Genomic DNA, 72,089 nt, shown 5'->3' with positions numbered 1-72,089 from the left:
CAGGTGTCTCAGTATTCACCACTAGATCCAGGTCCAGTGGGTGTCTCAGTATTTACCACTAGATCCAGGTCCAGTGGGTTTCTCGGTATTCACCACTAGATCCAGGTCCAGGTGTCTCAGTATTCACCACTAGATCCAGGTCCAGTGGGTGTCTCAGTATTCACCACTAGATCCAGGTCCAGTGGGTGTCTCAGTATTCACCACTAGATCCAGGTCCAGTGGGTGTCTCAGTATTCACCACTAGATCCAGGTCCAGGTGTCTCAGTACTCACCACTAGCTCCAGGTCCAGTAGGTGTCTCAGTATTCACCACTAGATCCAGGTCCAGTGGGTGTCTCAGTATTCACCACTAGCTCCAGGTCTAGGTGTCTCAGTATTCACCACTAGATCCAGGTCCAGGTGTCTCAGTATTCACCACTAGATCCAGGTCCAGTGGGTGTCTCAGTATTCACCACTAGATCCAGGTCCAGGTGTCTCAGTATTCACCACTAGATCCAGGTCCAGTGGGTGTCTCAGTATTCACCACTAGCTCCAGGTCCCAACTAGCTCTGACAGTCTCAAGTCAGAATTTGAGGTTAATCCATATTTCATCCATTTTTGAAGTTGTTGCAAACTTCACATTTCTAATTGTTTAAGGTTAAGTTCAGGCATTAACTTTAAAAAGTTTTGTTATAGGTGTAAAACAAACATTTTAACAACATCTTTCTCCCAGCGATCGCTGTGGCCCCCTTGTGGCCGGTTTCCACGTCATCTCCCGATGTCAGGGATTCCTAGGAGTGGTGGTTGGAGTCAGGTGCAGAGAGCAGAGGGTAAGTACAACGTCTTTATTTCTCCGGCACAAATCGGTCATGCCAAAAACAGAGCGCGCGTAACAAGGTAGACCAGCCCAAAAACACAGGGCAAAACAGTCCGGAAAGAAATCAGGCGCCAGCCAGCACATCCAATAACAAACAGTGAAAATAATCCCGCACAAACCTTGGCGGGCCTAACTGGCTTAAATAAACACAAATCAAGAAACAAAACAGGGAACAGGTGCAACCAATAAGACCGAACAAACAGAAAAGGAAAAAGGGATCAGCGGCGGCTAGTAGACCGGTGACGACGACCGCCGAGCGCCGCCCAAACAGACAGGGAGCCACCTTCGGTGGGATTCGTGACACCCGACGTCCTCAGACATGGACGGACGTTGAATAGTGACTTGTATCACGGGCTGCAGGTCCAGTGGGTTTCCATGGTGGGGATCTTTTAAGACCCAGCTGGAGTTGCTTGGCCCGTACTCAGTAGGCCTTTAAGGACCCATGTTAAAACCACGTCTGTGTCATTTTGGTTGGTGGTTTATTTGTTAATTCTTTTTTTTCTATTGAGTAATGATTTTTGGTTTCTTATTGGGGGAAGGTAACAGTGTGTGTTAATGGATGTGTACTCTCAGGACCTTTAGGAATGACATCATTATTCCTTGGCAACCATCAGACTTCCTGGATAAATGGTGTCTGAGGATCGATTAAGTTCTGAATGGGTTAGAGTGTGTGTGTGTGTGTGTGTGTGTGTGTGTGTGTGTGTGTGTGTGTGTGTGTGTGTGTGTGTGTGTGTGTGTGTGTGTGTAGTGTTGACTGCGTAAAGGGCACGGTGTGGGTGATGGAAAGGCTTCTTACCAGATAATTTCAACCACTTAATGGTTTGACATGAATTCATGGTGGCCATACAGTGAATTAGAAATAGATATTATTATGATATATTATTGTATCCTTCACCCAGAAATGTCACCTTTGAAGTATGCATAGTGCCTTGCCCCCGAGCATGCAAATTGGAGCACGGAACAGTCGCAGTATGAGTCCAAATCAAAGTATTTAAAAAACTTTTTTTTTTAAATTTAACCTTTATTTAACTAGGCAAGTCAGTTAAGAACAAATTGTTATTTACAATGACGACCTATGAAGCAGAGCACGAAGGGCCGTTCTGAGGCCAGCACGCAGGGCCGTTCTGAGGCCAGCACGCAGGGCCGTTCTGAGGCCAGCACGCAGGGCCGTTCTGAGACCAGCACGCAGGGCAGTTCTGAGGCCAGCACGCAGGGCCGTTCTGAGGCCAGCACGCAGGGCCGTTCTGAGGCCAGCACGCAGGGCCGTTCTGAGGCCACTTCTCAGATGCCTACTTCGTTTGTACAAATGTGGAAGCATACATCAATATAGCCTTCAACTGGAATATTACCACAATTGTTGATGTAATATGACACAAACCACGTAATAAACAACGCAACATTTATTGAAAAGAATGGCGGCTCGTTTTGATCTGATGCGAGAGAAAAGGTACTCGGACTTCAGAATGAACATTTGCCCAATCACATCTAATATGTTGCCTGACTAAAATATTTCATTTTGATACGTTAATAAATACATACTGTGTTCAGTTTAACTGCCTAGAATCTCCAGCTGACAAAGAATTGGTAGCTAGCTAGCTAACCACAAAGAATTGGTAGCTAGCTAGCTAACCACAAAGAATTGGTAGCTAGCTAGCTAACCACAAAGAATTGGTAGCTAGCTAGCTAACCACAAAGAATTGGTAGCTAGCTAGCTAACCACAAAGAATTGGTAGCTAGCTAGCTAACCACAAATAATTTGTAGCTAACTTTGGCCCTCTACCTTTTATAACAACATTAGTTTTAAGTCGTTTTTTAGGGTTAGGGTACGACTAGCTGGCTAGCTATTAATACGATTCACAGTTGATAATTATAAAGTTACAAGCTTGCTTTTGCTTCATGTAGTTATCTTGTTTTGACTGTATTGGCCACAGGAGTGTGCAGTGCTCTCAAATGTAACGTTTTATGTGTTCGCCACACTCTCGTCCTCACAAGAACGTACTCAAGAGAACGTCCTCAGGGAATTAACTCAAAGCACGAGAGTATGGAGCACGGTAGTATGCACATTGAGAAACAAACACTGTTGTTGATTCTTGCTTTTTTATGCACACTCACAGGGCCCTGCACACACACTGACACTCCAACACACACAGAAACTGTGGCTCAGTTGGTAGAGCATGGTGTTTGCAACGCCAGGGATGTGAGTTCGATTCCCACAGGGGGCCAGTACAAAAAAATATAAAAAATAAATAAATGAAATGTATGCATTCACTACTGTAAGTTGCTCTGGATAAGAGCGTCTGCTAAAATGTAATATGTGACCGACTGGTTCGATTCAATCTAATGTAGCAAATTTATAAATGGTGTTTTTTACATTGGATATAAGTAGAGACTCAGAGATAGAAAATGGTATATCATACACTGCAGTTGAGGAACAATGGGAAAGTAATTTTGCTTTGAAAGTTAATTAACTTGTAACCTCACTTTTGAGAAAATGGCCCTTGAAAGTTTTGGTACACGTACTGGAGAGCTCTTCTTTCTCTACACCCATTCAGCATCGTTCACACCCTCTTAAGCTTTAGCCCCACCCATCTCTTTAACCCCTGTGCGGGACGGACATCCAGCGAAAAATCCTATCGCCATTAGCATAACAAAATGTAATAAAAAAATAAATTATATATATTTTTTCAAATTATATCGTTTTATAGATACACCTCTCCTGAATCGAACCACGTTGTCAAATTTCAAAAAGGCTTTACAGCAAAAGCAAAACAGTAGATTATGTTAGAGGAGTATATCGTAAAAGTAGCCACATAGCCATTTTCCGACCAACCACATGCATCACAAATAACCAAAAAACAGCTAAATGCAGCACTAACCTTTTACAAACTTCATCAGATGACACACTTAGGACATCATGTTACACAATGCATGCATTCTTTTGTTCGATAAAGTTCATATTTATATATAAAAACAGCATTTTACATCGGCACGTAACGTTGACTAACTATTTTCCCTCAAATGCATCCGGTGAAACAGTCCTACAATTTACTAAATTACTATTCGAAAACATTTTAAAATGTAATATTCTCATTCTAAGATTTATAGATGAATATCTCTTGAAAGCACCTGTAATGCCAGATTTAAAAATAACTTTACTGGGTAATCACACTTTGCGATAAAAGGGGATGCGATACTCAGAAAATTACCTAGTAAATATAGGTCTGCGCCATCTTGGAACAATCGCATATCACATCTAGTCTTGTATACTATTGTCAATAATCCCTTACCTTTGGTTGTCTTCATCAGAAAGCACTTCCAGGAATCCCAGGTCCACAACAAATGTATTTTCGTTCGAAAAAATTACTCCTTTATGTTCCAAGAGCTTGTTCTTGTTAGCGCGTCTGAAGGCTGATCCAAATGCTCCGTCGGCCGCGGGACAGCTATTTCGAGAAAATGCATTTTTTTCCATTTAGGTTCGTTCAAACATGTCAAACGTTGTATAACATAAATCTTCAGGGCCTTTTTCAACAAGAGAGCCAATAAGATTCGAGGGGGACGATTGCATTGTGTTTCAAAACGTTTCGAAAGGGGAGGGAAGCCGGCGTCATAATGGTGATGGCCCTCCTCATGTGACCAATTTCAACAGCGTCTCATTCATTCAGTTTTAACAGTAGGAGACTCAAACCACTTTGTAAAGACTGGGGACATCTAGTGGAAGCAATAGGAAGTGAACCATTGCTCACTGTGTGAATTACAGGCAAAGATGTGAAGTTGAGTCCACAATTCAGAATTCCACATCCTGTTACGATCGGTCTCGGGGTTTTGACTGCCATATGAGTTCTGTTATACTCACAGACACCATTCAAACAGTTTTAGAAACTTTAGGGTGTTTTCTATCCACAAGTATTAATTATATGCATATCCTAGCTTCTGAGTTTGAGTAGGAGGCCGTTTAAAATGGGCACTAATTATTTTCAAAAATCGCTGTAGCGCCCCCTATCCTAGGGGAATGCCAAGAGGTTAAGGATTCACATGTGAGGCTATGAACTTAACAACCAAGGGTTTCAAGACTTAAGGCGGGTTTATACAACGGGTGTGCTCGTAAATTTAGTCTGGAGTGCCAGAGTGTGATCTGGGCGTTTGAAAACTCAGAGCGTTGTCAGATTCGTAAATTAAGAGCATTTTCTCACGGAGTGTTCAGAGAGCACACTAGACGCTCTGGCCGAGGAGTAGGGTTGATCCGGACGTTCTGACCTAACAACCGCAGTCAAGCACCCAAGCAAACTGGCTAACGTTGGCTAGCTTGCTAGCTACTTCCAGACAGAAATGAGAGAACAGCTCACTGACCATTTGACTTAGCCTAGCAGAGCTGGTCAGGCTGTTTTTGTGTTATCCAGAGCAGTGGTGACTGCAACTGTGCTGCTGGCAACAATTGAATTACTATTTTCTGGCAATGTTTACTGACACCGGCCATATTCAACGTGTGTTGCGTGTTTGTAAATTCATCAGTTATTCTGTGCTCTGGCACACTCAAATGAGAGTTCTCTGAAATTGGAGTAGATATCATAAACATTCTGTTGAAATAGTTACTTGCGTAGTGGAGTCTTTTGTTTAGACATGTAGCAAGCTAGCTAGACAATGAACCATAATCCCAACTCATAACATTACCACCCTGGATGAATCTGCAGGTAGCTAACCAACCAGGTTCAATGTTGTCTAGCTAACATTAGGCTATAAATAGCAATGCAAATGGCTCTGAGATACAAATATACTATACATGTAACATTAGCTAGCTAGCCATCCAGCTAACGGATGCCATGGTTGCCCTTAGTTTGAAGATGTAATCGGGTGACAGGTGTTTTATACAACAGCCTTCTGTGTGTTCTCTTTTCGACTCCGTCTACATATTTGCAATCAAACGCCAGAATTTTCTCCATCTCCTTAACCTGTTGGGGGTAGGGGGCAGTATTTGCACGGCCAGATAAAAAACGTACCCAATTTAATCTGGTTATTACTACTGCCCAGAAACTAGAATATGCATTTAATTATTGGCTTTGGATAGAAAACACCCTAAAGTTTCTTAAACTGTTTGAATGGTGTCTGTGAGTATAACAGAACTCATATGGCAGGCAAAAACTTGAGAAGATTCCTTACAGGAAGTGACCTGTCTGACAAGTTCTTGTTCTTCTTGGCTCTCTTTAATGAAAACTGAGGATCTTTGCTGTAACGTGACACTTCCTATGGCTCCCATAGGCTCTCAGAAGGCGGGAAAAATCTGAATGATGTAATTCCAGCCACTGGCTGAAAAACATTAGCGCTTTTGGTAAGTGCTCTATCAGAGGACAATGGGACGGAGGCGCGTGCACGAGTCGACCCCATGTTTTTATTTTCTCTCTCTTTGAACCTAAACACGCTTTCCCGGTCGGAATATTATTGCTTTTTTTATGAGAAAAATGGCATAAAAATTGATTTTAAACAGCGGTTGACATGCTTCGAAGTACGGTAATGGAATATTTAGAATTTTTTTGTCACGAAATGCGTCGTGCGCGTCACCCTTCTTTACCATTCGGATAGTGTCTTGAACGCACGAACAAAACAGAGGATATTTGAACATAAGTATGGATTATTTTGAACCAAACCAACATTTGTTATTGAAGTAGAAGTCCTGGGAGTGCATTCTGACGAAGAACAGCAAAGGTAATAACATTTTTCTTATAGTAAATCTGACTTTGGTGAGTGCCAAACTTGGTGGGTGTCTAAATAGCTAGCCCTGTGATGCCGGGCTATCTACTTAGAATATTGCAAAATGTGCTTTCACCGAAAAGCTTTTTTAAAATCGGACATAGCGAGTTCATAGAGGAGTTCTGTATCTATAATTCTAAAAATAATTGTTATGTTTTTTTGTGAACGTTTATCGTGACTAATTTAGTAAATTCACCGGAAGTTTGCGGGGGGTATGCTAGTTCTGAACGTCACATGCTAATGTAAAAAGCTGGTTTTTGATATAAATATGAACTTGATTGAACAAAACATGCATGTATTGTATAACATAATGTCCTAGGGTTGTCATCTGATGAAGATCATAAAAGGTTAGTGCTGCATTTAGCTGTGTTTTGGGTTTATGTGACATTATATGCTAGCTTGAAAAATGGGTGTCTGATTATTTCTGGCTGGGTACTCTGCTGACATAATCTAATGTTTTGCTTTCGTTGTAAAGCCTTTTTGAAATCGGACAGTGTGGTTAGATTAACGAGAGTCTTGTCTTTAAAATGGTGTAAAATGGTCATATATTTGAGAAATTGAAGTAATAGCATTTCTAAGGTATTTGAATAACGCGCCACAGGATTCCACTGGCTGTTACGTAGGTGGGACGTAGGTGGGACGTCCCACCTTCCCTTTCGTCCCACCTTCCCTAGAGAGGTTAACTATCATACTCTAATTCCACTGATTTCAACACTGATACAGTTGTACTATGTGCTATCTTTATAAAAAGCTGTGTTAGAAAGGATTACCTACACATACTGACCAGCTCATGTTATAGACAGCAGAGTGCTACATGGCAGACCAATCCGAACTCATCTCTCGGCATGTCCAACCCACTCATTATCTCAGCCAATCATGGCTAGCAGGAAGGTTGCTGTCTTTTTCCGTGGCTAAACCAACTAGGCTTGTAATTTCAAAAAAATGTATTCGTATTTACAGATAGCATACAAGTTTGTTATTAAGGCACATGAAAGTTCACATGTTCTAGAAGGCATTTCTGAAGAAAAAAAAGCATTTAGATTATTATATTTTTTAAAGTTTACGTTCAAATGGCTCTCCTGTGAAGTAGTGACGCCCGACATACGCCTAGTTTCCTGAAACGAGTCACATATACCCATACATTTATACTGACTATAAACACACACACTCACATGCAATTATCATATAAGTTGCTGCTGCAGGTGCTCTGTTTATCTTATATCCTGAAGCCTAGTCACCTGACCCTTATACATATCTACCTCCATCACTCCTGTATCCATGGATATCATAAGGTGAATGCACCAATTTGTAAGTCGCTCTGGATAAGAGCGTCTGCTAAATGACTTAAATGTAAATGTAAATGTACATGGTACTGACCCTGTATATAGTCACCTTACGCCTATACATATCTACCTCCATCACTCCTGTATCCCTGTACATTGTTTATATGGTACTGACCCTGTATATAGTCACCTTACCCTTATACATATCTACCTCCATCACTCCTGTATCCCTGTCTTCTTCCCCCTATACATATCTACCTCCATCACTCCTGTATCCCTGTACATTGTTAATATGGTACTGACCCTGTATATAGTCACCTTACCCCTATACATATCTACCTCCATCACTCCAGTATCCTTGTCCCCTATACATATCTACCTCCATCACTCCTGTATCCCTGTACATTGTTAATATGGAACTGGTACTGACCCTGTATATAGTCACCTTACCCCTATACATATCTACCTCCATCCCTCCTGTATCCCTGTACATTGTTAATATGGTACTGACCCTGTATATAGTCACCTTACCCCTATACATATCTACCTCCATCACTCCAGTATCCCTGTCTCCTATACATATCTACCTCCATAACTCCAGTATCCCTGTCTCCTTCCCCCTATACATATCTACCTCCATCACTCCAGTATCTCTGTCTCCTTCCCCCTATACATATCTACCTCCATCACTCCAGTATCCCTGTCTCCTTCCCCCTATACATATCTACCTCCATCACTCCAGTATCCCTGTCTCCTTCCCCCTATACATATCTACCTCCATCACTCCAGTATCCCTGTCTTCTTCCCCCTATACATATCTACCTCCATCACTCCAGTATCCCTGTCCCCTTCCCCCTATACATATCTACCTCCATCACTCCAGTATCCCTGTTCCCTGTCCCCTATACATATCTACCTCCATCACTCCAGTATCCCTGTCTTCTTCCCCCTATACATATCTACCTCCATCACTCCAGTATCCCTGTCCCCTTCCCCCTATACATATCTACCTCCATCACTCCAGTATCCCTGTTCCCTGTCCCCTATACATATCTACCTCCATCACTCCAGTATCCCTGTCTCCTTCCCCCTATACATATCTACCTCCATCACTCCAGTATCCCTGTCTCCTTCCCCTATACATATCTACCTCCATCACTCCAGTATCCCTGTCTCCTTCCCCCTATACATATCTACCTCCATCACTCCAGTATCCCTGTCCCCTTCCCCCTATACATATCTACCTCCATCACTCCAGTATCCCTGTTCCCTGTCCCCTATACATATCTACCTCCATCACTCCAGTATCCCTGTCTTCTTCCCCCTATACATATCTACCTCCATCACTCCAGTATCCCTGTCTCCTATACATATCTACCTCCATAACTCCAGTATCCCTGTCTCCTTCCCCCTATACATATCTACCTCCATCACTCCAGTATCTCTGTCTTCTTCCCCTATACATATCTACCTCCATCACTCCAGTATCCCTGTCCCCTATACATATCCACCTCCATCACTCCAGTATCTCTGTCTCCTTCCCCCTATACATATCTACCTCCATCACTCCAGTATCTCTGTCTCCTTCCCCCTATACATATCTACCTCCATCACTCCAGTATCCCTGTCCCCTGTCCCCTATACATATCTACCTCCATCACTCCAGTATCCCTGTCTCCTTCCCCTATACATATCTACCTCCATCACTCCAGTATCCCTGTCTCCTTCCCCCTATACATATCTACCTCCATCACTCCAGTATCCCTGTCTCCTTCCCCCTATACATATCTACCTCCATCACTCCAGTATCCCTGTCTCCTATACATATCTACCTCCATCACTCCAGTATCCCTGTCTCCTTCCCCCTATACATATCTACCTCCATCACTCCAGTATCCCTGTCTCCTTCCCCCTATACATATCTACCTCCATCACTCCAGTATCTCTGTCTCCTTCCCCCTATACATATCTACCTCCATCACTCCAGTGTCCCTGTCCCCTTCCCCCTATACATATCTACCTCCATCACTCCAGTATCCCTGTCTCCTTCCCCCTATACATATCTACCTCCATCACTCCAGTATCCCTGTCTCCTATACATATCTACCTCCATCACTCCAGTATCCCTGTCTCCTTCCCCCTATACATATCTACCTCCATCACTCCAGTATCCCTGTCTCCTTCCCCCTATACATATCTACCTCCATCACTCCAGTATCCCTGTCTTCTTCCCCCTATACATATCTACCTCCATCACTCCAGTATCCCTGTCTCCTATACATATCTACCTCCATAACTCCAGTATCCCTGTCTCCTTCCCCCTATACATATCTACCTCCATCACTCCAGTATCCCTGTCTCCTATACATATCTACCTCCATAACTCCAGTATCCCTGTCTCCTTCCCCCTATACATATCTACCTCCATCACTCCAGTATCTCTGTCTCCTATACATATCTACCTCCATCACTCCAGTATCCCTGTCTCCTTCCCCCTATACATATCAACCTCCATTACTCCAGTATCCCTGTCTCCTTCCCCCTATACATATCTACCTCCATCACTCCAGTATCCCTGTCTCCTTCCCCCTATACATATCTACCTCCATCACTCCAGTATCTCTGTCTCCTTCCCCCTATACATATCTACCTCCATCACTCCAGTATCCCTGTCTCCTTCCCCCTATACATATCTACCTCCATCACTCCAGTATCCCTGTCTCCTTCCCCTATACATATCTACCTCCATCACTCCAGTATCCCTGTCTCCTTCCCCCTATACATATCTACCTCCATCACTCCAGTATCCCTGTCTCCTTCCCCCTATACATATCTACCTCCATCACTCCAGTATCCCTGTTCCCTGTCCCCTATACATATCTACCTCCATAACTCCAGTATCCCTGTCTCCTTCCCCCTATACATATCTACCTCCATCACTCCAGTATCTCTGTCTCCTTCCCCCTATACATATCTACCTCCATCACTCCAGTATCCCTGTCTCCTATACATATCTACCTCCATAACTCCAGTATCCCTGTCTCCTTCCCCCTATACATATCTACCTCCATCACTCCAGTATCCCTGTCTCCTATACATATCTACCTCCATCGCTCCAGTATCCCTGTCCCCTTCCCCCTATACATATCTACCTCCATCACTCTAGTATCCCTGTCTCCTATACATATCTACCTCCATAACTCCAGTATCCCTGTCTCCTATACATATCTACCTCCATCACTCCAGTATCCCTGTCTCCTTCCCCCTATACATATCTACCTCCATCACTCCAGTATCCCTGTACATTGTTAATAGGGAACTGGAACTGACCCTGTATAAATATAAATATAAATATAAATATAAAGCGTCTTAATTTCTTGTATTCTTCTTATTACACATTTGTATTTCTCGTATGTTTTTGTTCTACCTTATTTGACATTGTTATTGATTAGTGAAGTGTTGGGTTTAGAGTTTGCAACAAAAACAACAACAAAAAAGGCATTTCACTGTACTTGTGCATAAAATCAACTTGAAACTTGAACAGCCATTGTCATACACATATCACTCATGGAGCAGAGAGGACAGCTAAGGCTTTGGCAGTCACGACAGCCGGTTATTGTCATGCAAATGACTGCCGGTCTCAACGGAAATTTCCCGGTAATTAACATAAACATCTTCAGCATCTCCAGACCTTCACATGTGCCGAGCCACTGATGCAGACCTTTGGAACATCTGCAATTAAAAAAGTAAAATAAATCCATTTAATATACACCGTCACAATAAATCCATTATTTATTTTTTGTCAGGTCTAAATAAATATTATGATATGAAGAAAATGTATGTCAGAAGAACAGAATATGAGTTGGCCTACTGTATGTTATCTGGCTATGCTCCATGCCATAGGCTGTAGGCTAGTTCATTTAGCTGACAATATATGCTTATAATTCCCCTGCCATTAATTTATATTATATGATTTCATAGTAAGAAGAATACAATTGAACTTAGCTGAATAAAATATTTTTTCACATTCTGGCGCATGTGCCTATACAAAGTGGCTTTGTTCAAATCAAATCAAATCAAATTGATTTATATAGCCCTTCTTACATCAGCTGATATCTCAAAGTGCTGTACAGAAACCCAGCCTAAAACTCCAAACAGGAAGCAATGCAGGTATAGAAGCACGGTGGCTAGGAAAAACTCCCTAGAAAGGCCAAAACCTAGGAAGAAACCTAGAGAGGAACCAGGCTATGAGGGGTGGCCAGTCCTCTTCTGGCTGTGCCGGGTGGAGATTATAACAGCACATGGCCTAGATGTTCAAATGTTCATAAATGACCAGCATGGTCAAATAATAATAATCATAGTCGTTGTCGAGGGTGCAACAGTCAGTAACACAAGAGTAAGTGTCAGTTGGCTTTTTCATAGCCGATCTTTGAGAGTATCACGACCGCTCCTGCTGTCTCTAGAGGGTTGAAAACAGCAGGTCTGGGACAGGTAGCACGACCGGTGAACAGGTCAGGGTTCCATAGCTGCAGGCAGAACAGTTGGAACTGGAGCAGCAGCACAGCCAGGTGAACTGGGGACAGCAAGGAGTCATCAAGCCAGGTAGTCCTGAGGCATGGTCCTAGGGCTCAGGTCCTCCGAGAGAGAGAAAGAAAGAAAGAGAAAGAGAGAATTAGAGAGAGCATATTTAAATTCACACAAGACACCGGAAAAGACAAGAGAAATACTCCAGATGTGACAGACTGACCCTAGCCCCCCGACACATAAACTACTGCAGCATAAATACTGGAGGCTGAGACAGGAGGGGTCAGGAGACACTGTGGCCCCATCCGAAGAAACCCCCGGACAGTGCCAAACAGGTAGGATATAACCCCACCCACTTTGCCAAAGCACAGCCTCCACACCACTGGAGGGATATCTCCAACCACCAACATACCATCCCGGGACAAGGCCGAGTATAGCCCACAAAGATCTCCGCCACGGCACAGCCCAAGGGGTTCAGCTTAAAAGTGATTATTTGAAACAGGTGCTATACACTAGATTTAGAGGTACTTGGCAACTTTATTTGTGAATTATGCAAACCTTAGAATGTCTTAGAAATCAAAACATATATGGGCTGCATGATGCGACTGTCGACTATTTGAAAAAGACAACAAAAAAAGCTTGCTCTCTGTTCCTTGCCTCTGTCCCTTGTTCTCTCATCAAGTCATCCTATTTTCACCCATCAGACTATTCTCAGTTTAATCTTGTGTTTACTAATACGTCAAAAAAATGGAATGGCCCATTATGAAATGGGCAGGAACAATGGCAGGGGGAAAAATACATCCATACACTGGAATAGCGAAAAGAGGCTGTTTTCCCACAGTTTAAAGGATGCTGGGTAGGCTACTCCGATTTTATAGAGGAGCAGCTGAGAAATAAATATATTAGCAGCCGGGATCCTCTTTTTAGTGGCAACCATCAAAGCTCTGCTTTCACACAGGTAGAAATGTCTGAGATAAGAACATTTATTAAAACTCAAACATCAACCACTGTTGGAAGAGCATGCAGCCTCGTTGCAAGACAGGTGATATTCAGCCCAAACTCTGAATGCCATGGGCTCTCCAACCATGTTTCCTGCAGCTAACCCAACCATGTTCCTTCAGCTCTCCAACCATTTTCCTGCAGCTCTCCAACCATGTTCCTGCAGCTAACCCAACCATGTTCCTGCAGCTCTCTAACAATGTTCTCTGCAGCTACCCAACCTTGTTCCTTCAGCTCTCCAACCATGTTCCTGCAGCTCTCCAACCATGTTCCTGCAGCTAACCCAACCATGTTCCTTCAGCTCTCCAACAATGTTCTCTGCAGCTAACCAAACCATGTTCCTGCAGCTACCCAACCATGTTCCTGCAGCTAACCCAACCATGTCACTGCAGCTACCCAACCATGGTCCTTCAGCTCTCCAACCATGTTCCTCCAGCTAACCCAACCATGTTCTCTGCAGCTAACCCAACCATGTTACTGCAGCTAACCCAACCATGTCCCTGCAGCTACACAACCATGTTCCTACAGCTACCCAACCATATCCCTGCAGCTACCCAACCATGTACCTGCAGCTACCCAACCATGTTCCTGCAGCTACCCAACCATGTTCCTGCAGCTACCCAACCATGTTCCTGCAGCTAACCCAACCATGTTCCCTGCAGCTACCCAACCATGTCCCTGCAGCTACCAAACCATGTTCCTGCAGCTACCCAACCATGTTCCTGCAGGTAACCAACCATGTTCCTACAGCTAACCCAACCATGTTCCCTGCAGCTACCCAACCATGTTCCTGCAGCTACCCAACCATGTTCATGCAGCTAACCCAACCGCGTTCCTGCAGCTCTCCAACCATGTTCTCTGCAGCTAACCCAACCATGTTCCTGCAGCTAACCCAACCATGTTCCTTCAACTCTCCAACCATGTTACTGCAGCTAACCCAAACATGTTCCTTCAGCTCTCCAACCATGCTCTCTGCAGCTAACCCAACCATGTTCCTTCAGCTCTCCAACCATGCTCTCTGCAGCTCCCCAACCATGTTCTCTGCAGCTACCCAAACATGTTCTCTGCAGCTAACCCAACAATGTTCCTTCAGCTCTCCAACCATGCTCTCTGCAGCTCCCCAACCATGTTCTCTGCAGCTCTCCAACCATGTTCTCTGCAGCTAACCCATGTTCTCTGCAGCTAACCCAACCATGTTCTCTGCAGCTAACCCAACCATGTTCCTGCAGCTACCCAACCATGTTCCTGCAGCTAACCCAACCATGTTCTCTGCAGCTAACCCAACAATGTTCCTTCAGCTCTCCAACCATGCTCTCTGCAGCTACCCAACCATGTTCCTGCAGCTAACCCAACCATGTTCCTGCAGCTAACCCAACCATGTTCCTTCAGCTCTCCAACCATGTTCCCTGCAGCTAACCCAACCATGTTCCTGCAGCTAACCCAACCATGTTCTCTGCAGCTAACCCAACCATGTTCCTTCAGCTCTCCAACCATGTTCTCTGCAGCTAACCCAACCATGTTCTCTGCAGCTAACCCAACCATGTTCCCTGCAGCTAACCCAACCATGTTCTCTGCAGCTAACCCAAAAATGTTCCTTCAGCTCTCCAACCATGCTCTCTGCAGCTACCCAACCATGTTCCTACAACTCTCCAACCATGTTCCTACAACTAACCCAACCATGTTCCTGCAGCTACCCAACCATGTTCCTGCAGCTACCCAGTGCTTAATTTGGAGGAGAGGAGGTAGAAACACACGGTGGTCAGATATTCTGCAGCTAAATGTAATGTGTCAGCCTATTAATTATGAAAATATACACAATTGCCATATTACTAGGCTATTCATAATCAAATGCAAATTCACTATAATTGTAGGTGAACTCTGTAAGCCACCCTGCACAATCAGTGAACCAACAGTATTTGCCTCACGGATAGAAAGTTTGGAGTGTAGCATCATGTAACCAGTCCATCCAATATAGGCCTATCTATACGTTCTGTCCCAGACTGATGGATAGAACATTTGGAGCAAAGCATCAGGTAACCAGTCCATCTGGTATGTGGAATAATAATACAGTCCACACTCATAGGCGATTACTAGAATTTGTTGAGGCAAGACCAATTATATACCAAAGACATCTTAAATCTTTTTTATTTATTTTTTTAATGTTTTTTTGCCATGCGTAATATGTGGTAGTATTTTATAAGGGCACAATCATTATTATTTTTGGGTGGGGCTTGATCTTATGTATAGGCTGATGTGTACAGTATGCGGCAGATGGCCTAGTGGTTAGAGCGTTGGGCCAGTAACCGAAAGGTCGCAAGATCAAATCCCAGAGGTGACAAGGTAAAAATCTGTCGTTCTGTCCATGAACAAGGCAGTTTAACCCACTGTTCCTAGGCCGTCATTGTAAATAAGAATTTGTTCTTAACTGACTTGCTTAGTTAAATAAAGATAAAAAATGCATAATCTCTGATATGGGTAAAGATGTTCTGAGTACCACACCTTTAGAACGCGCTGTCCATTTTGTTGTGTTTTGCTTTGAAACAACATCCATGTTTTCCACTTAGTTTCAACCTGCTGTTGAACTTCTTTCTTCAAATTGATCATCACAGTGAGGTCAATAACATTTGCCTAACGGTGAGTTTTAATAGCATGATACTGTTTTGATGATTAGTGTTTGATGGGATTTTTCTAAATCAATTACATTGATGTCAGAGTGGTTAGAGGGACAATAGAGTCCTGAGTACCAGGCCATTAGGACCTAATGGAAGGAAAATAGAGCTCTGAGTACCAGTCCATTAGGACCTGATGGAGGGACAATAGAGCTCTGAGTACCAGGCCATTAGGACCTGATGGAGGTACAATAGAGTCCTGAGTACCAGGCCATTAGGACCTGATGGAGGGACAATAGAGTCCTGAGTACCAGGCCACTAGGACCTGATGGAAGGACAATAGAGCTCTTAGTACCAGGCCATTAGGACCTGATGGAGGGACAATAGAGCCCTGAGTACCAGGCCATTAGGACCTGATGGATGGACAATAGAGTCCTGAGTACCAGGCCATTAGGACCTGATGGAGGGACAATAGAGCCCTGAGTACAAGGCCATTAGGACCTGATGGAGGGACAATAGAGTCCTGAGTACCAGGCCATTAGAACCTGATGGAAGGACAATAGAGCTCTGAGTACCAGGCCATTAGGACCTGATGGAGGGACAATAGAGTCCTGAGTACCAGGCCATTAGAACCTGATGGAAGGACAATAGAGCTCTGAGTACCAGGCCATTAGGACTTGATGGAAGGACAAGGACAATAGAGCCCTGAGTACCAAGACATTAGGACCTGATGGAGGGACAATAGAGCTCAGTACCAGGCCATTAGGACCTGATGGAGGGACAATAGAGCTCTGAGTACCAGACCATTAGGACCTGATGGAAGGACAATAGAGCTCTGAGTACCAGGCCATTAGGACCTGATGGAAGGACAATAGAGCCCTGAGTATCAGGCCATTGGGACCTGATGGAGGGACAATCGAGCCCTGAGTACCAGGCCATTAGGACCTGATGGAGGGACAATAGAGTCCTGAGTACCAGGCCATTAGGACCTGATGGAGGGACAATAGAGCCCTGAGTACCAGGCCATTAGGACCTGATGGAGGGACAATAGAGCCCTGAGTACCAGGCCATTAGGACCTGATGGAGGGACAATAGAGCCCTGAGTACCAGGCCATTAGGACCTGATGGATGGACAATAGAGTCCTGAGTACCAGGCCATTAGGACCTGATGGAGGGACAATAGAGCCCTGAGTACAAGGCCATTAGGACCTGATGGAGGGACAATAGAGTCCTGAGTACCAGGCCATTAGAACCTGATGGAAGGACAATAGAGCTCTGAGTACCAGGCCATTAGGACCTGATGGAGGGACAATAGAGTCCTGAGTACCAGGCCATTAGAACCTGATGGAAGGACAATAGAGCTCTGAGTACCAGGCCATTAGGACTTGATGGAAGGACAAGGACAATAGAGCCCTGAGTACCAAGACATTAGGACCTGATGGAGGGACAATAGAGCTCAGTACCAGGCCATTAGGACCTGATGGAGGGACAATAGAGCTCTGAGTACCAGACCATTAGGACCTGATGGAAGGACAATAGAGCTCTGAGTACCAGGCCATTAGGACCTGATGGAAGGACAATAGAGCCCTGAGTATCAGGCCATTGGGACCTGATGGAGGGACAATCGAGCCCTGAGTACCAGGCCATTAGGACCTGATGGAGGGACAATAGAGTCCTGAGTACCAGGCCATTAGGACCTGATGGAGGGACAATAGAGCCCTGAGTACCAGGCCATTAGGACCTGATGGAGGGACAATAGAGCCCTGAGTACCAGGCCATTAGGACCTGATGGAGGGACAATAGAGCCCTGAGTACCAGGCCATTAGGACCTGATGGATGGACAATAGAGTCCTGAGTACCAGGCCATTAGGACCTGATGGAGGGACAATAGAGCCCTGAGTACAAGGCCATTAGGACCTGATGGAGGGACAATAGAGTCCTGAGTACCAGGCCATTAGAACCTGATGGAAGGACAATAGAGCTCTGAGTACCAGGCCATTAGGACCTGATGGAGGGACAATAGAGTCCTGAGTACCAGGCCATTAGAACCTGATGGAAGGACAATAGAGCTCTGAGTACCAGGCCATTAGGACTTGATGGAAGGACAAGGACAATAGAGCCCTGAGTACCAAGACATTAGGACCTGATGGAGGGACAATAGAGCTCAGTACCAGGCCATTAGGACCTGATGGAGGGACAATAGAGCTCTGAGTACCAGACCATTAGGACCTGATGGAAGGACAATAGAGCTCTGAGTACCAGGCCATTAGGACCTGATGGAAGGACAATAGAGCCCTGAGTATCAGGCCATTGGGACCTGATGGAGGGACAATCGAGCCCTGAGTACCAGGCCATTAGGACCTGATGGAGGGACAATAGAGTCCTGAGTACCAGGCCATTAGGACCTGATGGAGGGACAATAGAGCCCTGAGTACCAGGCCATTAGGACCTGATGGAGGGACAATAGAGCCCTGAGTACCAGGCCATTAGGACCTGATGGAGGGACAATAGAGCCCTGAGTACCAGGCCATTAGGACCTGATGGAGGGACAATAGAGCCCTGAGTACCAGGCCATTAGGACCTGATGGAGGGACAATAGAGCTCTGAGTACCAGGCCATTAGGACCTGATGGAGGGACAATAGATCTCTGAGTACTAGGCCATTAGGAACTGCTGATCGAGTTGGGTACTACCAAAGCATGTCCAGAGTGCAGAAGACGAGAACACGTGGCATTTGACTGCAATCGTGACTCATGACTGTCGGTGTTGCGGAAATACGGTTACTGCAACAAGGACAACACAACATTATGTAGCCATTCATATCAATCATTCTGAATGATCTATCACTCTGGCTAATGGGCATCATATTTCACACTCCTTTTTTGTACTCTCTGAATTTGTACATTTTCAACAGAGGCTGTTTGGATCGGAGAACAGCAAAGTCACAGGAGGAAAATTGGGGGAAAGCAAGGCTGTGAAAAGATGAGTGTGTTAACATGGATGCTATTTGAGGTCTTGGCTGTCCAACGAGGACACATTGGAGGATGCTGTCTGTTCTCCTGTTAAGATGGTGTCGGTCTCTAAAATCAATGAGTTGTACAGTAGCACATGGAGAGATGCCGACAGGTTTAGGGGAAAGCTGATGTTTTGGAGGACACATACACTGTCTGTCTGTCTGTCTGTCTGTCTGTCTGTCTGTCTGTCTGTCTGTCTGTCTGTCTGTCTGTCTGTCTGTCTGTCTGTCTGTCTCTGTCTCTGTCTCTGTCTCTCTCCCTTTCTTTCCCTCTCTCTCTCTCTCTCCCTTTCTTTCCCTCTCTCTCTCTCTCTCCCTTTCTTTCCCTCTCTCTCTCCCTTTCTTTCCCTCTCTCTGTGTTGAAGCTAGTAACACAAGCATGTGTATGTGACACATCAACTTGTAATTGATTTGACACACACACACACACACACACAAACTTCGGCAGCAGTACATGCATCGTGGGAGGTCTAGAACAGGCCTAGCGCTTGGCTTCTGACCTCCACTCAGCATTTAGGTGAAGAGAAGTGAAATGAGAGGCTAGCGTTTGATGTGCAAGATGTTGGGACAGGATACAAGGGAAAGCGGGGACACACACACACACACACACACACACACACACCCTCGCCACACAAAGCGAACGTGTCACCAAGAAAAGCTTTTTTATGTTGGTTCTTAGAAAGTCAAAAGTTGTGTGTCCCCGGGAACAAAGTCCTAAATAAATACAGTTGAATATTTGGAGAGGATTATTCATACACTATGTTTGGAGAGGAGAAAGGGCATTTAACCTTTAATTTAACTTTGAGCATAAATAGGCCAAATAGACCTACTGTCCTATATGAGTACTATATGAGCTACTATACAATATGAGTACTGTATGAACTAATGTACTATATGAGTAGTATATGATCTACTGTACTATATGAGTACTATATGAGATACTGTACAATATGAGTACTGTATGAACTACTGTACTATATGAGTACTATATGAGATACTATACAATATGAGTACTGTATGAGCTACTGTACTATATGAGTACTGTATGAACTAATGTACTATATGAGTACTATCTGAGCTACTGTACAATATGAGTACTATATGACCTACTGTACTATATGAGCTACTGTATGAACTAATCTACTAAATGAGTACTATCTGAGCTACTGTACAATATGAGTACTGTATGAACTAATATACTATATGAGTACTATATGAACTACTGTACTATATGAGTACTATATGAACTACTGTACTATATGAGTACTATATGAACTACTGTACTATATGACCTACTGTACTATATGAGCACTATATGAACTACTGTACTGTATGAGTACTCTATAATCTGCTGTACTATATGAGTACTATCTGAGCTACTGTACAATATGAGTACTATATGAACTACTGTACTATATGAACTACTGTACTATATGAGTACTATATGACCTACTGTACTATATGAGTACTGTACTATATGGCCTACTGTACTATATGAGTACTATATGAACTACTTTACTGTATGAGTACTCTATGAACTGCTGTACTATATGAGTACTATCTGAGCTACTGTACAATATGAGTACTATATGAACTACTGTACTATATGAACTACTGTACTATATAAGTACTATATGACCTACTGTACTATCTGACCCACTGTACTATATGAGAACTATATGAACTACTGTACTATATGAGTACTATCTGAGCTACTGTACTATATGAGAACAATATGACCTACTGTACTATATGAGTACTATATGAACTACTGTACAATATGACCTACTGTACTATATGAGTACTATATGAACTACTGTACTATATGAGTACTATGTGACCTACTCTACTATATGAGTACTATATGAACAACTGTACTATATGACCTACTGTACTATATAAGTACTATATGACCTACTTACTATATGAGTAATGTACTATATGAGTACAATATGAACTACTGTACTATATGAGTACTATCTGAGCTACTGTACTATATGAGTAATATATGACCTACTGTACTACATGAGTACTATTTGACATACTGTACTATATGAGCTATTGTACTATATGACCTTCTGTACTATATGAGTACTGTATGAACTACTGTACTATATGAGTTCTATATGAATTACTGTGCTATATGAGTACTATATGAACTACTGTACTATATGATTACTATATGAACTACTGTACTATATGAACTAGTGTACTATATAAGTACTATATGAACTAGTGTACTATATACGTACTAAATTAACTAATGTACTATATCAGTACTATATGAACTACTGTACTATATAAGTACTGTATGAACTACTATACTATATGAGTTCTATATGAATTACTGTGCTATATGAGTACTATATGAACTGCTGTACTATATGAAGTAGTGTACTATATAAGTACTATATGAAGTAGTGTACTATATAAGTACTAAATGAACTAATGTACTATATGAGTACTATATGAACTACTGTACTATATGAGTACTATATGAACTACTGTACTATATAAGTACTATATGAACTAATGTACTGTATGAGTACTATATGAACTACTGTATTATATGAGTACTATATGAACTACTGTACTATATGACCTAGTGTACTATATGAACTATTGTACTATAATACCTGGTGTACTATATGAACTAGTGTACTATCTGAACTACTGTACTATATGAACTAGTGTACTATATAAGTACTATATGAACTAGTGTACTATATAAGTACTAAATTAACTAATGTACTATATGAGTACTATATGAACTACTGTACTATATAAGTACTGTATGAACTACTGTACTATATGAGTTCTATATGAATTACTGTGCTATATGAGTACTATATGAACTACTGTACTATATGAACTACTGTACTATATGAGTACTATATGAACTACTGTACTATATGAACTACTGTACTATATAAGTACTATATGAACTACTGTACTATATAAGTACTAAATGAACTAATGTACTATATGAGTACTATATGAACTACTGTACTATATGAGTACTATATGAACTACTGTACTATATAAGTACTATATGAACTAATGTACTGTATGAGTACTGTATGAACTACTGTACTATTCGAGTACTGTATGAACTACTGTACTATATGACCTAGTGTACTATATGGACTATTGTACTCTATGAACTAGTGTACTATATGAACTAGTGTACTATATTAACCAGTGTACTATATTAACCAGTGTACTCTATGAACTAGTGTACTATATGAACTAGTGTACTATATTAACCAGTGTACTATATTAACCAGTGTACTATATGAACTAGTGTACTATATTAACCAGTGTACTATATGAACTAGTGTACCATTTCAGTGTCTTGTGAAGCTTTGTGCTCTAAGGAGTTGTAACGGTTCAGTCTGACATCAGCAACACATCTAACCTTCCTTTTTTTTCATCCTTATTTTCTTTTGAATTTCAAACGAAACAGAACGGCTGGCTGTTCGTTCCTTTCTCCTCAAGTATCCTGCCGTGTCCTTTTTGTTGACAGAGCTCATGTTTATGTGTGTGTGTGTGTGTGTGTGTGTGTGTGTGTGTGTGTGTGTGTGTGTGTGTGTGTGTGTGTGTGTGTGTGTGTGTGTGTGTATATGTGTATGTATGTTTCTGCAGTCACGTGTGTCATTTTTCACCTCTTGTTCCCTGGCCAGAATGTGACCTGATCTCTTTGAACTCTAATGAGTCAGTGTTTTGTTGTGGCTTCCATCACTTTAACGATCCTGATGGTGAGGGGTGTCTCTGACTGGTCAGCTATTGGCCTGGTCACAGTGAGGTCATACTGTCTCTGACTGGTCAGCTATTGGCCTGGTCACAGTGAGGTCATACTGTCTCTGACTGGTCAGCTATTGGCCTGGTCACAGTGAGGTCATACTGTCTCTGACTGGTCAGCTATTGGCCTGGTCACAGTGAGGTCATACTGTCTCTGACTGGTCAGCTATTGGCCTGGTCACAGTGAGGTCATAATGTCACTGACTGGTAGGCTACTGGCTCTGACTCAGAGAGAAAGGTATGCGTCAGAGACAAGGGTATGAGTCATGTGTCATGTACTGTTTAATGGTTTCCTTGACCTCTGTGAGACCATCTGACCTCTGTGAGACCATCTGACCTCTGTGAGACCATCTGACCTCTGTGAGTCCATCAGTGAGATGGTGGGAGGGATATTCTGAGAGTGGAGCCGGGAGAAGGAAAAGTGAAGTAGGGAGCAGGGTCACGAAGGGTCGCAGGAGGTCACCAGGGTCACGGCTCCTAGCAGGGTGATGAAGGAGAAGCCTTCAATTCTAGTTCATATTTCATTCCAACCTATCTATCTTTCTGCAACAGAATAAATTCAATCTACAATGAGATCACAAAAGACAGCTCTCTCACAAGACAGTTTTACACAGTAATCTCACAAGACAGTTTTAAAACAGTACTCTCACATGATAATGACTTTACGTTTTTTTTTTAACGTTTTGTCATTGTAGACCTAGTCAATGTAACAACATGTTTAGCATGTAAATCCACTTCATCTTCCTTCCGTATGATTCTCCCACGTGGTTAGGAGAACAAGAGGAAAAGTTACTTTTAAGGTAAAAGCCTCATCAATAACTGACTGTTACTGTAGAGAGCAGCTAGGGTAAACGGGAAGTTTGGGCTTCCTGTCTAATGAAATGGGGTTCATCTGTATAAATACCCTGGTCAAGGTCTATTGAGACTGAAAACATTGGTACAATAAGATCCATTAAACGTTAGGACGCATCAAGATCATCGATGTGCTGGACTTTTCCTTTTGAACCTGATCTCATCTGTAGCATGTTGTGAAGACTGGTGTTCTGGAACAGAACTGTGGATTGGTTAGGATGGTTCTCATCCTGACTAGCGATATAGACCCCCCGTTCTCGCTACTCAGGTAGGAAACACACTCCTGCTGTTTCATAGGCATTCATATGCTGTTTCATAGGCATTCATATGCTGTGTCATAGGCATTCATATGCTGTTTCATAGGCATTCATATGCTGTTTCATAGGCATTTCATATGCTGTTTCATAGGCATTTCATATGCTGTTTCATAGGCATTCATATGCTATGTCATAGGCATTCATATGCTGTTTCATAGGCATTCATATGCTGTTTCATAGGCAATTCATATGCTGTTTCATAGGCAATTCATATGCTGTTTCATAGGCATTCATATGCTGTTTCATAGGCATTTCATATGCTGTGTCATAGGCATTCATATGCTGTCATAGGCATTCATATGCTCTTTCATAGGCATTCATATGCTGTTTCATAGGCAATTCATATGCTGTTTCATAGGCATTCATATGCTGTTTCATAGGCATTTCATATGCTGTGTCATAGGCATTCATATGCTGTCATAGGCATTCATATGCTCTTTCATAGGCATTCACATGCTGTGTCATAGGCAATTCATATGCTGTTTCATAGGCAATTCATATGCCGTTTCATAGGCAATTCATATGCTGTTTCATAGGCAATTCATATGCTGTTTCATAGGCAATTTATCTGCTGTTTCATAGGCAATTCATATGCTGTTTCATAGGCAATTCATAAATATTCATATGCATTCCTACGCAGTTAATAAGCATTCGTAGGCATTTCGTTCATCAGAGTGAATGAGGAGTCGAGGAAATAAAAGAAGCAAAGCTCTTTGATGTCAACCTTGAATTGCGGTGAGAGAACGCCTCTCGGGTCTTAAGCATACAGCACACTGACAACTGTACACCTTGTCTTAAAGACTAAATGCTTGCAGTGTGAGTACATAATAGCTTATCACATTTGCTTTAATTCAACAATAGTTTTTTCTTTCTCCAAAGTAGTTGCTCACACAGACACTCTTACACCCACAAACAATTCAAGAATATATTGAAAGCAAAGTAACAGTCAAATGACAGAGCAGAGCATTTAGTCAACTGTTGACAACATTCACACAGAGGAATTATACCGTTCTAAAAACAGAGGTTTACTTTCATTTCCAGTTGATCTGATAAAAGTAGTGTAGGGGCCACAGGGTGAGTGTACACTTAAGGTCCGGATCACTTCTGCAGCTTCTAGCGGCTGCCCCAGCTCTAATTAGAGCCTAGAGTGTGGTAGGACTACATGGGTGTTAAGACTGCATGGGTGTGTTAAGACTACATGGGTGTTAAGACTACATGGGTGTTAAGGCTACATGGGTGTTAAGACTACATGGGTGTGTTAAGACTACATGGGTGTTAAGACTACATGGGTGTGTTAAGACTACATGGGTGTGTTAAGACTACATGGGTGTGTTAAGACTACATGGGTGTGTTAAGACTGCATAGGTGTGTTAAGTTTACATGGGTGTGTTAAGACTACATGGGTGTGTTAAGACTGCATAGGTGTGTTAAGTTTACATGGGTGTGTTAAGACTACATGGGTGTGTTAGGACTACATGGGTGTTAAGACTACATGGGTGTGTTAAGACTACATGGGTGTGTTAAGACTACATGGGTGTGTTAGGACTACATGGGTGTGTTAAGACTACATGGGTGTTAGGACTACATGGGTGTGTTAAGACTACATGGGTGTTAAGACTACATGGGTGTGTTAAGACTACATGGGTGTGTTAAGACTACATAGGTGTGTTAAGACTGCATGGTTGGGTTTATGAATGCACCTATGGATGACTATGTAGATGTGTCTGTATATATATTTTAGTTTATGAGTACATATATTTTAGTTTATGAGTACATATATTTTAGTTTATGAGTACATATATTTTAGTTTATGAGTACATATATTTTAGTTCATGAGTACATATATATTAGTTTATGAGTACATATATTTTAGTTTATGAGTACATATATTTTAGTTTATGAGTACATATATTTTAGTTTATGAGTACATATATTTTAGTGTATGAGTACATATATATTAGTTTATGAGTATATATATTTTAGTTTATGAGTACATATATATTAGTTTATGAGTACATATATTTTAGTTTATGAGTACATATATATTCGTTTATGAGTACATATATTTTAGTTTATTAGTACATATATTTTAGTTTATGAGTACATATATATTCGTTTATGAGTACATATATTTTAGTTTATGAGTACATATATATTCGTTTATGAGTACATATATATTCGTTTATGAGTACATATATATTCGTTTATGAGTACATATATATTAGTGTATGAGTGTGTCATATACACCCAGTGGCCAGTTTATTAGTTTACCGGGTCGGACCCTCCTTTGCCTCCTGAACAGCCTGAATTCATCAGGGCATGTAAACGTTTCTCAAATGGTATCAAATGAACTACCGTGTGCCAGGCGAACATCCTCCACACTATTACACCACCGACACATGCCTGTACCGTTGAAACCAGGACACGTGCTGTTTACGCCAAATCCTGACTCTGCCATCAGCATGACACAACAGGAAGTGGGATTTGTCGGACCAGGCGATGTTTTTCCACTCCTCAGTTGTCCGGTGTTGGTGATGGTGTGCCCACTCGAGCCGTTTCTTCTTCTTCTTCTTCTTGTTTTTAGCTGAGAACCAGGTGTGGTCGTCTGCTACAAAGAACTCCGAGATTTGTACTCCGAGATGCCGTTCTGCACACCACCGTTCGACCTCTCATCAACGAACCCTTAGACATTGTCGTACGTATCTGAGATACTGGAACCGGCGCGCCTGGCACCTACGATCATACCCAGCTCAAAGTGGCTTAGGTCACTCGTTTTGCCCATTCTAACGTTCAATCGAACAGTAACTGAATGCCTCGATGCCTGTCTGCCTGCTTTATATACCAAGTCACGTCCACCTCATTCACTGTCTGTAGGAGCGAACCATTTTCGTGAAACTGGGAACTTGAGTGTATATCTGTATTTGTGAGGAGGCCCCTGACTGAATGAGCAGCAGCCCTGTTGTTAATGTCATTTCTGTCTCTATTCATCTCCACTCAGCCCTGTGGTGTGTAGTGACTGAAGCTACACTCCCTCTGTATGGCGGCTCATCCCTGTGGTGTGTAGTGACTGAAGCTACACTCCCTCTATACAGTGGCACTTCATTAGATTACACACACACACACACACACACACACACACACACACACACACACACACACACACACACACACACACTGTAGGCAGTCAGACACACACACACACACACACACACACACACACACACACACACACACACACACACACACACACACACACACACACACACACACACACACACACACACACACACACACATACACACTGTGAGCCTGGGAGGCTGATCAACCCCCAGAGAGAGCCCAGATCTCACCACATCATTAGATATAAATCACACACTGTGGCTTCTCCACACACATACGACCAACCCCAGCCTCAAGCAGATGAGCACCAGCTGTTCCGGACGACTGTGTGATCACGCTTTCCGTAGACGATGTGAGTAAGACCTTGAAACAGGTCAACATTCACAAGGCCGCAGGGCCAGACGGATTACCAGGACGTGTACTCCGAGCATGCGCTGACCAACTGGCAAGTGTCTTCACTGACATGTTCAATCTCTCCCTGTCTGAGTCTGTAATACCAACATGTTTCAAGCGGACCACCATAGTCCCTGGTCCCAAGAACACCAAGGTAACCTGCCTAAATGACTACCGTCCCGTAGCACTCACGTCTGTAGCCATGACTTGCTTTGAAAGGCTGGTCATGGCTCACATCAACACCATCATCCCAGAAACCCTAGACCCAGTACAATTTGCATACCGCCCCAAAAGATCCACAAATGACTCAATATCTATTGCACTCCACACTGCCCTTTCCCACCTGGACAAAAGGAACACCTATGTGAGAATTCTATTCATTGACTACAGCTCAGTGTTCAACACCATAGTGCCCTCAAAGCTCATCACTAAGCTAAAGACCCTGGGACTAAACACCTCCCTCTGTAACTGGATCCTGGACTTCCTGATGGGCCGCCCCCCCAGGTGGTGAGGGTAGGTAACAACACATCTGCCATGCTGATCCTCAACACAAGGGCCCCTCAGGAGTGCGTGCTCAGTCCCCTCCTGTACTCCCTGTTCACCCATGACTGCGTGGCTAAGCACGACTCCAACACCATCATTAAGTTTGCAGACGACACAAGAGTGGTAGACCTGATCACCGAAAATGATGAGACCCTATAGGGAGGAGGTCAGAGACCTGACAGTGTGGTGCCAGGATAACAAGCTCTCCCTCAACGTGATCAAGACAAAGGAGATGATTGTGGACTATTGGAAAAGGAGGGCCGAGCTCACCCCCATTCTCATTGATGGGGCTGTAGTGGAGCAAGTTGAGAGCTTCAAGTTCCTTGGAGTCCACATCACCAACAAACTATCATGGTCCAAACACACCAAGACAGTCGTGAAGAGGGCACGACAACGCCTATTCCTCCTCAGGAGACTGAAAAGATTTGGCACGGGTCCTCAGATCCTCAAAATGTTCTCGATGGTTGCATCACCACCTGGTATGGCAACTGCTCGGCCTCTGACCGCAAAGCACTACAGAGGGTAGTGCGTACGGCCCAGTACATCACTGGGGCCAAGCCTCCTGCCATCCTGGACCTCTATACCAGGCGGTGTCAGAGGAAGGCCCTAAAAATTGCCAAAGACTCCAGCCACCCTAGTCATAGACTGTTCGCACCGCATGGCATGTGGTGCCGGAGCGCCAAGTCTAGGTCCAAAAGGCTTCTTAACAGCTTCTACCCCCAAACCATAAGACTCCTAAAACAGCTAATCAAATGGCTACCCGGACTATTTGCTGCAGACTATTTGCTCTCTGTTTATTATCTATGCATAGTCACTTTACCCCTACCTACATGTACATATTACTTACATTTACATTTTACATTTTAGTCATTTAGCAGACACTCTTATCCAGAGCGACTTACAGTAGTGAATGCATACATTTCATTTCATACATTTTTTATTCTTCCTGTGCTTCAATTACCTCAACTAAGCTGTGCCCCCCACACATTTCTGTTATTCAAATTGAGAATGTGGCCCAAATTGTAATTTTGAAATGTCTTGTTAGTGTTTCAGGTAAGAGAGACCAGTCTTTGATATTTTTATCCGCTTTTATTCTGCAATATTTTCTCATATTCAAGTGTGAATGACCCAAAAAAAGTCAGTGATTTCTTAGAAAGCTAAATACAATAAGCATTGGATCAAGGCACATACACGACTGGCCAAAGGGCATTCAACGCACTTTGGTTTTCAGTTCAGGGATTCTCGAAAGACAGGACAATTGTTTCAAGAATCCCTGAGCAACTTTGTAAAGAACAATTCAACTTTGTAAAGAACAAATCTACTTTATAAAGAACAATTCAACTTTGTAAAGAACAAATCTACTTTATAAAGAACAATTCAACTTTGAAATTGTGGCAACATAGAAGTAGTCAATCTGGGGGGGGGGGAACTAATCATAAACAAGGAAATCGGTGATGCTCAGTTTGTATTCAAAAGAAAGCCAATGTGTTGTTTATTTATAGAACCTTTTTCACGGACCGGTTTATATCTAAGCTATGTTTGAGGGCAACGTTTAGATGACGTATGGTACAGGGTACTGGAGAATGTCATCCATTGTAGTTTAGCCTTTTTTGTTGGCTAGAACAAATAGATATAGTTGGGGTTCTTTATGTCATCTCTGTTTGTCAGCCTGGCCACCCTGCATGGGTTAATCTCATCCTGGGTAATTGTCCTAAAGGTCTGTGTGCTTCATCTGCCCTGTGCTGTGGCCTGCCTGACACACATCAGACGCACGCACACACACACACACACACACACACACACACACACACACACACACACACACACACACACACACACACACACACACACACACACACACACAGGAGCCGCGCCCGCCTGGGCGTCTGTTGCGATCGACTCTCTCTGTGTTTCTGTGTTTTTTCCAAACAGAGGAACTAAACGTTCTCTGAGGAGAGACAAGCAGAGAAGTAAACATTCTCTGAGGAGAGACAAACAGAGGAACTAAACGTTCTCTGAGGAGAGACAAGCAGAGAAGTAAACGTTCTCTGAGGAGAGACAAGCAGAGAAGTAAAGCAGGACAGCTCCATATCTAGTCATGCTTCCAGAGATAGTCAGATACATGTAGAAGACTGCTCTCTGCTTGTCTCTCTTCAGAGAACGACTGTCTAGCGGCTTCGCCCTGGTTCTTCTCAGTTAATGAGCTGGGCCCTAGTTTCGATCATCATGTCATTTTTTTTATTTTTTTTGCCTTTTGGTTTTTACCGAACATTCACAAAACGAGTGTAAAGAATGACCTGTGCTTTATTCTACAAGGTTCTCTAAAGTCTGATTGTTCAACACAGCAATGAAAACCCACTTTCACAGTTGACAAGTCATTATATCTCAGTGGAACAGAGTTGTTTTTTTTATAGTTGGTTGTTAGGGTAACCGTAAGCCAAAAAAAAATACAGTACAAATTACTACCAACCCCTAAAATATAGAATTGCAGTTTTAGTTACAATATACACTGACCTGCGGCTCAGTGAGGGCCCTACTATCTGCAATGTGAACCACATTTCTTCTCCTCTTTGTCATAAAATGTCCTTAAATATAAATTATATGGGCAAATGTACAGAAGAACATTGATTCCCCACTCAGTCTTGTAGATCCAGTGTATTATAACAAAGTCTTTTAGCCACTTTAGTTTCATGTCATCAACAAACGCACTCATTTATAAGGAAATGTCCCGCGTTATCAATATCATGAATGGGAGTGGTCTGAATCAGGTATTCCGCTGTCTCTGTAGCTCCTGTTGCTAATACTGGTCTCGCTGTGTGGGCTTTTGTACAGACTCAATCCGTTCGGAGGGAAAATCGTATGTATCACAAACTCCTCTTTGGACACGGGCACGGGGTGTATAGGGATCATCTGAAAAGAGGCCTCTCGTATCTCCAAGATCGAGGTATCCTTTTTCGTCCCCGCCTCGGCGTAATCGTCCTTCCTCCGACGGCCCTTGTTGTAGGTGCAATTCCTGGAAAACAGTGAACTGTTCCTGTGCACGTACCAGCACACAAACGCCAGCATTATTATTGCCAACAGAGCCACGGCCCCTCCGATGATCGCGGCTAAAGGCAGACTGGAATTGTTGTAAGGCTCCTTTTCCTGCTCGCGGTTCAGTGTGGTGGTGGGTTTGTAAGCCTTCAGAGAACTGGTCTCTGTCTCTATGCAAACTGGTGTCTCGTCCGTCAAGTAAATGTTACTGGTCTCCATGGGAACCATGCATATCCTGTACGAGGATTCCGGTTCTAGAGCTGTTAGGAGGTACTCCTTCTTCTCGCCCTGTACGATAGTCTCCGTGATGGAACCGAACGAAGGGTTGTGGCCCAGTTTTAACCAGCTGAGCCTCATGGCAGTCAAGGGTACAGAAACTCTCCAGGAGATGTGCACTGTCTCTGCACTGCTCGACTTCACACTGATCCTGATGATCTTTCTTCCTGACGGTGTCGTAGTACTGCGGTAGTTCTTATTCCGGTCAGGCATTCTCACCACTGGTCTTTTGGTCACAAAGGAGGGCCATTGGGGTTGTGAGGGCAATAAGGTGTTAGAGACAGTGCTGGTCTCGGTAGGGTCCCCCTGGCCCCTGCCCAAGTCAGATCCTCCACAGTCAAACAAGTCCATGGACAAATCCTTAATAGCCATGCCCTTGACCTTGTCTGGTCCCTGGCACATAAACCCTCTGACGTTGACTTTTGTCGGCAGCGACCTTAACCAATCTCTCACCCACTTCATCCGGCAAGTACACTGCCACGGGTTGTTACGGAGTAGGAGCTGCGTGAGGTTATCCAGGTCTTCGAACACTCCGTGAGGCAGACTGCTCAGGTTGTTGCCTGATAGATCCAACCGATACAGCTGCCTGAGGAAAGCGAAGGCCCCGGCCGGTACCCGGTTTATGTGGTTGTCTTGGAGCTGCAGTTTCTCCAAACTGGTTCCTGGTAAGTTAGCCGGTGGCGACGTTAGGGTGTTTCTCACCAGGGAGAGCTCGGTGAGATTAATCAGGTTGATGAAGGCCATCTCGCCGATGCCTCGGTTGTTGAGCAGGTTCCCGTCCAGGACGAGTCTCTTTAGATTGATCAGGTCCTGCAGGGATGCCTCTGATATTGACGAGATGCGGTTGTCGTCGAAGCGCAGCTCCTCGATGGTCTGCGGAAGGCCAGACGGGATGGTGCTCAGATGGTTCCTGGAGAGAAAGAGTAGTCTCAGGTGGTTGCTGTCCCTGAACGCTCCTTCCTCGATGCTAACCGCCGAGACGGAGTTATCATCCAGGTGTAGCTCCTCAATCACCGGGATCTGACCCAGCGACGCATGCGTAATCATGCGGATATTATTCTCCTGTAGATGCAGCTCTTTGACCCCTTTCGGCAGGTTCTGGGGGAACTCATCCAGATTATTGCAGTACAGATAGATTTTCTCAACGTTGCTTAGCCTCTTCAGATCGGTGGGGATGCCGGCGCTCTTGATCCTGTTGTTTTGGAGGAAGAGAATAGTAGCATCCAGCGGAATGCCGGTAGGGATAGAGGTGAGGCCTCGGTCATTACAGTAGATGAAGGTCCCATCACACCGGCAGGACGAGGGGCAGGAGGCGGAGGTCACCAGAGGGTTAGCCAGACCCAGGAGTAGTCCTAGCCTGGTCAAGAAGAGCAGGAAGTTCTTGCATTGGGCGGCCATCTTGTTTTGAGGTTGTGGTATCCCCTCCCTAGGAAGGAGACAGAAGGGTAAAGTTAAAGCACAAGGCCTTTACAATGAAGGCTTTTACAAGGAAGGCTTTTACAGGGAAGCCAAACCCCTGGTTTCTAATAAATGCTGTTTGTTTGAATTGTCCTGCCTCAAGCCTGTTCTGCACTAATCTGCAATATTAGATATGGCATGTAGGCCTTATGCTGACTTAAATTGATATAAATCGTTACTTTTACAATTTGCCTATCACAGAAAACACATTTGAGCATCTAGCAAGGCTAAAACTGCCTTGAGTACAAAGGGATGTTTTCAGGGAACATATTTCTCTCAGACTTTAGAGACTTCATACATTTACAATGTATTTCGCTTTCCCTCATTTCCTGTTTGGAGAAAATCCTTCAACATGTGGGTTCGGCTACTGAATTGAATCCCTGTGCTTGGGCTTTTTGGCTTTAGCTTGTGAAACGTAATAGCTTGGCCTTAGTTGTTTTACATGTTTCTGTATCTTTCTCAAGGCTGCCTTTCATCACTGCTAGACTGTGTGTGTATGTGAACAAAGCCAGGCCTTGTGATGAACTGTTGTGAAATCGTCTCTCTCTCTCTCTCTCTCTCTCTCTCTCTCTCTCTCTCTCTCTCTCTCTCTCTCTCTCTCTCTCTCTCGCTCTTTCTCTCTCTCTCTTTCTCTCTCCAGAGCTGTGACTGGTAGCCAGAGCTGTGACTGGTAGCCAGAGATGTGAATGGTAGCCAGAGCTGTGACTGGTAGCCAGAGATGTGACTGGTAGCCAGAGCTGTGACTGGTAGCCAGAGATGTGACTGGTAGCCAGAGCTGTGACTGGTAGCCAGAGATGTGACTGGTAGCCAGAGATGTGACTGGTAGCCAGAGCTGTGACTGGTAGCCAGAGATGTGACTGGTAGCCAGAGCTGTGACTGGTAGCCAGAGGTGTGACTGGTAGCCAGAGATGTGACTGGTAGCCAGAAATGTGACTGGTAGCCAGAGATGTGACTGGTAGCCAGAGATGTGACTGGTAGCCAGAGCTGTGACTGGTAGCCAGAGCTGTGACTGGTAGCCAGAGCTGTGACTGGTAGCCAGAGCTGTGACTGGTAGCCAGAGATGTGACTGGTAGCCAGAGCTGTGACTGGTAGCCAGAGCTGTGACTGGTAGCCAGAGGTGTGACTGGTAGCCAGAGATGTGACTGGTAGCCATAAATGTGACTGGTAGCCAGAGATGTGACTGGTAGCCAGAGCTGTGACTGGTAGCCAGAGATGTGACTGGTAGCCAGAGCTGTGACTGGTAGCCAGAGCTGTGACTGGTAGCCAGAGGTGTGACTGGTAGCCAGAGATGTGACTGGTAGCCAGAAATGTGACTGGTAGCCAGAGCTGTGACTGGTAGCCAGAGCTGTGACTGGTAGCCAGAGATGTGACTGGTAGCCAGAGATGTGACTGGTAGCCAGAGATGTGACTGGTAGCGACTGGTAGCCAGAGGTGTGACTGGTAGCCAGAGATGTGACTGGTAGCCAGAGCTGTGACTGGTAGCCAGAGCTGTGACTGGTAGCCAGAGATGTGACTGGTAGCCAGAGCTGTGACTGGTAGCCAGAGATGTGACTGGTAGCCAGAGCTGTGACTGGTAGCCAGAAAATGAATATTCATTGACATGTAAGTTAGATGAGCACAAAACAAGTAAAAGATGTCACGTACGATACCTCTATGTACAAACAAACAAACAACTTTTAATACAGCAAGATGCAAACTGCTTGTCCGTTGTCTTCCTTTAGCTTTTACTGTGACTAGTGAAGTTTGGTTTCTCTTTTCATTAGACCAGTAGCTGGCTTCTGATTTGACTTCAATTAAGAATGAATGTCCTGACCTCTCCTCACGTCTCATTAGAAAACACACACATGCACGCACACACACACACACAATTACACATATTGTTAGAAACCAGGGTTTTGGTCAGCGAGGCGTAAAGAAGCCACCATCCAATCATACTGTGGCTGCCATACCTGATTTAAAAGAATCGATAACCAGCCACCGAAGAATCCTTTCCCAATCCAGCAGATCCAATCGAGATTTACGTTGAAATCTTTCCTATTAAGTCCTTTTCAGAAAGGTTAAGTTTATTAGTGTAGTAAGAGAAAGAAGGTGTTTGGTTATACCCTTGGTTAGTGTGTTTGAACTTAAACTGATCTGGGTTTTTTTATCTGACCCTCCTCTTGTTTTGTCAGCTGCTCAAGCCATCAAAGGCTTTGCCATGGAAGATAGGCTGGTAGAAAAAGCCTCTCCACTCAAACTCAGACAAATCTGCAGGCTTTTCCTCTCAAAAGCAAGCCTGAGTTTTCGTGTTTTTTTGTTGTTGTATTTTTTTTGTAGTAGCTGTAGAGTCTTTGTATCGTCCAACTTAGATCTCTTTGTGTTACATGGAGGCCCCGTCCTCTTAGGAAAAATCCTCTGGAGAAAAAGAGTGCTCACTACCTCCGACGGTTACAGGCTCTCCTCAGGGTCTGTGGTCAAGCAGACCAGTCATGATGAAGAGAAGGTCCAAAAGGTGGACTGAGCCATGCCAACACCAATCCTGATAGTACAGGCTCACTCCAGGCCTGTATCAATTATGTACTCCAGCCCTGCAGGAAACCCAGAATCACGTTCTCCCACCGTGAGCCTGTGCCATACATTAATCCAAGGTACTTTGGTAACAGAGTGGTACGTCCCCCCCCCTCAGCTACTTCTCAGGAGACCAATGGACGACAGGACAATGGACGGATCGTCGGTTGCATCAGTTCCCTTACGGTCAGACCCCAAGCTTGTTGGATCACGTTGTGGCCTCCTTTAATTCCTGTACCCACAAAGAGACAGAAATCGGCGTTATTTAAAATCCAATTAGCAGTCATTGTAACAACTGACTCATTCAGACAGTGTCTGTAAGTATGAGGAGTGAAGGGAAATCACTTTCGGTTTGTGTCCCAAATGGCACCCATATTCCCTATATAGTGCACTACTTTTCACCAAGTCCCTTAGGGCTCTATGTAGGGAATAAGGTGCCATTTGGGACATCTCCTTGGAGGTTAATGGATGTCATATGGCTTGCTGGCTGATGCAAATGTTATGCAAAGAGACACACAGCATGGTACCATTCAGTCTACCTCTGTCTGTTGATTTTCCCTCCCTTCCTCCTCTCTCATCAAACAATGCATCTTAAAAAAAAAAAAAAAAGGTATTTATGGAGGAAAACGCAAATAGGGAAGTTCAGAGTCAATGAAAGGCGGATTCAGAAATCTCTAACAAGGGAAACTGTTGTGAAGATGCTATTTATTCTATTTGTAATCTCTGTTTGGGCTACATTTTAAGAAATCTGATATCTGTGAGCACAGATCAGCAACAGCACACACCGCTCCGGGTCTACCGCTCCGGGTCTACCGCTCCGGGTCTAACGCGCCGTGTCTAACGCGCCGAGTCTAACGCGCCGGGTCTACTGCTCCGGGTCTACAGCTCCGGGTCTACAGCTCCGGGTCTACCGCTCCGGGTCTACCGCTCCGGGTCTACCGCTCCGGGTCTACCGCTCCGGGTCTACCGCTCCGGGTATAACGCTCCGGGTATAACGCTCCGGGTATAACGCTCCGGGTATAACGCTCCGGGTCTACAGCTCCGGGTCTAACGCTCCGGGTCTACAGCTCCGGGTCTACAGCTCCGGGTATAACGCTCCGGGTATAACGCTCCGGGTCTACAGCTCCGGGTCTACCGCTCCGGGTATAACGCTCCGGGTCTACAGCTCCGGGTCTAACGCTCCGGGTCTACAGCTCCGGGTCTACAGCTCCGGGTATAACGCTCCGGGTATAACGCTCCGGGTCTACAGCTCCGGGTCTACCGCTCCGGGTATAACGCTCCGGGTCTACAGCTCCGGGTCTAACGCTCCGGGTCTAACGCTCCGGGTCTAACGCTCCGGGTCTAACGCTCCGGGTCTACAGCTCCGGGTCTAACGCTCCGGGTATAACGCTCCGGGTATAACGCTCCGGGTCTACCGCTCCGGGTCTACCGCTCCGGGTCTAACGCTCCGGGTATACCGCTCCGGGTCTACCGCTCCGGGTCTAACGCGCCGGGTATAACGCTCCGGGTATAACGCTCCGGGTCTACAGCTCCGGGTCTAACGCTCCGGGTCTACAGCTCCGGGTCTACAGCTCCGGGTATAACGCTCCGGGTATAACGCTCCGGGTCTACAGCTCCGGGTCTACCGCTCCGGGTATAACGCTCCGGGTCTACAGCTCCGGGTCTAACGCTCCGGGTCTAACGCTCCGGGTCTAACGCTCCGGGTCTAACGCTCCGGGTCTACAGCTCCGGGTCTAACGCTCCGGGTATAACGCTCCGGGTATAACGCTCCGGGTCTACCGCTCCGGGTCTACCGCTCCGGGTCTAACGCTCCGGGTATACCGCTCCGGGTCTACCGCTCCGGGTCTAACGCGCCGGGTCTAACGCGCCGGGTCTACTGCTCCAGGTCTACTGCTCCGGGTCTACAGCTCCGGGTCTACCGCTCCGGGTCTACCGCTCCGGGTCTAACGCTCCGGGTCTACAGCTCCGGGTCTACCGCTCCGGGTCTAACGCTCCGGGTCTACAGCTCCGGGTCTACAGCTCCGGGTATAACGCTCCGGGTATAACGCTCCGGGTCTACAGCTCCGGGTCTACCGCTCCGGGTATAACGCTCCGGGTCTACAGCTCCGGGTCTACCGCTCCGGGTATAACGCTCCGGGTCTAACGCTCCGGGTCTAACGCTCCGGGTCTACAGCTCCGGGTCTAACGCTCCGGGTATAACGCTCCGGGTATAACGCTCCGGGTCTACCGCTCCGGGTCTACCGCCCCGGGTCTAACGCTCCGGGTATACCGCTCCGGGTCTACCGCTCCGGGTCTAACGCGCCGGGTATAACGCTCCGGGTATAACGCTCCGGGTCTACAGCTCCGGGTCTAACGCTCCGGGTCTACAGCTCCGGGTCTACAGCTCCGGGTATAACGCTCCGGGTATAACGCTCCGGGTCTACAGCTCCGGGTCTACCGCTCCGGGTATAACGCTCCGGGTCTACAGCTCCGGGTCTAACGCTCCGGGTCTAACGCTCCGGGTCTAACGCTCCGGGTCTAACGCTCCGGGTCTACAGCTCCGGGTCTAACGCTCCGGGTATAACGCTCCGGGTATAACGCTCCGGGTCTACCGCTCCGGGTCTACCGCTCCGGGTCTAACGCTCCGGGTATACCGCTCCGGGTCTACCGCTCCGGGTCTAACGCGCCGGGTCTAACGCGCCGGGTCTACTGCTCCGGGTCTACTGCTCCGGGTCTACAGCTCCGGGTCTACCGCTCCGGGTCTACCGCTCCGGGTCTAACGCTCCGGGTCTACAGCTCCGGGTCTACAGCTCCGGGTCTAACGCTCCGGGTCTACAGCTCCGGGTCTACAGCTCCGGGTATAACGCTCCGGGTATAACGCTCCGGGTCTACAGCTCCGGGTCTACCGCTCCGGGTATAACGCTCCGGGTCTACAGCTCCGGGTCTAACGCTCCGGGTCTAACGCTCCGGGTCTAACGCTCTGGGTCTAACGCTCCGGGTCTACAGCTCCGGGTCTAACGCTCCGGGTATAACGCTCCGGGTATAACGCTCCGGGTCTACCGCTCCGGGTCTACCGCTCCGGGTCTAACGCTCCGGGTATACCGCTCCGGGTCTACCGCTCCGGGTCTAACGCGCCGGGTCTAACGCGCCGGGTCTACTGCTCCGGGTCTACTGCTCCGGGTCTACAGCTCCGGGTCTACCGCTCCGGGTCTACCGCTCCGGGTCTAACGCTCCGGGTCTACAGCTCCGGGTCTACCGCTCCGGGTCTAACGCTCCGGGTCTACAGCTCCGGGTCTACAGCTCCGGGTATAACGCTCCGGGTATAACGCTCCGGGTCTACAGCTCCGGGTCTACCGCTCCGGGTATAACGCTCCGGGTCTACAGCTCCGGGTCTACTGCTCCGGGTCTAACGCTCCGGGTCTAACGCTCCGGGTCTAACGCTCCGGGTCTACCGCTCCGGGTCTACAGCTCCGGGTCTAACGCTCCGGGTATAACGCTCCGGGTATACCGCTCCGGGTCTACCGCTCCGGGTCTAACGCTCCGGGTCTAACACTCCGGGTCTACCGCTCCGGGTCTACAGCTCCGGGTATAACGCTCCGGGTATAACGCTCTGGGTCTACCGCTCCGGGTCTAACGCTCCGGGTATAACGCTCCGGGTCTACAGCTCTGCATGTGTTAAAATATAATGGGAGTTGATACTGAGATAGAGAACCTAATGCCTTATGGGAGTTGAGACTGAGACAGAGACCCTAATGCCTTATGGGAGTTGAGACTGAGATAGAGAACCTAATGCCTTATGGGAGTTGATACTGAGACAGAGACCCCAATGCCTTATGGGAGTTGAGACTGAGACAGAGACCCTAATGCCTTATGGGAGTTGATACTGAGACAGAGACCCCAATGCCTTATGGGAGTTGATACTGAGACAGAGACCCCAATGCCTTATGGGAGTTGAGACTGAGACAGAGACCCTAATGCCTTATGGGAGTTGATACTGAGACAGAGACCCCAATGCCTTATGGGAGTTGACACTGAGATAGAGACCATGATGCCTTATGGGAGTTGATACTGAGACAGAGACCCTAATGCCTTATGGGAGTTGATACTGAGACAGAGACCTCAATGCCTTATGGGAGTTGACACTGAGATAGAGACCATGATGCCTTATGGGAGTTGATACTGAGACAGAGACCCTAATGCCTTATTATTAAGTGTCTCTGTATATCAGATTAGCCTGCTTCTCTCTGATAGTGGGCATCGTTGGTAAAACCCAGATTAGCCTGCTTCTCTCTGATAGTGGGCATCGTTGGTAAGACCCAGATTAGCCTGCTTCTCTCTGATAGTGGGCATCGTTAGTAAAACCCAGATTAGCCTGCTTCTCTCTGATAGTGGGCATCGTTAGTAAGACCCAGATTAGCCTGCTTCTCTCTGATAGTGGGCATCGTTAGTGAAACCCAGATTAGCCTGATCCTCTCTGATAGTGGGCATCGTTGGTAAAACCCAGAATAACCACCCAGATGAACCGCTGTATTCACTGTGGAGTTTTATGAAAACCTTTTTTCTTCCCTCCAACGGTTTTGTGTTGCCCTTTCCTCCCCCAAAAACCTAATATCCAGCCCCCCCCCCAACCAACCACCTCCGTCCACCCCAGCAATCCATCCACCCCCTTCCGCCATTCTTTTCTATGGTGATGGTAGAAAAGAATGTCTTTGCATTCGAAAAGTGACAGGGCTCTAGACCCCTGATACAAAGCAAGTGGGTGGGACCCCTCCTGTTCCTTTCTGTTCCCTCCTGTTCTCTCCTGCCTTGCTCAGTTCACTAGTTCCCCTCCTGTTCTCTCCTGTTCTCTCCTGCTCTCTCTGCTCTCTCCTGTTCTCTCTGCTCTCTCTACTCTCTCTACTCTCTCTCTACTCTCTCTCTACTCTCTCTACTCTCTCTACTTTCTCTGTTCTCTCTCTCTACTCTCTCTGCTCTCTCTACTCTCTCTGCTCTCTGTTCTCTCTGCTCTCTCTGCTCTCCCTGCTCTCTCTACTCTCTCTGCTCTCTCTGCTCTCTCTGCTCTCCCTGCTCTCTCTACTCTCTCTGCTCTGTCTGTTCTCTCTGCTCTCTCTACTCTCTCTGCTCTCTCTGCTCTCTCTGCTCTCTCTATTCTCTCTGTTCTCTCTGCTCTCTCTGTTCTCTCTGCTCTCTCTGCTCTCTCTACTCTATTCTCATAAAAGAGAAGGGGTCCTTTCTAGACAGAATATTTGACCACGCAACTGAGCTAGCAACACGCCACTGAGCTATGACCATGGCAACACGCCACTTAGCTGTGACCACGGAAACAGGCCACTGAGCGAGACCCCTAAGGCGGCTCCTGAACTAAAAGGCCCTCCTCTCTTCACGGTGATCAGAAAGCTAATTTGAAATGCTCATGAATACAACAGGGCAACTGGAGTAACACGTCCCCCCCCCCCCCCCCCCCCCCCACACACACACACACACACACACACACACACACACACACACACACACACACACACACACACACACACACACACACACATTCCCACGCACACATTACTACTATGAATGCATCTTCTATTAAACCACTGGAGTTAAAAATAGATATTCCTCTGCCAAGCAGCTACGTTTACCAGCTAATTATCGCATCCCCTTTTCTCGCAAAGTGTGATTACCCAGTAAAGTTATTTTTAAATCTGGTATGACAGGTGCTTTCAATAAATATTCATCTATAAATCTTAGAATGACAATATTACATTTTAAAAATGTTTTCGAATAGTAATTTAGTAAATTGTAGAGCTGTTTCATCTGATGCATTTGATGGAAAATAGTTAGTCAACGTCAGGTGCCGATGTAAAATGCTCTTTTTATATATAAATATGAACTTTATTGAACAAAAGAATGCATGCTTTGTGTAACATGATGTCCTAGGTGTGTCATCTGATGAAGTTTGTAAAAGGTTAGTGCTGCATTTAGCTGTTTTTTGGTTATTTGTGATGCATGTGGTTGGTTGGAAAATTGCTATGTTGCTACTTTTACCATGTACTCCTCTAACATAATCTAATGTTTTGCTTTTCCTGTAAAACCTTTTTGAAATCGGACGACGTGGGTCGAATCAGGAGAGGTGTATCTATAAAACGATATGAGACAGTCCTATATTTGAAAAAGAAAATATTAAATTTCGTTATGCTAATGTCGATAGGAGTTTTTCGCTGGATGTTGATCCCGTTTGCGGGATGAGACGCTCAAGAGGTTTTAATGTTATGTTTCCCCTGACAACACAATGGCATTGTGTCTTTACGTGTAACTCTGTCTCTGCTCTGCTATAGAGAGAGTGTGTGTGTGTGTGTGTGTGTGTGTGCTAGTCTAGTTTCCATGCTAGTGTGCTTCAGTAGAACACGGAAGAGGTAAGTGGGGAACAAGAGAGTTGGCCATTTAACAGTTGTAGCTACTGACAAGGAGAAGATTAGGGAATTGAGATGCTTGTAACTCGATTACAGCTCCAGTCCTGAGACGCTGCTGTCTGATGACCATGCACACTCACCACTCTCTATTTCATTCTGTTCTGCTGCATCTAAAAACAGTAAGAGATTAGGCCCTAAACTATGACAGATAATACATTAGTTCTAGATTATTCTGGAGGGAGACACTAAACAACAGATGTGATCTCTGATAAGTTTAGGAACAGAAAAACATTTGACAAAAAAAACTGAAAAGAAAAGAGATCAAAAATAGGTAGCCTAGCGGTTAGGAGCCTAGCGGTTAAGAGTCTAGCGGTTAGGAGCCTAGCGGTTAGGAGCCTAGCGGTTAGGAGCCTAGCGGTTAAGAGCCTAGCGGTTAGGAGTCTAGCAGTTAGGAGCCTAGCGGTTAAGAGTCTAGCGCTTAGGAGCCTAGCGGTTAGGAGCCTAGCGGTTAGGAGCCTAGCGCTTAGGAGCCTAGCGGTTAAGAACCTAACGGTTAAGAGTCTAGCAGTTAGGAGTCTAGAGTTTAAGAGCCTAGCGGTTAGGAGTCTAAAGGTTAGGAGTCTAGAGGTTAGGAGTCTAGAGGGTAGGAGTCTAGAGGGTAGGAGTCTAGAGGTTAGGAGTCTAGCGGTTAGGAGCCTAGCGGTTAGGAGTCTAGCGGAAAAGGAGCCTAGCGGTTAGGAGTCTAGAGGTTAGGAGTCTAGCGGTTAGGAGTCTAGTGGGTAGGAGTCTAGAGGTTAGGAGTCTAGCGTTTAGGAGTCTAGCGGTTAGGAGTCTAGCGGAAAAGGAGCCTAGCGGTTAGGAGTCTAGAGGTTAGGAGTCTAGAGGTTAGGAGCCTAGCGGTTAGGAGTCTAGAGGTTAGGAGTCTAGCGGTTAGGAGTCTAGCGGTTAGGAGCCTAGCGGTGAGGAGCCTAGCGGTGAGGAGCCTAGCAGTTAGGAGCCTAGCAGTTAGGAGTCTAGTGGTTAAGAACATAGCGGTTAGGAGCCTAGCAGTTAGGAGCCTAGCGGTTAAGAACATAGAGGTTAGGAGCCTAGCGGTTAGGAGCATTGGGACAGTAACTGAGCTGACTAGGTGATAAATGTACAGACTTGTAAATGTGTGAAATAGGACACCCACCTAATTATTATTATAATGCAGAGAACATTTACAAAATGTGAAAATAGCAGTGAGAGAGAGAGAGAACATATACTGATTAATTTCATGGAGCAGCCTTCCTGGCTTGTTACACAGTCTCACTCTAACATGATGTCTGACTCAGTGTCCAGACTCTAACATGATGTCTGACTCAGTGTCCAGACTCTAACATGATGTCTGACTCAGTGTCCAGACTCTAGTTACTGGTTACTGGTTATTGGTTACTCTAGTTACTGGTTATTGGTTACTCTAGTTACTGGTTACTCTAGTTACTGGTTATTGGTTACTCTAGTTACTGGTTACTCTAGTTGCTGGTTATTGGTTACTCTAGTTACTGGTTAATCTAGTTACTGGTTACTCTAGTTACTGGTTACTGGTTACTCTAGTTACTGGTTACTCTAGTTACTGGTTAATCTAGTTACTGGTTATTCTAGTTACTGGTTACTGTAGTTACTGGTTACTCTAGTTACTGGTTATTGTTTAATCTAGTTACTGGTTACTGTAGTTACTGGTTACTCTAGGTACTGGTTACTCTAGGTACTGGTTACTCTAGGTACTGGTTACTGGTTACTCTAGTTACTGGTTACTCTGGTTACTGGTTACTCTGGTTACTGGTTACTCTGGTTACTGGTTACTCTAGTTACTGGTTACTCTGGTTACTGGTTACTCTAGTTACTGGTTACTCTAGTTACTGGTTACTCTGGTTACTGGTTACTCTAGTTACTGGTTACTCTAGTTACTCATGTGAGACTGATGTAAGTCCATCTACACAGGACCAGGGAAACATTCTGCATGTATTTTGCATGATGCACTGAACTTTATGAGTTATTTTCAAAAAATAGTTGATATTGTAGTGTGGTGATGTGGACTGTTTAATATTATTGTGGCTGGGAGGGTCTTGAGTTGGGAGACATTTTTGTGGTGTGGTGTTGAATAGTGTTATTCTCCTAACCAAGCAGGGGCTATCCTTCATGCTTCGTGTTCCCGAGTAGGGGATATCCTTCAGGGTTAGCAGAGTTGTAAACTGCAGTCACATTTCACTTGGCAAGTGAAACGCACACTTGGCACTCTGATTGGACCAGCATACTGTCAATCAAAACAGGTCAGGTGGTGAGCTAGGGAACAGATTTCTCATTTGCTGTACAGCTATAGGATCGGGTGCGGTTCAAACTTGAAATTATAGGATGAGAGGCTTGACCTAATTGGGGCGGCAAGGTAGCCTAGTGGTTAGAGTGTTGGACTAGTAACCGTAAAGGTTGCAAGACCAAATCCCCGAGCTGACAAGGTAAAAATCTGTCGTTCTGCCCCCTGAACAAGGCAGTTAACCCACTGTTCCCCGGTAGGCCGTCATTATAAATAATAATTTGTTCTAAACTGACTTGCCTAGTTAAATAAAGGTAAATAAATATGAAGCTCCAAAAATGGTTTGGTGATCAATAATATTAACTGTTTACTTTACAAACTCATCAGCAATGGGGCAATAATCACTAGCATATTTCCTACTGGTATTTTGGTATGTAACAATTGCTTGAAATGTATAATTTACTTATGAAGCTTGCATACATAATATAATCTTTCATTTCTTTGTCATGTTTGGTTTGATAGGCCTACATTACATTTTAATTTAGCCAACCGTTTTTTTACCCTCTGAGTGAACGCGATGTTTATTGTGCACATGAACTTTCACAAGATTCATGACGTAGAAGTTCTGTTTATTTCATTTCTTCGTTTCTTTTTGTTCCTATTTCCAAAGGGTCGGAGTTCCGTATCTCTGCCGTCCTATGTCTCTGTCGTCCTGGTTGTGTGTAATAGGAGTCGGCCACGCCTCAGTGGGTATAGAAATAGGCTACGTGGCAAAGAGCTGTACACTTTTTGAGTCAGAACGTTGAATAAAGATCAAATTAATGTTCCATGTATGAATGGTGTTGAAATATCACGAATGATCATTACGTCTGATTGATACGAATGTAGCAACGTAACAATGGATGTGGACATCGCCTTTTACATTGTACAACCGGTTTATTGGTTGTAATTGGTAATTGGGTAATTGTATGGTCCTGCGGGGGCCATGTTATTATATTATATAGGCCTACCTGTTTGAGCTCCAGTTAGACAGATTCCATTTGGTTTATCAAGGGGAGGCTGTACAGTCTTGCCTTCGACCTGGGTCCGTTCATATACGACAGGTTAAGTCTGATACAGAGGCTATTTCTTATGGGCTAATGACTTTGTATATTTGGTCAATCTACTTGTATATTTTGTATGATGTGGCGCTTTCACCAGCGGATCACCAAGGCCTGTAAATAAATGTACATTCTGAGCACGTCAACCTGCCTTGCCTTCTGCTGGTTTCATGTCCTTGCCACTGCTACATGGTCCCTATTTTACAGTTGCATAGGTTCATCAAAATGTGTTGTAGACCAAATAATGAAAAGGGTTGTCTGGTAGCATCAAAAAATAGACAAAGATTTGTAGTTGATCAAGTCGTTGCATGTATAGATTTTGTTTTTTACTTGACTTGAGTTGAAAACTTGTGACTCGACTTGACTTGCTGTTAGAATCCACGACTTGACTGGAGTCTTGACCAATTCTACTTGGGACTCGACTTGAGACTCGAACCTTGTGACTTGAGTAATAGAGACTTGGTCCCACCTCTGACCGTTAGTGTCCCCCGGTAGGGGACCTATCCTTCACGGTGCAGACAGCTTGAATCTCTGGTCTGGTTGGCTGCTTTTCAACATGTTCACCCGGTTTCGCAACAAGTGGCCGAACTCTATTGTTCATTACAAGGCAAACATGTTGGATATGTCCACAGGTTTGGATTAGGAGTTTAAACGTTTTAGTCAATTGTTTTATTTACCTGTCAAGGTGTAGGGGGCAGTATTTTCACGGCCGGATGAAAAACGTACCCAAAATTAAACTGGTTACTACTCTGGCCCAGAAACTAGAATATGCATATTATTAGAATATTTGGATAGAAAACACTCTGAAGTTTCTAAAATTGTTTGCATGATGTCTGTGAGTATAACAGAACTCATATGGCAGGCAAAAACCTGAGAAAAATCCAACCAGGACCCACTGGGAGATCTGAGAATTGTAGTTCTTCTTTTGAATCCCTATCGAAACTACAGTGTCTGTGGGGTCACGTTGCACTTCCTAAGGCTTCCATTGGCTGTCAAAAGCCTTCAGAAAGTTTTTTTCATCATTCTCCTGTAACCGGGCAGAGAATAGGAGCTCAGTCAATGAGTGGACTGCCTATGGACAAAGGACTTGGTGATGCGCGAGCCCGATAGCGCTCCCCTCCTTTTTCTTCTGGAATGAATACGCTATTGTCCGGTTGGAATATTATCGCATTTTTCCGTAACAAATACCATAAAGATAGATTGCAAACAACGTTTGACATGCTTCTACGAACGTTAATGGAACATTTTGACTTTATGTGTCTCGAATTACGCTCGCGCATTATGCCTTTAGATAGTGACCTGAACGCACGAACAAAACGGAGGTATTTAGACATAAATATGGATTTTTTTTAACAAAAACAACATTTCTTGTGGAAGTAGCAGTCCTGGGAGTGCATTCTGACGAAGATCAGCAAAGGTAAGAGAATATTTATAATACTAATTCTGAGTTTAGGTGACCCCAGAACTTGGCGGGTGTCTGAATAGCTTGCTTTGATGGCTGAGCTCTGTACTCAGAATATTGAAAAATGTGCTTTCGCCGAAAAGCTATTTTACAATCTGACACAGCGGTTGCATCAAGGAGTAGTGTATCTATAATTCTTAAAATAACTGTTATGTATTTTGTCAACGTTTATGATGAGTATTTTTGTAAATTCACCGGAAGTTTTTGGTGGGAATACATTTTCTGAACATCAGGCGCCAATGTAAAATGCTGTTTTTGGATATAAATATGAACTTTATCGAACAAAACATACATGTATTGTGTAACATGATGTCCTAGGAGTGTCATCTGATGAAGATCGTCAAAGGTTAGTGCTTCATTTAGCTGTGTTTTGGGGTTTTATTGACACATCTCCTTGCTTGGAAAATGGCTGTGTGGTTATTTTTGTCTATGTACTCTCCTAACATAATATAATGTTTTGCTTTCGCTGTAAAGCCTTTTTGAAATCGGACAATGTGGTTACATTAAGGAGAAGTGTATCCTTAAAATGGTGTAAAATAGTCGTATGTTTGAGAAATTGATATTATGATATTTTTGCTGTTTTGTATTTCGCGCCATGCTATTTCACTGGCTGTTGCATAGTGTGGGACGGTCACGTCCCAACTAGCCCAGAGAAGTTAATGGTGTTCATGTTTTTAGGTGTGATGGATTTCTCTTCCTGTCATACTAAGAAGCTCCTGCAGATGGCAGGACATTTTTCAAAACCCGACGAAACCGACTTCTGCACCAATACGTTTGGACTAGCCATGTTAAATTGAGCAACCTGGTATGACACACACACACACACACACACACACACACACACACACACACACACACACACACACACACACACTATTAACTCCAGCTAGTTACCTTTAGGAGGAGGGATAAGACAGGGATAGCTTATAGCCACAGGACAGGGATAGCTTATAGCCACAGGACAGGGATAGCTTATAGCCACAGGACAGGGATAGCTTATAGCCACAGGACAGGGGATAGCTTATAGCCACTGGACAGGGGATAGCTTATAGCCACAGGACAGTGATAGCTTATAGCCACAGGACAGTGATAGTTTATAGCCACAGGACAGGGGATAGCTTATAGCCACAGGACAGGGGATAGCTTATAGCCACAGGACAGGGATAGCTTATAGCCACAGGACAGCGATAGCTTATAGCCACAGGACAGCGATAGCTTATAGCCACAGGACAGGGATAGCTTATAGCCACAGGTCAGCGATAGCTTATAGCCACAGGACAGGGATAGCTTATAGCCACAGGACAGGGGATAGCTTATAGCCACAGGACAGGGGATAGCTTATAGCCACAGGACAGGGATAGCTTATAGCCACAGAACAGGGATAGCTTTTAGCCACAGGACAGCGATAGCTTATAGCCACAGGACAGGGATAGCTTATAGCCACAGGACAGGGATAGCTTATAGCCACAGGACAGGGATAGCTTATAGCCACAGGACAGGGATAGCTTATAGCCACAGGACAGGGATAGCTTATAGCCACAGGACAGCGATAGCTTATAGACACAGCTAGAGAAATCAACACGTCTAAGTGCACACTCTGGAATAACAAGGCCCACATCCCAAATAGTATCATATTCCCTATTTAGTGCACTGGAGCCCTATGGGTGCTGTTCAAAAGTAGGGAATCTAGTGCCATTTGAGACGCACAAAAGCGCCTTAAAGAAAAAAAGATTCAGAAACAATTTCACAGCAACTACATAAATAGCATACGATGGTGGTCTTCAACTAATCAGTTTACAACTGATGCTGAGTCTTCCATTTTACATCTAGGAAGATAGCTATCTATTTTACATCTAGGAAGATAGCTATCTATTTTACATCTAGGAAGATAGCTATCTATTTTACATCTAGGAAGATAGCTATCTATTTTACATCTAGGAAGATAGCTATCTATTTTACATCTAGGAAGATAGCTATCTATTTTACATCTAGGAAGATAGCTATCTATTTTACATCTAGGAAGATAGCTATCTATTTTACATCCAGGAAGATATCTTTCTATTTTACATCTAGGAAGATAGCTATCCATTTTACATCTAGGAAGATAGCTATCTATTTTACATCTAGGAAGATATCCATCTATTTTACATCTAGGAAGATAGCTATCTATTTTACATCTAGGAAGATAGCTATCTATTTTACAACTAGGAAGATAGCTATCCATTTTACATCTAGGAAGATAGCTATCTATTTTACATCCAGGAAGATATCCATCTATTTTACATCTAGGAAGATAGCTATCTATTTTACATCTAGGAAGATAGCTATCTATTTTACATCTAGGAAGATAGCTATCTATATTACAACTAGGAAGATAGCTATCTATTTTACATCTAGGAAGATAGCTATCTATTTTACATCTAGGAAGATAGCTATCTATTTTACATCTAGGAAGATAGCTATCTATATTACATCTAGGAAGATAGCTATCTATATTACAACTAGGAAGATAGCTATCTATTTTACATATAGGAAGATAGCTATCTATATTACATCTAGGAAGATAGCTATCTATTTTACATCTAGGAAGATAGCTATCTATTTTACATCTAGGAAGATAGCTATCTATTTTACATCTAGGAAGATAGCTATCTATTTTACATCTAGGAAGATAGCTATCTATTTTACATCTAGGAAGATATCCATCTATTTTCGGCAAAAGGAACAACTATAATATAATTTAGAATTAGAATTCCCAGTATCATTTCTTTTAGAAAGTAGACTGTTTTTGATTTTGTTTCCTTTCTTATTCTGGCTTCGATTTCAGAAGAACAGATTTTTTTTATTCTTTAGGATGAATAATAGATTGTTACTTTACACCCAGGCACCTTCACCAACTGTCTACATTTGTCACTATTCTAAGTTGTTGAGAGAGAAAGAGAGAGTGAGTAAGAAGGGATGCATAGGTCCTACTGTGGGTCTACTGGGACCCACTGGGTCTTACCCAGCCTACTGGGACCCACTGGGTCTTACCCAGCCTACTGGGACCCACTGGGTCTTACCCAGGTCTACTGGGACCCACTGGGTCTTACCCAGGTCTACTGGGACCCACTGGGTCTTACCCAGGTCTACTGGGACCCACTGGGTCTTACCCAGCCTACTGAGACATACTGGGTCTTACCCAGGTCTACTGGGACCCACTGGGTCTTACCCAGGTCTACTGGGACCCACTGGGTCTTACCCAGGTCTACTGGGACCCACTGGGTCTTACCCAGGTCTACTGGGACCCACTGGGTCTTACCCAGGTCTACTGGGACCCACTGGGTCTTACCCAGCCTACTGAGACATACTGGGTCTTACCCAGGTCTACTGGGACCCACTGGGTCTTACCCAGGTCTACTGAGACATACTGGGTCTTACCCAGGTCTACTGGGACCCACTGGGTCTTACTCAGGTCTACTGGGACCCACTGGGTCTTACCCAGCCTACTGAGACATACTGGGTCTTACCCAGGTCTACTGAGACATACTGGGTCTTACCCAGCCTACTGAGACATACTGGGTCTTACTCAGGTCTACTGGGACCCACTGGGTCTTACCCAGGTCTACTGAGACATACTGGGTATTACTCAGGTCAACTGGGACCCACTGGGTCTTACCCAGGTCTACTGGGACCCACTGGGTCTTACCCAGGTCTACTGAGACATACTGGGTCTTACTCAGGTCAACTGGGACCCACTGGGTCTTACCCAGGTCTACTGGGACCCACTGGGTCTTACCCAGGTCTCTTGAGACATACTGGGTCTTACTCAGGTCTACTGGGACCCACTGGGTCTTACCCAGGTCTACTGAGACATACTGGGTCTTACTCAGGTCAACTGGGACCCACTGGGTCTTACCCAGGTCTACTGGGACCCACTGGGTCTTACCCAGGTCTACTGAGACATACTGGGTCTTACCCAGGTCTACTGGGACCCACTGGGTCTTACCCAGGTCTACTGAGACATACTGGGTCTTACTCAGGTCTACTGGGACCCACTGGGTCTTACCCAGGTCTACTGAGACATACTGGGTCTTACTCAGGTCAACTGGGACTCACTGGGTCTTACCCAGGTCTACTGGGACCCACTGGGTCTTACCCAGGTCTACTGAGACATACTGGGTCTTACCCAGGTCTACTGGGACCCACTGGGTCTTACCCAGGTCTACTGAGACATACTGGGTCTTACTCAGGTCTACTGGGACCCACTGGGTCTTACCCAGGTCTACTGAGACATACTGGGTCTTACTCAGGTCTACTGGGACCCACTGGGTCTTACCCAGGTCTACTGAGACATACTGGGTCTTACTCAGGTCTACTGGGACCCACTGGGTCTTACCCAGGTCTACTGAGACATACTGGGTCTTACTCAGGTCAACTGGGACCCACTGGGTCTTACCCAGGTCTACTGGGACCCACTGGGTCTTACCCAGGTCTACTGAGACATGCTGGGTCTTACCCAGGTCTACTGAGACATACTGGGTCTTACTCAGGTCTACTGGGACCCACTGGGTCTTACTCAGGTCTACTGGGACCCACTGGGTCTTACCCAGGTCTACTGAGACCCACTGGGTCTTACCCAGGTCTACTGAGACATACTGGGTCTTACCCAGGCCTACTGAGACATACTGGGTCTTACTCAGGTCAACTGGGACACCCTGGGTCTTACCCAGCCTACTGAGACATACTGGGTCTTACCCAGGTCTACTGAGACATACTGGGTCTTACCCAGGCCTACTGAGACATACTGGGTCTTACCCAGGCCTACTGGAATCCGGAACCCACTTGGTCTTACCCAGACACGAAAGAACATTCATGAATGCATCTGAATTCACAAGGAGGGACAGGGACACTGGCAGGTTGCATTTCAGAGAGAGAATATATCATAGTTTAGTTTTGGTGTGTAGCCTCTCTACTGTTGGCTGGGATGAACAGATGACTGTTGCCAGCACAAGTGAGAGAAAGAGAGAGAGAGAGAGAGAGAGAGAGAGAGAGAGAGAGAGAGAGTGAGATAGAGGGAGGGAGGGAGGGAGAGGGCGAGAAAGAGAGAGGTCTGTGGTAGACGGGGGGGGGTCGTCATTGTAATGCTATGAAAGGAAGGAGAGACGGCTCTGTTGCTGTAGCAGCTGCATGCTTTTTACCACATGGGGGTGGTAGGCACTGCAAGATGAGACGAGCTAGCTGTGTGTGTGTGTGTGTGTGTGTGTGTGTGTGTGTGTGTGTGTGTGTGTGTGTGTGGCAGACACACACCAACCCACACTATCAATGGACTGGTGCTTGGCTGTCTAGGCTTTATCACCTGCCAAGGTATTGGAGCTGCTACCGCTCTAAAGGACAGCAGGCTTGGCATGGACAGACAGGGTGGTGAGTTTAGCTTATTACACTGGAGGCCTTTTAGCCTAGTTTCCATGTTGGACTCAAACAAACAAGAGGAAAAGCTCATTTCCTTTCTTTAATCCTTCTCCTCCTCTTCCCCTCGGTTGTCTCTTCTCTATGTCGCTCACTGTATTTCCCTTCAGTCTCCTTCTCTCTATGTCGCTCACTGTATTTACCTTCAGTCTCCTTCTCTCTATGTCGCTCACTGTAATTACCTTCAGTCTCCTCTCTATGTCACTCACTGTATTTCCCTTCAGTCTCCTTCTCTCTATGTCACTCACTGTATTTACCTTCAGTCTCCTTCTCTCTATGTCGCTCACTGTATTTCCCTTCAGTCTCCTTCTCTCTATGTCGCTCACTGTATTTACCTTCAGTCTCCTCTCTATGTCACTCACTATAATTAGCGATTTCTTTATGGTGGGATTGGAATTGGTGATTTAGAAAAGCCTTATTGTTTCATCGATGATGGATGAAATTGAATTAGGCCTAAATGTAGAGAATAACTAATTGGATTTAGAAATAGTACTGTATTGGGTCTTTCTATACTATTACTGCCTCAGATCGGTCAAAGTTTAAAAAGAAAACAAAGTGTGTTATTGATAATATTCTCAGTCCTTTGTCTAGATGACACATCTGTATAGTGACCTGGTTAACCTACTAGACTCCAGTTATGGAGGTCCTTCTCTGTGAAAAAAACAACTGACCAGTGACTTTGCCCTGGGGATGTCCACACAGCAGAACAATAGGCTGCCCTCTTAGGAAAACAAAAAGGGTTCTTCAGCTGTCCCCAGTTTTTATTTAACTAGGCAATTCAGTTCAGAACAAATTCTTATTTACAATGATGGCCTACCCCCGGATAACGCTGTTCCAATTGTGCACTGACCTATGGGACTCCCAATCACATCCAGTTATGATACTAGTGTCTGTACTGACACCTCTAGCACTGAGATGCAGTGCCTTAAAACGCTGCGCCACTTGGGGGCCCCAATAGGAGACTCCTTTTTTGGTCGGTCCATGTAAAAACTTTTTGGGGTTCTACCTGGAACCAAAAGGGTTTTATCTGGAACCAAAAAGGGTTTTATCTGGAACCAAAAGGGTTTTATCTGGAAGCAAAAAAGGGTTCTTCAAAGGGTTCTCCTGTGGGGACACCCAAAGAACCATCTGAGGTTCTAGATAGCACCTGTTTTGTGTAGCTCTGTCCCCCTACTCCGTCTGACTGACCGACTGATGTAAACAGAACAGGCTATTTATTCCACTGTCTATCTCCCAATTGTACAATAGCTCAATGCCAATGGCTAGTTGCTATTCTTATTTTTAATCAGTTACTAAAGGTACCTTTCAAGATATGCTTTCATTAGTGTAGCCCAGAGCCATTTGTTGTTAAATAGAACGCTCTGGTGTAGACTATTGATATCAAGCCATTCTCCTTTGTTTTTGCAGCTATAGGTCTACCATTTGGTTTTAATCAGTTGGGTATTACAGTGAGGTTACCTATCAAGAACGTCCTTGGTATATGTGTAATCAGGGTGTATATTGAAACCATAAAGCCTAGACGTTGTTGAATTAATGCCCTATTGTTTCTCATGTAAATCTGCCCCAAATAGTGGATTGGGCCTTTTAACACCAATCACCAAGATCAATGGCTGACTTTATTTCATCACTCCCATAGGTCTATACTCCTACTACACAATCATGTGGATTGCTGCCCTAGATAGCTGTTAGCAAATATCCCCATGGTCTTCAATACACACATTTGTCCCTAACAACTTTGATCAAAGGAGAGGAAACTTAACATTCATTTCAAGTAGCCTTGTGATATACCATAATGTTAAGTATTTAATCATATAAGATAAATAGCCAATACAAATTCTGATAATCTGTAGGAAACTAAATATTTATTAGGTTAGGCATAATGCTTGGGTTCAGTTACCTTGTGGTAATATTAGATTATTATATATATATATATATATATATATATAGAGCCTATATCCTTATTTTGATCATCTGGAGGAAAAAAAGAGAGAATGCCAATTACCGGTGGATTTTGTATTCACACGGACTGCGCATCATCGAGCTAATAGTCACGCTACATACATTATGTAGATAGGCTTACCATTAGTGTGGGAATCTGCTTTAATGTAGAACTGTAAACATATAGGGAGGCAAGGTAGCCTAGTGGTTAGAGCAGGTAGCCTAGTGGTTAGAGACAGGTAGACTAGTGGTTAGAAACAGGTAGCCTAGTGGTTAGAGCAGGTAGCCTAGTGGTTAGAGACAGGTAGTCTAGTGGTTAGAGCAGGTAACCTAGTGGTTAGAGACAGGTAGCCTAGTGGTTAGAGCAGGTAGCCTAGTGGTTAGAGCAGGTAGCCTAGTGGTTAGAGCAGGTAGCCTAGTGGTTAGAGCAGGTAACCTAGTGGTTAGAGCAGGTAGCCTAGTGGTTAGAGCAGGTAGCCTAGTGGTTAGAGCAGGTAGCCTAGTGGTTAGAGCAGGTAGCCTAGTGGTTAGAGCAGGTAGCCTAGTGGTTAGAGCAGGTAGCCTAGTGGTTAGAGACAGGTAGCCTAGTGGTTAGAGCAGGTAGCCTAGTGGTTAGAGACAGGTAGTCTAGTGGTTAGAGACAGGTAGCCTAGTGGTTAGAGCAGGTAGCCTAGTGGTTAGAGCAGGTAGCCTAGTGGTTAGAGACAGGTAGCCTAGTGGTTAGAGACAGGTAGAATAGTGGTTAGAGACAGGTAGCCTAGTGGTTAGAGACAGGTAGCCTAGTGGTTAGAGACAGGTAGACTAGTGGTTAGAAACAGGTAGCCTAGTGGTTAGAGACAGGTAGACTGGTGGTTAGAAACAGGTAGCCTAGTGGTTAGAGACAGGTAGTCTAGTGGTTAGAGACAGGTAGCCTAGTGGTTAGAGCAGGTAGCCTAGTGGTTAGAGCAGGTAGCCTAGTGGTTAGAGACAGGTAGCCTAGTGGTTAGAGACAGGTAGAATAGTGGTTAGAGACAGGTAGCCTAGTGGTTAGAGACAGGTAGACTAGTGGTTAGAGTGTTGGACTAGTAACCAGAATGGTGGCAAGTTCAAATCCCTGAGCTGACAAAGTAAAAATCTGTTGTTCTGCCCCTGAACAAGGCAGTTAACCCACTGTTCCCAGGTAGGCCGTCATTGAAAATAAGAATTTGTTCTTAACTGACTTGCCTAGTTAAATATGTCATCCACTCTATCAGATAATAATTGTTATCATCTCAACTGCTTCCCCTCCCCCATTGATACCGGAGACTATAGATCATTATCTTAAGAGATAAGTGATTGATTGGGTCATGAACGATTTATGATATTGCCACTAGTTTATCACTATTTTACAGGGTATTATACGAACAAAACTAAGGTAATTGCTTCGGGTCGGCGTGAAAATCGTTGCGTTGTTTGAGTGGACTGGTAGGCTAGAGAGAGACCCAGTGCGAAATGCGATATGAGCGCGCTCCGGTACGTGGCACTAACCGCATGCAGAGAGGAACACACCACACATCAAAACGGAGCTTGCTTCGGGGCTACCCCACTGGTCAAAAACGGCTTGAATCAATGCTGTCCCCACGTCATTTCAAACATCAACAACTAAAATACATGTGATGACGTTGAATCGACGTCGAAAACGGATTGGATTTGCAAAAAGTAATTCACTTATAAGGGAATTTCGTATTTTTTTTTTCACCCAACTTTTAACCTAAATCCAAATGAGAGGGTGACATTTTTTGGTGTTGATTTCACGTTGCATTCCCATTAATAGACAACTCAAACAAATGTAAATCAAAACTAGGCGTTGGACCTCCTAACCTCCTTTATGGTGAAAACACACATTACGCACAGGCACCACCACCACCTCTCAAAACAAAAAGGTCTAACGTGAACAGAGGAGCTGGACCTTGGCGCTGAGCTTGTTGTGGCTGTAGGGGGAGAGCAGAGGGGAGACAAAACACCCACCGGCAGGGAGTTTCCCCACCGGTTTATTAATCTGCCCTCGGTGTCAAACCTCCGCTCTCCCGGATCAGCGTAGGAATAGACACTCACTGGGGTGTCTTCCAGCTCCTCCGAAGCTTCCTGCCGACAAGAGGCTTAGTTGCTTAGACCGCGATTTGTCTTTTACGTAGTTCTATCTCCACGATGAATGATATTCTCTCTGCGCCCTCGGTATCCCTCAGTAGGCTATCCATGAGGAATGTTAAATATATCGTAGTGAATAAGGGAGGGTGAAATAACTCGGGGATCCCTGTTGCTCCCTTTCCGCTGAGGAGTTAGAGGGTATGAACGCGCTAGCGCAGCGTCGGTGGGGTAGTCCGTCTCCGTGTTTGGTACTTGCAGTGCGGAGAGACAGAGGGACGGACGGAGAACAATGCTGCGCTGCCACCAGAGGTAAAATGGAGCTTTTACCTCTGAACGTGTCGTCTCCCCGTCGGCGAAGCTACACGGATACAGAAAAGTAGCCTTGTGTAGGCTATTGGAAAGTCAGTGGGGGTCAGGTAGTGTATTATTAAAATGAACAATAGTGAGGAATAGTCTTTTTTTGGGGTAATCTATCGCTCTTAAAATGAAATATTACGAACAATTCTCAACTCTTTTCAGAACCAACTTCATTCTGCTGTTATGAGCTCTGTGTGGTTGAATTATGTTATTTATAATTATATTAATATTTCATTTATTTTCTGTGATTTGGTGTAAATGCTATCTTACTCTCACACCATCAACTCAAAAAAAAGAGAATAAAAAAAAACATTTGGTTGTGATAGAAAACCTATAACCTATTGACGAAGGAATGGACACGGAGCTGCAGAATAACTTGATGGAAATGTAGAAACGTGTCCTCATTTGAAATAACCAGAAATAGATTCCTTCAAATCTGCTCACTTTTCTATTTTCTTCCTTAGAAAAAAGGGGTCGGGGGGGATACAGGAAAATAGAGAGCGATAGGGAATATAAGCACTGCATGAAATAAAATACACTTACCTCTTGAATCAACACACACGCACACAAAAGGAAAGAAAAAAACTAAGAAATAAATATCCTCGCTAGAAAAGCAGACTGAAAAGTCAGAATATATTCCAATAGAGAATATCTTCAGATCCAAAAATGCCCAGTCTTGAACCCCAAACCGAATGGTATCCGTTGTGTAGACTGAAGCTGTAGCAACAGTACTGGTCTGGTGTGCCTTTACTGGTCGTGAATACACACTCCAGTCTTCAGGAACGGTATTACAGGCAGGACAGATCGCTTGGGCAGAGCGCACTACAAGTGTGAATTTACATCATCCTCTAGCCCTGCATCCATAGAGCTGGATAGATTTCCTCTTGGGGAGGGGCCTCTCTCTCTCTCTCTCTTTCTCTCTCTCTCTCTCGCTCCGCTCTCTCCTCCTCTCGGAAGGGTCTCTCTCTCTCTCATCTCTCTTCATCTCTCTCTCTCTACTCTCTCGCTCTTTCTTCTCTCCTGTCTCTTCCTTCTCTCTCTCTCTCTGTCTCTCTCTCTCTTTATCTCTTCTCTCTCTATCTTCTCCTGTCTCTATCTCTCTCTGTCTCTCTCTCTATCTCTTCTCTCTCTCTCTGTCTTCTCTCCTCTCTGTCTCTCTTCCTTGCTCTTCGTCTCTCTCTCTCTCCTCCTCTCTCTCTGTCTCTCTCTCCTGTCTCTCTCCCTCTCTCTCTCTCTCTCTCTCTCTCTCTCTCTCTCTCTCTCTGTCTCTCTCTCTCTCTCCCTGTCTCTCTCTCTCTCTCTCTCTCTCTCTCTCTCTCTCTCTCTCCTACTTGCTCCTCCTTCCCCCCTCACTCTCTCAATTCAATTCAAGAGGCTTTATTGGCATGGGAAACATATGTTAACATTTTCCAAAGCAAGTGAAGTAGATAATAAACTAAAGTATAATGAGCAAAACAACTTATCAGTACTTTTTACACACAAAAGTTCCAAAATAATATAGACGTTTCAAATGTCATATTATGTGCAAATAGTTAAAGTACAAAAGGGAAAATAAATAATCTGTGTAATCTGAGGGAAATATGTGTCTCTAATATGGTCATACATTTGGCAGGAGGTTAAGAAGTGCAGCTCAGTTTCCACCTCATTTTGTGGGCAGTGTGCAAATAGCCTGTCTTCTCTTGAAAGCCAGGTCTGCCTTTCTCAATAGCAAGGCTATGCTCACTGAGTCTGTACCTAGTCAAAGCTTTCCTTATATTTGGGTCAGTCACAGTGGTCAGGTATTCTGCCACTGTGTACTCTCTGTTTAGGGCCAAATAGCATTCTAGCTTGCTCTGTTATTTTGTTTATTCTTTTCAATATGTCAAGAAATAATCTTTTTGTTTTCTCATGATGTGGTTGGGTCTAATTGTGTTGCTGTCCTGTGGCTCTGTGAGGTCTGTTTGTGTTCATGTTGTAGAATGTAACGACTCTTTTCTGGATTTTGATAATTAGCAGGTATCGTCATCATTCTGCTCTGCATGCATTATTTGGTGTTTTACATTGTACACGGTGGATGTTTTTGTAAAATTCTGAGTCTCAATATAGTGTTTGTTCCATTTTGCGAATTCTTGGTTGGTGAGTGGAACCAAGATCTCTCTCTCTCTCTCTCTCTCCCCCTTTCCATCTCTCTCTCTCTCTCTCTCTCTCTCTCTCTCTCTCTGAGTTTGGCCACTAGGGGGAGTGGAAGAAAGGGAGATGACATCAGGGATGGGCATAAATTACAAAATACCCTGAAGACCAATGTATCAAAATAAAATGTAAAATACTTTTGCAAATTATTGTATGTAATTAAAATATATGTTTTTTAAAATATATTAAAAAAATACATTTGCAAGTAGCCGGTCAAACAGCAATAACATTCCCAGTAACGGTTACAGAAACTTCTTACTTGCTATGACAGTGAAATGTGTTGTTTATCTACCTTAGTTGAATGCACTAAGATCATCCCCTAAATGACCAAAATGTAAATGTGAAAAGAAACAACTGCAAAGCACACTGGGTATTATTAATGACCTTGTTTAGGGGCAGAGCTCATTAGAATAATACTCAGCATGCTTTGCAATTGTTCACATATACAGTTATATTTTGTTCATTTAGCAGACGCTCTTATCGTACCATAGTGCCTTCAGACTTCTGATACAAATGTAGGATGAAAGGGGGCCACAAAAATGTGAACCGCGATAAAGAAATGGCATAAAACATTTTTTGTATTTTGAAAATACAAATTACAGCCTTTGAAAGTATCTTGTTCCAAAATACATTGGACTGTAATTCAGCCCAGTGTTATACAACATCAAAAATACTCAGAAGTAATTAAAATACGTATTTGAAATACATGTAAGAGAAATACTCCCCATCTCTGGAGGACATTCTGAGCCTTACAGGTGTGTTGTGTGTGTAAACCACAGTCAGAAAATGATGCTGCTCAGAAAGGAAAGGAGAACTATGTTCATTGCCTTGGCAGAGGGAAGGTTTTACCGTTATAAAGATAAAGAAACAGGAAGGGAGATGCATATAAAGAGCTTTACTTGAAGAAAGAGACGGAGAGAGCAAGGGAGATGAGGGAGGGAGACAGAGAGAGAGAGAGATATGAGGAGGGAGGGAGGGAAGGAAGGAGAGAGAGATGTGGAGCGAGGGAAGGAGAGAGAGAGATGAGGAAGGAGGGAAGGAGAAAGAGAGATGTGGAGCGAGGGAAGGAGAGAGAGAGATGAGGAAGGAGGGAAGGAGAGAGAGAGATGTGGAGCAAGGGAAGGAGAGAGATGTTTGGAGGGAAGGAGAGAGAGAGATGTGGAGGGAGGGAAGGAGAGAGATGTTTGGAGGGAAGGAGAGAGATGTGGAGGGAGGGTCTCTTCTCTGTGTCAGAAATGGTGAGGAAAATGTGTGTATTTTTTATTTGGTGGGTTAGGGACACTGGATGTGTTCTCAGCCTAATAAGAGTGACACAAACACACACACACACACACATCTAAAGGATATTGTCTATCCAAAGGATGTTTCTGGACATTGTCTATCTACTCCCCCTCATTTACCTACTGCTGTCTGTCCCTGCTGTCTCTCTCTCCAGCTCTAAGTGGAGAGGATGAGAGGCCAGCACTGTAGTGAATGAACATGCAAATGAAGAAAAAGGAAGGTAAATTAAAAACAAAGACAGCTTTGGGCGTCAGGCTTTTACGCATGTTCCTGTTAATTTGGCACGGGTCGAAAACCACTGGGAACCCAACGATACTAGATTCTTTCAATAATGTATTCAGAGCAGTGAAGAGAGACACGTGGGACAAAGAAAAAAATCCCTGTCGTTTCTCCCTACACCCCAGAGCAGTATTCAGGTCTTTTCACATTTTATACAACCTCCCTCCCTCCCTCCCTCCCTCCCCTCCCTCCCTCCCAACCCTCCCAACCCTCCCTCCCTCCCAACCCTCCCAACCCTCCCTCCCTCCCTCCCTCCCTCTCAATTCAATTTCAATTCAAGGGCTTTATTGACATGGGAAACATATGTTAACATAGCCTAAGCAAGTGAAATAGATAATAAACAAAAGTGAAATAAACAATAAAATAACATTAAACGTTAACACTCACAAAAGTAAAAGAAAAAAAATACATTTCAAATGTCATATTACAGTGTTGTAACGATGTGCAGATAGTTAAAGTACAAAAGGGAAAATAAATAAACATAAATATAGGTTGTAATTACAATGGTGTTTGTTCTTCACTGGTTGCCCTTTTCTCATGGCAACAAGTCCCCCTCTCTGTCTCTCTCTCTCTCTCTCTCAGAGTTCTTACATGATAGACAGAACAATATCAGAGATCCTAACCCAGCCTGCTCACCAATCTGTTAGTGCCGACTTCAACTGCCATTGTCACAGATCTGAGACCAGGGCATGTTACAACTGACACAAAACTGTACTAATTAAAGGCTGTTCATGGTATGCAGGACAGTATGGTATGCTAAACTTAAGCTACTATATCTATTGGTCATGACAGCTGGACTTATCTAATACATTTTCTGATAGCTGGTTTATTTAAACTTCAGACAGAAACACAACACTATAGTCTGATGGCTTGTTGGTAAGAGACAGAGCGACAGACAGACAGCCAGACAGACAGCCAGCCAGACAGACAGACAGACAGACAGACAGACAGACAGACAGACAGACAGACAGACAGACAGACAGACAGAGAGAAAGACAGTGAGACAGAGACAGAGAGACAGACACAGCGAGACAGAGAGACAGATAGAGAGACAGAGAGACAGAGAGACAGATAGAGAGAAAGAGAGAGAGAGGGACAGACAGACAGAGAGAGAGAGAGACAGAGAGAGAGAGAGAGACAGAGAGACAGACACAGCGAGAGAGAGAGACAGAGAGAGAGAGAGAGCGAGGAGATGGTACCATTGAAGAGAGAAATACATAACAAGAGAGAGGGAGAGGGTCAGGAGAGGAGAGAGCTGCCTCATTCCAGACCACACAACAGAATCAAGTGGTTTAATAGACTTAGCTATGCTGTCCCCATCTCCTCAAATTGGGGTGGAAGAGGGTCATGAGAGTCCTTCAAAGATGTGTTTGTTGTCAAAACACACTGAGATGGTTAAGATGAACAGATAGTAGAAGTACATTGCATCCTTGAGAAAGACAGGGGACCCTCCACCTTAACAAGAGATGACAGAACAGGACAGGGCAGCTGTGTGTGTGTGTGTTTTGTGTGTGTGTGTGTGTGTGTACTGAGGACAGCACACTTCCCCCTGGTGTAGAGATAACAGGACCACTGGTCCTCGGGGGCCTTCTGAGAGTGGCTCAATCACCACACGCTGACATACGGATGGGATAGGCCCGTGGGAACACACACACACACACACACACACACACACACACACACACACACACACACACACACACACACACACACACACACACACACACACACACACACACGGGACAGGCGGGTCAAGGGTGTGGTAGATTTAGGAGTGGGAGCCCATTGTCGGGGTCAGGTCACACATAGGGGCTAGGAGCCTGTTCTGCTCTGACCCCATGGAGAAGACTGAGTTATTTCCACCAGGATGTCCACCGTTGACCTCCTCTCACCTTCCTTGAGAAACCCTACCCTAACCATTCAACCCCCCACTATACCCCCTGGGAAATGTAAGCAGCAACACCTGGCCCAATATGATTACTGTTGAAAAAAATAAACAACAACTACACAAAAACCAGACCATTCTCTTCCTTAGTGGTAACTCCAAGCAGCACCAGAACATTCTCTTCCTTAGTGGTAACTCCAAGCAGCACCAGAACATTCTCTTCCTTAGTGGTAACTCCAAGCAGCACCAGAACATTCTCTTCCTTAGTGGTAACTCCAAGCAGCACCAGAACATTCTCTTCCTTAGTGGGAACTCCAAGCAGCACCAGAACATTCTCTTCCTTAGTGGTAACTCCAAGCAGCACCAGAACATTCTCTTCCTTAGTGGGAACTCCAAGCAGAACCAGAACATTCTCTTCCTTAGTGGTAACTCCAAGCAGCACCAGAACATTCTCTTCCTTAGTGGTAACTCCAAGCAGCACCAGAACATTCTCTTCCTTAGTGGTAACTCCAAGCTGCACCAGAACATTCTCTTCCTTAGTGGTAACGCCAAGCAGCACCAGAACATTCTCTTCCTTAGTGGGAACTCCAAGCAGCACCAGAACATTCTCTTCCTTAGTGGTAACTCCAAGCAGCACCAGAACATTCTCTTCCTTAGTGGTAACTCCAAGCAGCACCAGAACATCCTCTTCCTTAGTGGTAACGCCAAGCAGCACCAGAACATTCTCTTCCTTAGTGGTAACTCCAAGCTGCACCAGAACATTCTCTTCCTTAGTGGTAACTCCAAGCAGCACCAGAACATCCTCTTCCTTAGTGGGAACTCCAAGCAGCACCAGAAGTGGTTTCTCCCCCTCCCCCCCTGTAAACTAGTCAAGTCATTTGTAAAGAGTGTAGAAGGACTTGAGAAAAGACAGAGAGAAATACACACACAAAAAAAGAGAAGAAGAACAGAAATGTGACGTCTGTCTGTCTGTCTGTCTGTCTGTCTGTCTGTCTGTCTGTCTGTCTGTCTGTCTGTCTGTCTGTCTGCCTGCCTGTCTGCCTGCCTGTCTGTCTGTCTGTCTGTCTGTCTGTCTGTCTGTCTGTCTGTCTGTCTGTCTGTCTGCCTGCCTGTCTGTCTGTCTGTCTGTCTGTCTGTCTGTCTGCCTGCCTGTCTGTCTGTCTGTCTGTCTGAGTGTTCTGGCAGCTTGGGGCATAAGAGGCTTCAGTCAATGAAAACAACCTCTTCAGACAAGACACGATGACAATGACAGTTTTCCCTTGATAACGTAGGTATGCAAGAATGCCCAGGCTAGAACAATTACAGAACCAAACGGACGTATGCGCACACTCATACACACATACACATACACACACAGTTTTGTATTGCTATCCTTATGAGGACCAAAGAATTGATTCCCATCCAAAATCCTATTTTCCCTAACACCTGACCCTAAATCTAACCTTAACCTTAACCCTATGCCTAACCTTAACCTCAAACTCCTAACCCTAAAACTATACCTAACCCATAACCCATAACCCTAGATCTACCGTAACCCGTAACCCCTAACCCTCCATCTACCTGTAACCCCTAACCTTACATCTACCTATAACCCTTAACCCTACATCTACCTGTAACCCCTAACCCTACATCTACCCTTAACCCCTAACCCTACATCTACCTGTAACCCCTAACCCTACATCTACCCTTAACCCCTAACCCTACATCTACCCTTAACCTCAGTATTTTTTCTATTTAGAGTTTTTTAAATAATAATGCAGATATATACACTGAGTGGTCAAAACATTAGGAACACCTGCTCCATCCATGACACAGACTGACCAGGTGAATCCAGGTGAAAGATATGATCCCTTATTGATGTCACTTGTTAAATTCACTTCAATCAGTGTAGATGAAGGGGAGGTTGTCTTCCCTGTGGTTCAGTTGGTAGAGCATGGTGTTTGCAACGCCAGCATGGTGTGTGCAATGCCAGGGTTGTGGGTTTGATTCCCACAGGGGGCCAGTACAAAAAAAATAATGTATGAAATGTATGCATTCACTACTGTAAGTCGCTCTGGATAAGAGCGTCTGCTAAAGTGTAAATGTAGGTTTAAGAAGGGTTTTTTAGCCTTGAGACAATTGAGACATGGATTGTGTATGTGTTTTGTTCAGAGGGTGAATGAGCAGGACAAAAGATTTAAGTTCCTTTGAACAGGGTATGGTAGTAGGTGCCAGGTGCACCGATTTGTGTCAAGAACTGCAATGCTGCTGGGATTTTCACCCTCAATAGTTTCCTGTGTGTATCAAGGATGGTCCACCACCCAGAGGACATCCAGCCAACTTGACACAACTGTGGGAAGCATTGGAGTCAACATGGGCCAGCATCCCTGTGGAACGCATTCGACACCTTATAGAGTCCATGCCCTGACGAATTGAAGCTGCTCTGAGAGCAAAAGGGGGTGCAACTCAATATTAGGAAGGTGTTCCCAATGTTTTGTACACTCAGTGTATTTTGTACACAATTAAAACAATCAATTACGGGTCAGCATCTAAATATTTCTCCCAGCATTGGTAAAAGATCAGAATGATTACATTTTTGATCTGACTGATTTCTAATTGCTCCTGCCTATTTGTGAATGAGTGGAAATCCTGACCAGGTCTGACAGAATCTGTGCAGCAGATCTATGTGCTGCTGTAGGCCCTCCTTGGTTGGGGACAGAAGCATCAGATCATCAGCAAACAGTAGACATTTGACTTCAGATTCTAGTAGGGTGAGGCCGGGTGCTGCAGACTGTTCTAGTGCCCTCGCCAATTCGTTTATATATATATATATATATATATTGTCACGGTTGTCGTCGGTGAAGGAGGACCAAAACGCAGCAGGAACGTGTATGCTCATTTTGAGATTGATTAACTTCCAAAAAATGAACGTACAAAAAATAACAAACAAACGATACCACGAACAACAAACAGTCTGGCAAAGCCTAAGGCTCAACACAGAACAATCACCCACCAATAACAAACACACCCTAATATATGGGACTCTCAATCAAAGGCAGATAGACAACACCTGCCTTCAACTGAGAGTCCCAACCCCAATTAACCAAACATAGAAACACACACACTAGACTAACCATAGAATACATAAACATAGACCATCAACCAAAAACCCCGGAAATACTAAATCAAACACCCTTTAAACAAACACACCACCCTGAACCACATAAAACAAATACCCTCTGCCACGTCCTGACCAAACTACAATACTAATTAACCCTTATACTGGCCAGGACGTGACATATATATATATATATATATATATATATATATATATATATATATATATATATATATATAAATATATATGTTGAAGAGGGTGGGGCTTAAGCGGCACCCCTGTCTCACCCCACGGCCCTGTGGAAAGAAATGTGTGTGCTTTTTGCCAACTTTAACCACACACTTGTTGTTTCTGTACATTGATTTTATAATGTCGTATGCTTTTCAGCCAACACCACTTTACATCAATTTGTAGAGCAGACCCTCATGCCAATTTGAGTCAAAAGCTTTTTTGAACTCAACAAAGCATGAGAATACTTTTTTTGTTTTGTTTGTTTGTCAATTAGGGTGTGCAGGGTAAATACATTGTCTGTTGTACGGTAATTTGGTAAAATGCCAATTTGACATTTGCTCAGTACATTGTTTTCACTGAGGAAATGTATGAGTCTGCTGTTAATGATAAAGCAGAGGATTTTCCCAAGTTTGCTTTTGACGCATATCCCACGGTAGTTATTGGGTTAGGTTCCAAATATTGGGGAATATGCCAGAGCTGAGGATGACATTAAATAGTTTAAGTACAGCCAATTGGAATTTATGGTTTGTATATTTTATCATTTAATTTAAGATACCATCAACACCACAGGCCTTTTTGGGTTGGAGAGGGTTGGATTGTGTCCTGTAGTTCATTCAATGTAATTGGAGAATCCAGTGGGTTCTGATAGTCTTTAATAGTTGATTCTAAGATTTGTAATTGATCATGTGTATGTTTTTACTGTTTGTTCTTTGTTATTGTAATGTTATTGCGTTGGTAGTCGTGGTGTGAGGAATGAGGCGCAGGAAGCAACGAGCACAGGGAGTGTTGTTTTTTAATAACACTTTGAGAGAAAAAACAAAGTTCCCAAACACAGGGGAATAAATATAAGGTACGACAATGCCAAGCCGACACGAACTAGCCAGTCGATTACAACAATTAATCCCGCACGACAAGGAGCGGGCCAGCTAAACTAAATAGCCCCTCTAATGGCTAATTGACCACAGGTGTCTAAAATAAAAAAAAGGGAAAAGCAAAAGGTGGCAGCTAATAGGCCGGTGACGACGACCTCCGAGCGCCACCCGAGCAGGAGGGGGCGTCACCGTCGGTGGGAATCGTGACAGTTATAGAGCCAAAAAGATTAGAGAAGTGGTTTATCCATACATCTTGGATAGATAACTCTTCATGTTGTTGTTTGTTTAGTGTTTTCCATATTTTCCCAGAAGTGGTTAGATTCTATGGATTCTTCAATCACATTGAGCTGATTTCTGACGTGCTGTTCCTTCTTTTTCCGTAGTGTATTTCTGTATTGTTTTAGTGATTCACCATAGTGAAGGCGGAGGCTCAGGTTTTCTGGATTTCTATGTTTTTGGTTGGATAGTTTTCTCAATTTCTTTCTTATGTTTTTGCATTCTTCATCAAACCATTTGTCATTGTTGTTAATTTTCTTCGGTTTTCTATTTGAGATTTTTAGATTTGATAAGGAAGCTGAGAGGTCAAATGTACTGTTAAGATTTTCTACTGCCAAGTTTACACCTTCACTATTACAGTTGAATGTTTTAAGAGATTGAATTTGTTGTTGCCTAATAGTTTTTTGGTAGATTTCCACACTATTTTCCTTCCATCTGTAAGGACTGAAACCGAAGATGAGAAGCCATTTGTTATTGTTGTTAATTTTCTTAGGTTGTCTGCTTGAAATGTTTTGAGTTATAGGGAAGATGAGATATCAAATACTGTATGTTAACATTGCCAAAGCACGTGAAATAGATAATATACAAAAGTGAAATAAACAATAAAATCAACAGAAAACATTACACTCATAGAAGTTCCAAAAGAATAAAGACCATCTCTAATATGGTCATACATTTGGCCTCCTTTTAGGTGGTTGTAGAATTTAACGTCTCTTTTCTGGATTTTGATAATTAGCGGGTATCGGCCTAATTCTGCTCTGCATGCATTATTTGGTGTTTTACGTTGTACACAGAGGATCTTTTTGTGGATTCTTGGTTGGTGAGCGGACCCCAGACCTCACAACCATGAAGGGCAATGGGTTCTATAACTGATTCAAGTATTTTTAGCCAGATCCTAATTGGTATGTTGAATTTTATGTTCCTTTTGATGGCATAGAAGGCCCTTCTTGCCTTGTCTCTCAGATCGTTCACAGCTTTGTGGAAGTTATCTGTGGCACTGATGTTCAGGCCGAGGTATGTATAGTTTTTTGTGTGCTCTAGGGCAATGGTGTCTAGATGGAATTTGTATTTGTGGTCCTGTCAACTGGACCTTTTTTGGAACACCATTATTCTGTTAGGGCCCAGGTCTCCTCTCTCGCTCTATCTTTCTTTCTCTCTTTCTTTCTTTCTGTCTTTGTTTCCCTCTTTATTTATTTCTCTCTTTTTGTCTTTCTCTCTTTTTCTTTCTATATTTTTCTCTTTCTTTCTTTCTTTCTTTCTGTCTGTCTGTCTGTCTGTCTGTCTGTCTGTCTGTCTGTCTGTCTGTCTGTCTGTCTGTCTGTCTGTCTGTCTGTCTGTCTGTCTGTCTGTCTGTCTGTCTGTCTGTCTGTCTGTCTGTCTGTCTGTCTGTCTGTCTGTCTGTCTGTCTGTCTGTCTGTCTGTCTGTCTGTCGTTAGAGAAATAAATACTGACATGCTCCTTCCCCGGATTGGTAAGCTAGATCTCAGAAATACTCAGAAATGTGTGTTCATATGTAGGATTTTAATTTGATCACTCTGTTGCTGGATAACTTTACTGCATTGCAGGACATTTAAAACGTATATTATATTTGAGGTTTAAAAAGGGGAACCTAGTCAAAAGGCTTCTGAAGTTTTGTAATTTCCACTTTGAAATCTTCAGACTTAACTTTCCCTTAGGTAGAAACGTATCAACCCCTACAAAAATATCCATTAATTATAATCCACATAATAATTCACATTTCCTGTTGCTGCAGGATCATTTTTCCTGCTGTAGCGAACTGACTCAAATCAAGACCCTCCGTCTGTATGTGTGTATGTCGTTTCTGAGAGAGAGGGGAGTCCATCCTGTTGTTTTCCTGGAGGACAGAGTGAGGACAGAGTGAGGACAGAGTGAGGACAGAGTGAGTGAATGAATCACTAGTCTCTATGTGGGTAAGGGTACATACATGGAAATGTGTCTGTCTGCGTATTGCCCGGGATGCATATCAATATGCATGTAATTGGACGTACACACACACACACACACACATTGTTCTGAGGCATATCAATGGAGAATTTGACATGTGTCATGGTGGTAAAGTGGTTTCTTACTGTGGATGAACAAGATCTCCCATAGGATTCCCATTGTGTGTGTGTGTGTGTGTGTGTGTGTGTGTTTGTATATGTGTGTGTGTGTGTGTGTTTGTGTTTGTATATGTGTATGTATGTGTGTGTGTGTGTGTGTGTGTGTGTGTGTTTGTATATGTGTGTGTGTGTGTGTGTGTGTGTGGACAGAGATCATGTGATCAACACTAATAGCTCCTCTGATTGGTTGTACTGGGCCTCCTAGCTACAGCGAGGGGGTAGGAGAGGAGACAAGGCATTGACTAAAACAATGAGATGCCATCTTTACTTTTACTCTTTCAGCTTTTATTCAGCTTGAATTCTACATTAGCTACTAACAATTCAGCCTGGTTCCACTTAGACTGCTGAGCAAGCACACACATTGTCTTCAGGAAATGGACATTTTCTTGACTAGATAAGAGGTACTCTAGGAGGGGGTAAGGGGTAGGAGGGGGTAGAGGGAGTAGAGGGGGGGGGTGGTAACGGGTGACTTGTCAACTCAGGGTTAACCCCCCAGAACCCCCAAAGGTTAATGACCTACGAAACAATACCTTGTGATCTGATTAGATAGAAGCCTCTTCCCCTAGAGCCCTTAGGCCAATACACACACACACACACACGCACACACACACACACACACACACACACACACACACACACACACACACACACACACACACACACACACACACACACACACACACACACACACACACACACAATGAGGTAAAAGATGGGATCAGCATATAATGGCCTTCAACAATGCCTTCACAGTCCAGTGGTGCTTGCTCTAATGTGGCTCATTCAAGCACCTAACTCTATCTATTGTAATTGGTTTACTGCCTATCCCAGCACTAAATCTCCTAATTAGTCGACTTAGCATCTTTTCCCTCCACATTTAGTTGTATGCTAGCATTTTATCCCTACAATGGAGCCAATATGTGACTTTTAGTTTGAATTGAGGAGCCCTCGTTTTCAGCAACCTGGTTTGAGTAAGAGCTTTACAGTACTTGTAAGGTCTCTATTGAAAAAAAATAGATATTCTGACCTGTATGAGACAACCTTGTTAAATAAAGGTTGAATACATTTGTGTAGAAGTCTGTAGAGCATTGTGCCTCTACAATATAATACAATCTTTATTTATCCATCATATAAAGAAGATAGAATTGTAGTAATTTTTTGCTTTAACAGACACTGGACTCATCTAGAATGTATTTTGTCCCGTCTCATGAAAAGACAGCCTGTTCATGTGTTGTGTTCTTGCAGAGCTACTGTGAGCTACTGTGATTTTAATGCTCTGTGAGCTACTGTGATTTTAATGCTCTGTGAGCTACTGTGATTTTAATGCTCTGTGTGCGACTGTGATTTTAATGCGCTGTGAGCTACTGTGATTTTAATGCTCTGTGTGCTACTGTGATTTTAATGCTCTGTGAGCTACTGTGATTTTAATGCTCTGTGTGTTACTGTGATTTGAATGCTCTGTGAGCTACTGCGATTTTAATGCTCTGTGAGCTACTGTGATTTTAATGCTCTGTGAGCTACTGTGATTTTAATGCTCTGTGTGCTACTGTGATTTTAATGCTCTGTGAGCTACTGTGATTTTAATGCTCTGTGAGCTACTGTGATTTTAATGCTCTGTGAGCTACTGTGATTTTAATGCTCTGTGTGTTACTGTGATTTTAATGCTCTGTGAGCTACTGTGATTTTAATGCTCTGTGAGCTACTGTGATTTTAATGCTCTGTGAGCTACTGTGATTTTAATGCTCTGTGAGCTACTGTGATTTTAATGCTCTGTGAGCTGTGAGCTACTGTGATTTTAATGCTCTGTGTTTGTTACTGTGATTTGAATGCTCTGTGTTTGTTACTGTGATTTGAATGCCCTGTGAGCTACTGTGATTTGAATACTCATCTAGAGTGATTAGATTACATCAGTACACTCTCTCTACAGTATTTGAGACTAGTCGTTTGGTCATCTTCATGAAACATCGCACCGAATGTTTCATGTAAAATCGATTCACACTCGGTTCTCAAATTACGTTCAGAGGTGCTAAGTTCTCTGGGCCAGCAAACGCCACTGGTGTGTCTGAGCTTTAAGATGAAGGCATTGGTTCTTTATGTATAAACAGTCCTGTATTGTTGTTTTCACTGAGCTCTGCTGTGTGGAGAGGAAGTGAGTCTCAATGTTATCTCCTATCTTGAACAAAGAAGCTCTCAGCCAATCAAAATAAGATAAGATCGATCGTACACAGTCCTCAGGCCGATTGGCCTGGCTGATTAGAGCAAACAGGAAATTGCAATGTTTCCACAGTGCACCACTTTTGACCAGGGTCCATAAGGCCATAAGAGTGGCTCTAGAGGTGTTTAAAGGTGCCAGAATGCTTCAGTTTGGCTGGCGCCTTGGCTAACTTGGCTAGCGAACCGAACGAGTGAGCTTGCATACTCCCTTAATTAAAGACCTTGGCTTGAAAAATTTGAAAAAAGCGGATATAGCACTGTTTGTCCATTTTGAGATGCCATAGCCAGTATACACTTTCTCAAAATATTCAGAATTAAACTGTCCCAAGAAATCTGTCATTAATTTTGCCATTTTTGCCGAAGAGATCTTAGATTAATAATTGCGTGACTAACTAAGATATTTGGTGCAGTATTTTTCAATGAACAAATTTACATGAAAACAAGTTTTCTCTCGTTGAATGACATCAAAAACTTTATTGAAGATGTGGGAAGAATGCGTGTGATGCCTCCCTCCCTCCCTCCCACTCTCTCTCTCTCCCTCCCTCTCTCCTTCCCTCGCTCCCCCATTCCCTCCAACAATTCCTGTCCTCCTGTCTTAAAGATCCAGATTTAAAGGGAACCTGAAGAGGGTGATGACAGAGGAATAAATGGAACCTGAAGAGGGTGATGACAGAGGAGTAAATGGAACCTGAGGAGGGTGATGACAGAGGAGTAAATGGAACCTGAAGAGGGTGATGACAGATGAATAAATGGAACCTGAGGAGGGTGATGACAGAGGAGTAAATGGAACCTGAAGAGGGTGATGACAGAGGAATAAATGGAACCTGAGGAGGGTGATGACAGAGGAGTAAATGGAACCTGAAGAGGGTGATGACAGAGGAATACATGGAACATGAAGAGGGTGATGACAGAGGAATACATGGAACCTGAAGAGGGTGATGACAGAGGAATACATGGAACCTGAAGAGGGTGATGACAGAGGAATACATGGAACCTGAAGAGGGTGATGACAGAGGAATACATGGAACCTGAAGAGGGTGATGACAGAGGAATACATGGAACCTGAAGAGGGTGATGACAGAGGAATACATGGAACCTGAAGAGGGTGATGACAGAGGAATACATGGAACCTGAAGAGGGTGATGACAGAGGAATACATGGAACATGAAGAGGGTGATGACAGAGGAGTAAATGGAACCTGAAGAGGGTGATGACAGAGGAGTAAA

The 72,089-nt window shown here is 44.2% G+C and overlaps 1 protein-coding gene across 1 annotated transcript; it reads right to left on the bottom strand.

Annotated features, from left to right (window-relative positions):
- Nucleotides 1-29,119: 29,119 nt before the first annotated feature.
- Nucleotides 29,120-57,275, bottom strand: LOC115201726 (leucine-rich repeat transmembrane protein FLRT3-like). The gene is made up of 3 exons (XM_029765578.1): nt 56,980-57,275; nt 34,767-35,596; nt 29,120-32,785 (listed from the first exon to the last, which is right to left on the bottom strand). The coding sequence occupies exon 3, from the start codon at nt 32,755-32,757 to the stop codon at nt 30,793-30,795; it is 1,965 nt and encodes a 654-aa protein (XP_029621438.1). The 5' UTR covers nt 32,758-32,785; nt 34,767-35,596; nt 56,980-57,275; the 3' UTR covers nt 29,120-30,792.
- Nucleotides 57,276-72,089: the final 14,814 nt, after the last annotated feature.

This window comes from Salmo trutta, chromosome 10, assembly GCF_901001165.1.
Source record: "Salmo trutta chromosome 10, fSalTru1.1, whole genome shotgun sequence".
Lineage (NCBI taxonomy): Eukaryota > Metazoa > Chordata > Actinopteri > Salmoniformes > Salmonidae > Salmo > Salmo trutta.
This window is presented reverse-complemented; position numbering and strand designations above follow the sequence as displayed.

Excerpts from the sequence above, each read along its gene's own strand:
- LOC115201726 (XM_029765578.1), bottom strand. The coding sequence starts at position 32,757 with ATGGCCGCCCAATGCAAGAACTTCCTGCTCTTCTTGACCAGGCTAGGA.